This window comes from Magnolia sinica, chromosome 11, assembly GCF_029962835.1.
Source record: "Magnolia sinica isolate HGM2019 chromosome 11, MsV1, whole genome shotgun sequence".
NCBI classification, from domain to species: Eukaryota; Viridiplantae; Streptophyta; class Magnoliopsida; order Magnoliales; family Magnoliaceae; genus Magnolia; species Magnolia sinica.
The window spans coordinates 6,840,937-6,903,573 of record NC_080583.1 but is presented as its reverse complement, the minus strand read 5'-3'; the positions used below and the strand labels follow the sequence as shown (position 1 = coordinate 6,903,573).

Sequence of the window (62,637 nt, the reverse complement as noted above, 5' to 3'; positions counted from 1 at the left end):
GGGCCGTCTCTAATAAAGACGGTCCTTAACCGTCTCCAATAGAGATGGTCTTTGACAGTCTCTAATAGAAACGGTGTTTGGCAAGGCTATAAGATGGCTAAAGACCATCGCTAATAGAGATGGTCTTTGACAGTCTTAGATTACAAGTAAAAGACGGCCAATGACAGTCTCGGATGACTGTATATAAGACGGTCAAGGACCGTCTCTAATGCGGACGGCCAAAGACCGTCTCAGATGACCCATATAAGACGGTCAACGACTGTCTTAAATGATTTGCGGAAGTCTAAATTTTTAAGACAATATTAAGGACGGTCGAGGGCCGTCTAAAATTTTAGAGACAGTCTACAGCCGTCTCTAAAGCGTCCCTAAATCAAGCAAATTTAGAGACGGTCTGGAACCGTCTCTAAATCCGTCATTTTTTTCCATTTTTCACGTAGTGTATTTTCAACCCTCTGGAAAGTTAAGATCTACACCCATGTTTCATTCTCGCACGTGTGCCTCCGTGTGGATGTGCACATGATGTGGGATCAGCAAACCTCCTCCTTATTGTAGACCTCAAAGACCCGAATACAGTAGAACCATCTCCCTTAATTCCACCTTTAAAGAAATAATCTGTCAATCAGAACCGTCCATTTAGTTGAACACATTATAGATGGTCTATTTTTAAAATAATACTCATCAGGCAATCTCATCCATCAATTTTTTTTACTTACATCCGCTTAATTTTGACCCTTAAAAATGTCTCTTTAGTATCATTGGTTTGATGGCTGTGTTCAGATGGATAGAATCATCCATTTAGGGCCTACTAGATGGACAGTCTCGATCGATACGTTACTCTGCCACGTGTACTGTATCAATGTGGCCCCACCATATTCGAGTTATTCCGACTCTACCTTATTATTGAATAGATCAGAGCCATTGGCTTTCATTCAAGAAAGTGGGAAGATACGTATCTTTCCTTTTCGGGAAAAGAAAAAAGATGCACCGTTCCATTTTCCTTAAATAGTAATGCTCCTTAGGTGTGGCTTTTGTTCTCAGACTTGGGAGCGGCCCCTCGAGTACTACCTCGGTACTTGTCAGTGCTGGAGGAGCTCTGTGGTCCCCACCACGATGTATTTGTTCTATCCACACCGTCCATTCATTTTTTGACATCATTCCAGGGCATGAGACCAAAGATTCGGAAGATCAAAATCTCAGGTGGACTACACCACAGATTGAACTCCTACCGTTAAAAACTTCCTAGGGTCCACAAAAGTTTTAGATCAAGCTGATATTTTTTATTTCCGTTCATCAAGGTCTGTGTGGCCGAACCAACAGGTTAGATGGGAAATAAATATTACAGTAGGCCCTAAGAAATTTTTAATGTTGGGCGTTCAATCGTAGTGTGGATAAAACGAGCTATTTGATCTAGCTCATTTTGGAACAGTGCTGTAAAATGAGAAAGAAAAATGAATGGACGGTGTGGATAAAACACATACATCTGATGGGTCTTACAGAGCACATACCAGTACCAACTAAGGTACTTGCAGGGTCAGTATGCAATCCGCATCCGAGACGACGTGAAGGTGGAGCATCAAGGTCCCCGTGGATCTCTCCGCGGGTAGATGCACTAATCTCGCACGTGCGGGACATCTGACCGTGCATAAGGTGGGCCTGATCATGTACATGACCTAACCCATCAATAAGGTTGGTCCACTCATCAGGAGGGTCACTCTCTAATATAAGAGAAGGTCACGGGTTATGATCTACCCACCTAGTAATTTCGAGTACCCATTGGTAGAGGTGTACACGAGTCAGAACTGAGTCAGCGCGGCCACTAGCTGACCTCAGCTCGAACTCAGCTCAGCACGGCTCTCGAGCTTAATTGGCCAACTCGGCTTAGTTCAGTCAACCACTCAGGCTAGTTCATGCCGAGTTTGCTTGTACAGTAATTTTATAAATATATGAACTACACCTTTAAATTCTCATTATATATAAAACATTAGCAATGGTTTTATAAGTATTTCATTAAACACCTTAAAGACAAGGTCAAAATCAATATAAAAAAAAAGTATTTGTTTGATGAAACATACATTCATTGCCACCGGCCGTTTCATCAAACACTTGGTAAGCAACATCAATATCAAAGTAACCGAGTCACTGAACTGGTTCGATCAGAGTTGGGCTTGATCCGAGTCGGGTTGAGCTCGAACTTGGTTTGAATTTTTTTCGAGCTCAAAAAATCAGCTTGACGCTGCTCGAACTCAATTTCAAACCGAGTAGAATTAAGCTCTTTTTAGTCAAGCGGCCTAACCGAGCTAACTCGGTTCGTGTATAGCCCTGCCCATAGGTAATGAAATACTAATTTAATGTGTGTGCATATGAAAAAATAATGATGATGATGATAAAATTGCTTCCAACATTGACTCTATCTTGATCATTCTTGATAAAGCAAATAATTAGAAAATCAAACTATCCAATCGTTGGGGCCACCGTGGATTGCATCTGGTTCTAAAAATTCACTTTTTTTTTATATGTTTCCGACCATCCCATCCATGGATTTGAAAACAGACGGCTATAAAAAAGGAGGCCAGGTCTTGGATGGATAAATCATCCAATCAATGTGATTTTCAGGCTGCAGCATATCAAATATTTGATGAATGTTAATAGACGGTCCAGATTGATGCATCTGTCCAAGTGTCATGATGCAAGCAGAAGCATCATAAGTGCCCCACGTAATGGATGAGAAAAAGCCGCTGGGACAGCTAAAAAGGCAGTGCAGCAATTGCCTTCACAGGCTGTTTAGGTGGGCAGCCAACAAAAACAGTTAAAAACCAGAACTGTAAATTTGATACTCGTCTGCGTATGTCACTTGATACGCGGGCACTCAGAAATTACACACGTGGGATATAATAACTCAAATTAAAGGTAGTAAATTGTGAAGTTACTATCTCTGAGTCACAGTAAATTGGTGGAACAATCCTACCCTCTAATTGATGGATGCTTGTGCGCTGAATTAGGACGGGCCATTGGATATTTTTCATCTTAACCGTCCAAAAAATGTTCACCCATCCTGTAATTAGATAATCAAATAAGCATAACTTTCTGTTCATGCCACATCTGAAGTGGGCCAATATTCTGAACGGTTTAATTTAAATTATATGCATCTCATGAATGCGTTATCTAAGTGATTTCTAAGTGCCTGTGTATCATCATCGTGCGCTACCAGAGTATCGAAGATTTTATCGACCTGAAAATAGGTTTGGTAGGATGGCTTGCCTCCTTCTGCTCAACCGTAGGATGATCCGGATCGTTCATCTTGAAGCACCGATTGCAGGTGCTCCACGTGGAAAAATCTCACCCACCAGAGATCTTGTAATCCATAGAGAGTGAAATAATTCAACGGTCCATCAAAGAAGCATCTAACTCACCTTTAAGCTCCTTACTTTTGCCCCAGTGGGAGATACAAGAGAGTTTCAACAACAGGTCAAGGGTTTCGAGTACCCATTGGTGGTGATATCCCACTTCCGCGTGAGTATGCATGCATGTGTAAAAAAACAACATCCACTGTGTGGGGCCCAGCTTAATCTATGACTTGGCCAGTAATTCAAATAATCCCCAACATTGAGGTCAAGTGACAGATTAAGTGAAAGATGCCTCGTTTCAACACTGAGGTCTTGGTATTGTGAACTGACAGTGCTGTGTACTAGCTGTTGAAAAATTTGGTTGAATTAAATAGACTATTAAAATCGAGAACCAAAAAAGAAAAATAAAATTTTGAAAAAGAATAACTTATTGAATTGAGTTGAGCCGTGACTGAGTCACTTGGCTTGAAATCGAATTTGCTCCCCTTGGACAGTGTCCCAAGTGCAACAGGTTTCCAGAGCAATCGACCTCCAGGATACAATGATTATGACCTGGTCCTAGTGGTGCACTCACTGTACGCGGGTTCAAACCATTTGCAGTTTAATCCGAAAGTGCTGAGTTGACTCAGCGATAAACTCGGTAAAATTCTTAAATCAGAATAGCAGAGAGAGTTTTATAAAAGAGAATGATTTTCGTATATTTGAAACTGGAATCGATAGTCTTTATATAGACTCTGAAGTGGTGCATAAGCACCCTTTACAAAAAGGTTAGGTCCGCTGGGTTTAAACCCAACAGTTGCAACCAACCGGAAGGGATGCATCTTTGTAATTTAAAACAAAAAAGTGCAAGTGCGAATACACTCTCGTAAATAAAGTCCTGCGAGTACTCATACATATACATACTCATGCGAGTACACTCACACCACACCCGCACCCACGCCTAGCCCAGCCCATCCCATCGCGTCGCGCACACGCACACGGACTCGAACTCGGCTCGGCTCCGCGCGCGCGCGTGTGGTCAATGGCATAGATTAAAGTTATTGGCATAGCGCCCCCCCTACAGGACTAAATTCACATGCCTCCTGAATGAGGCTCAAATCCAAGGTAAAAAGCCTATCTTATAAACAAGAGAATTTTCTTTATCAAATTCGATGTGTGACAAAACCCGCACCTCAAAAACACCAAAATTTTAATGTGGAGGGAAACCACCGAAAATTTAAAAAATTAAATTTTAATATTATTTTAAAACAAAATACAACAATCTCCCACATGTTTTAAAATTTTGTTTTAAAATAAAACTCTTTCAGATTAAAGCGTAATAGTTGTGCAATGGTGCCGGTGTCACTATAGACTTGAACCAACATTAGAGTAGGCAAGATAGGTCTACAAGAATCAGGTAACACTATAGTCTTGAACCTGAATTCTTTTAATGTATATCGCAAGTACATGCCACTCACACAACTCTTCCTTTGCAAGTGATTATACGGTTCGGTGCGTTTCGGCCATACACCATTACCTGAATTTCACGAATGCTCTCGAGAATTCGCCTAAATTCTCATAGGAAGCGGCCTCCACCTTCATACCTATATAGGTGAATTCTATCAAGTGTATGCAATGACTGCATACACTACCAAATACATGGCTATGGATCCATTCAGAGTTCTAAAAACTCATCATTCTGCGTTGTTGTTTACACTGTACACCATAGAAGAGGCTCATATAACTCAGTGTAATCGTCTACCTCGTGTCTTGTTGTTTACCCATTGAACCTATCTCATGGGATCTCTACTTGTATAGGTTGGGTTGCCGACACTGGCAGCTCATATATTAGGCTCAGTCTCATTCCCTTTGATGTATCATTGACTAACATTTTAGATAGTCCTTTGGTCAGAGGATCTGCTAGATTCTTTTCTAACCTCACAAAGTCAATAGATATGACTCCATCACGCAACATGTGTTTCACTATGTTGTGTCTGAGTCCAATATGTCTGTTCTTTCCATTATATATTTTATTCTATGCTTTCGCTATAGCTGCTTGACAGTCACAATGAATAGACACGGCCGATATAGGCTTTGACCACAATGGTATATCAGCTAAAAGATTTCTAAGACACTCAGCTTCTGATCTAGCCTTTTCTAAGGCAATAAACTCAAATTCCATAGTCGACCGAGCGATACATGTCTGTTTGGTAGACTTTCAAGAGACTGCTCCTCCACCCAAAGTGAAGACATATCTACTAGTGGATTTTGTTTCATCTGAATCACTGATCCAGTTAGCATCACTATGTCCTTCTAATTCAGCAGGATAACCATTATAATGTAAACCATAGGCTATACTGCCTTTTCGGTATCTCAAAATCCTAGACAAATCATTCCAATACTCTTTTTCAGGGTTATTTGTATATTTACTTAGCCTTCCTACTGCAAAAGCTATGTTTGGTCTAGTGCAGTTTGTTAGATACATGAGGCTACCAATTATTCTGCAATACTCCAATTGAGACACGCTATTTTTTGTATTCTTTATGAGAGTCACATTATAATCATAAGGAGCACTGACAGGTAAATAGTCAAAATGGTTAAACTTTCTCAATGTTTTCTCAATATAATGAGATTGTAATAATATAATAACATCATCTTTCCTGGTTACTTCAATATCTAAGACTACACTAGCCTCTCCTAAGTCTTTCATATCAAACTTAAATGACAAGAATTTCTTAATTGCATTAACTAATTTAATATTAGTTCCAAAAATGAGTATGTCATCAACATAAATGCATATAATAACATAATCATTTTCAAAAAATTTACTATATACACATCTATCCACATCATTTATATGATAACCATTTAATTTTAAAACACAATTAAATTTTTCATGTTATTGTTAAGGAGCCTGTTTTAAACCATATAGTGATTTAATTAGTCTACATACTTTATTTTCTTTACCTGATATCTTATAACCCTCAGTTTGCTCCATATATATTTCTTATTCTAAGTCTCCATTTAAAAAAGCTGTCTTAACATCCAGTTGGTGTACCACCGGTTTATATATAGAGGTTATCGCTATTAAGACCCTGATAATTATAATTTTAGTTACGGAGGAATATGTATCAAAGTAATCTATTCATTCCTTTTGTTTAAATCATTTCGCTACCAACCTAGCCTTAAACTCATCAATAGTTCCATCTGATTTTAGTTTCTCTATAAACACTCATTTACAATTTATTGGTTTGTTTCCAGGTGGTAGGTCTATAAGTTCCCAATTGTTATTAAATATAATAGATTGTAACTCATTATTTATTGATTCTTTCCAAAATGTTACATCTGGAGAGTTAATTACTTCTGTATAGGTCGTAGGATCATCTTCTACTAAGAAGGTGAAAAAATCATCTCCTATATTAGTTTATCTTATAATCCTAATACTTTTTCTTGGTTGTATCTCTTCTACTACTTTATCGTAAACACTTTTACTTGTAGATGCGATATCTAATTCATAAAAATTTAAATTTTATAGGGAATACATTCTCAAACAATTCTGCATCCTTATCTTCTATAATTATATTAGGATCTAAAATATTATTCTTAGTTTTTAAAATTAGAAACCCGTAGGCCGCACTGTTTTATACGTACCATATAAATACACGGTTGGTCGTTTTAGGACATAACTTTCTTTTCTTAGTTTCAGGTAATCCTACTTTAGCAAAACACCTCTACACTTTAATATATTTATAAATAGGAACATAATTATTCTAAAATTCATATGGTGTTTGTTCAGAAGATTTAGAAGGAATCCTATTTAAGATATAACAAGTAGGTAGAATTGCTTCTCCCTACATATTTGAGGGTAAGCCTGAACTGTTTGACATGACATTCATCATTTCTCTTAGAGTTATATTCTTACGTTCTGCTATTCCATTCTGTTCTGGTGTATGAGGAACTGTAGTTTCATAAATTATTTCATTATTTTCACATAATTCTCTAAATTGAGAAGATTCATATTCACATCCTTTATCTGTTCTAATTCTTTTAATTTTTATATTTAACTGGTTTTCAACTTCAATTTTGTATTTAGAAAAGACATTTAAAGCTTCATCTTTGTTCCTTAATAGATAGACTCTAATGAACCTAGAGTAGTCATTTACAAAAGTTATGTAATATCTTTTTCCACTTCCAAACATGTGATTTCTAAAATCACCTAAGTCACTGTGTATCAACTCTAATAGAATAGATGATCTTTCTATTCATTTAAAGAGTTTTCTAATGAATTTTGATTCTATATATGTTTCGCATTTATCGAATCTTTCATTAGATATATTAGGTAATAAACTTAATCTTTTCATTTTCTTTAAAGATACTACATTCACATGACTTAATCTACTATGTCATAGATAAAAAAGTTCAACGATATAAACAGAACTAGATGTCTTCTTATTATTATCATTGGATGTATTTACAATGAATAAACCATTGCTACAGTATCTCTTACCAACAAAAGTTTCATTCTTAGTCATTACAAGCTTATCTGAATCAAATATTAACTTGACATTAGCCTTATTGAGGAGTGAACCAGCGACCAAGTTTCTTCTAATGTCAGGCACATGTAAGAAATCATTTAACATTAGAGTTTTTCTAGAAGTGAGTTTCAGAAGTACTTTCCCTTTCCCTACAACTGGAGACGTTCTAGCATTACCCACGAACACCTGCTCATCATCTCCTGATACTTGGTACGAGGTAAACATGTTACGATCCTTGCACACGTGCCTAGTTGCACCAGTATCTAGCACCCACTCCAAGTTGTTTAAAATGAAGACTTCTGATACCACAGATACTACCATGTCAGACTCATTGCCTGTTTCTGTAAGATTAGTCTGTGGCTTATCTTTGTTTTTCTTAAGCATGTAAGTTTTAACATGATGCCCAGGCTTTCCACAGTTGTAGCAGTTTTCATTTTTCTTGAATTGATTGTTTGCATTCTTCTTTTTAAGCCTGCATTCATTTGCGTAATGTCCATGTTTGTCACAGTTATGATAGTTGTCATTTTTCTTATTATTTGCCCGACTTGATTCCATAAGATCGCCTTTGAATATATCTCATTTCCATTTTCTTTTTGGTCTCCGATTCTATTGGCCTCCTCTATTCATATGTGTACGATAGTAGTTTCTAAAAAAATACCATTCTTTTTATGTTTTATTATATTCTTTCCAGGAGGGCAGTAACTTTTTTATTAGCGCTTCTGACAAAAACACTTCATCCAACTTAATTATTTCTATTGATAGTTCGTGAATTAGACCTTGAAAATCGTGAATCTGATTTGTGATAGGTTTATCGTCTGTCATTTCATAATGAAGGAAATTAACAATTGCATGTTTCTTAGCGCCTGCATCTTCCAATATATATTTCATTTCTAAAGCAGTCTATATGTCTTTAGCATACACATCATATTGTTCGTTTGATAAAGAGTTTAAAATATAATTTTTACAATTATTTTCATCTGTTACATCAGTTTAATTTGTTAGATCTATAGTAAATTATTCAGATAAAATGTATGAAACTTTAAGGGTGGTCAGAGCGAATATCAGTTTTTGTTTCTACCGTTTAAAGCATTGTCTAGCGAACGGTTCGATTTTAGCTAACTCAGCAGAAACATTTACTGTTACTATAGTCATAGTTTATGTAATTCAACAATTTGATTTCAAGATTGTTGGAATATTTGGTTGAATTAAATAGACTATTAAAATCGATAACCAAAAAAGGAAAATAAAATTTTGGAAAAAAATAACTTATTGAATTGAGTCGAGGCGTGACTGAGTCACTCGGCTTGAAATCGAATTTGCTCCCCTTGAACAGCGTCCCAAGTGCAACAGGTTTCCAGAGCAATCGACCTCCAGGATACAACGACTATGACCTAGTCCCAGCGGTGCACTTACTGTACGCGGGCTCGAACCACTTGCAGTTTAACTCGAAAGTGCTGAGTTGATTCAGCGATGAACTCAGTAAAATTCTTAAATCAGAATAGCAGAGAGAGTTTTATAAAAGAGAATGATTTTCGTATATTTGAAACTGGAATCGGTAGTCTTTATATAGACTCCGAAGTGGTGCATAAGCACCATTTACAAAAGGTTAGGTCCGTTGGGTTTAAACCCAACAGTTGCGACTAACCGTAAGGGATGTATCTCTCTTGTTTAAAATAAAAAGGCGCAAGTGCGAGTACACTCTCGTAAATAAAGTCCCGCGAGTACCTATACGCACACACACGCGCGAGTACACTCACACTACACCCGCACCCACGCCCAACCTTACCGGTCGTGTTGCGTCACGCACGTGCACACACACACAGACTCGGGCTCAGCTTGGTGCGCGCGCGTGTGGTCAATGGCATAGATTAGAAATATTAGTATAGCCCCCCACAAAACCAAATTCACATGCCCCCTAAATGGGGCTAAAGCCCGAGGCAAAAGCTTATCTTATAAACAATAAATTTTCTTTGTCAAATCCGATGTGGGACAAAACCCACACCTCAAAAACACTAAAATTTAAATGTGGAGGGAAACCACTGAAAATTTAAAAATTTAAAATTTAATATTATTTTAAAACAAAATACAATACTAACAAGCTAAATAATAATAACAATCCCCAATATTGATGAGAATCCAATGCCCCTGAATCCTAAGGGTTTCTCCACAAGGTTTGTCTATGGAGGGTGAGTCACATCCTAAGTTCAGGCCAAAAGGGACAACAAGTGAATATTCTTATACTACCCTTGTTGGTCCCTCGGTGAGTCCAAAGCCTAAGATCAGGCCGAAAGGTGTACTTGATGGACAACAAGTGAATATTCCAGTACTATCCCTTGTTGGTCCCGAGTGACGTGATGAAGGAGGCTAGGTTAGCGGAAAGATGGTTATCGATTTAAGGAAGCAAGGTGATCTTGCATTTTCAGGGCAAGATAAAAGGGGTAGAGGAAATGTCGTGATCTAATGTCCGAGTACCAGGCGCTACGGCACTAAAGTAACCCATGCTATTGTAACGCCCTGGAAATCGGGAGTCGTGCATATACTCGACTCCCGAGTTCCTGAGGTCACTTAGAGCCAATTTTCATTAATATGCGATCCAGTCTAAATGCGCGGCCTGAAATCTCCTGGAACATGAAGTACATCCACACAAGTCCACTGAAATGAAAGAGACTGAATACAAATATAAATATATATATATACATGTCCAAAGGAATACATGAGTCGCATAAGATGCTACCCAACAAAATCACAAAAGAATAATATGACAAAAAAGAGTAAAACTAAGCCCCTGCTCAGCGATCCAATCCCGCCTCTCAAGCTGGCGGAGAACCGTTCATCAACTGGAGGTAGGACAGCTCGTCCTCCTCCTCGAAGCTCGCCTCACCAGGCTCCTCCAGTCCCGAGTCACCTGCATCTATGAATGGGTCTGGTTGGTGTTTTAAAACACCGTCCCAGAGTGGGAGTGAGTGATCAACTCAGTAGGTGCTATTAGTCTTAAGTTATCACAGGCATAAATTATAATATGATCTTAATGAAAAGTATACAATCACATACGTCTAAGTAATCTTATTAATGCACATGTATGCAGCATGACATGATGCATGCCCTCACCACAACACTCCCTCGTGCGACACCATCTAACGATCGCCAATGCCAACACTCCCTCAGTGCGACCTCGACTGCCGAGTCGCCACCCTAACTAGTGCGATGCAATGATCATGTTAGCCGTGTGATTAGTTAGGTTCATTCATCCAGCAGATTTGGGAATCCGGTACACTCCACGTATCAATGCCCTAAACGGGTTGCGAGGCCAAGACCCCCCATTGAGTGAGGCCGAGACCCCGCGGTCCGTGATCTCGTCGGGTTCCTCATCCTCGACTTCCAGCACATGAGGAGTGCCATGAGAAAGGGATCGCTCGCGGTCATTACAGGGAGGCGCGGTACCCTAGCATAGGCCGACAGCTCGGACATAGTATCCCATTCCACCATGCCCGGCTCATGAGGCTGTGGACCAAATTTCAAGTGGATTATTGATGAGCGACAACGGTTGTAGAGTGTTCCAGGTTTCATACATGTGTGAGCAAACAGGGTTAACAAACAAGGTTGGTCAGATAGTAGGCTAGACCACCCGAGTCGGGAGAGCATGAGGCGAGTGACATCGGGCACAAAGGACCCATGTAGTCGAACTACAGCCACCCGAACACACCCGCCCAAACGCATGGATCTAGCCATAATATAGTCCAACCGATGGGACTACCGTCACTTCTCAAATTCCTGACCAACCCAAGGAGGGTGAGGGGATTCATAGCATACCAACTATCCAAAAATCATCAAGCATAATAGTATCCTATACTTATGCATTCCATCCATACAATACGGACATCCTCGCAAGCAAATATACATTGTTAATAACTAAGGTGCATGTGAGTGTGTGAGGAAGTTAAACACTTCTTCCATCCCAAGAAATCATGTGCACAAGATTATGAATCATACACATAAAGCAACACCACATGTGAGGAAAAGAATCAAGCAACCATGGGCATATTGTCAACCATACATCAAGTCATGTGAGAGGCAAAATCAATCATCATAAGAGTCAAGCAACAATTCCATATTATTTCAACAGACCTACAACTCCTAGGGTTTCTCTAAATTCTTCAAATATGACATTTAAGCAACCAAAATCATTAATCTCATATTAGAATTGGTGCTAGGCCACCTAAGAGCAATAGTTCACACCTATGGATCGTTGGAGACTTGGAAAACGACCTAGGAATGAGACTTTTGGGGTCGGACGGCCGGATTCCCAAAAACAACCATTTACATGTTAGAAATCCATGAAATCCCTTCTCAATACATGGATTTCAAGAAAAAGGGATGAGGGGTTTTACCTAGATGACCAACGGACGATTCTTATGGTTGTAGTATAGGGATTTCCTTGGAGAAAGGGTAAAGAGTTGCAAGGTTGAGCTTCCTTGGGCCCCACCATCAACAACACCTTCCTTCACTCTCTTCTTCCTCCCTCTTTCTCCTCCATTCTCCTCTTTCTCTTCTCCCTTTTCTCTCTTCTCTCCTTCCTTCTCTAGGGCAAATTCGTATGGGGAGAGGGGGTGCCCCAAATGAGGCCCTTTTATAATGCCATATTTGGTGCAAATAGCCCCAAGTGCTAGGTTTTTACTATACTAAACCTATGAGGGGGTCTTTCTAAGCTCTAGGGCCCATTATGGGGTGTACAAGTCGATATACACCACAAAATAGTTAGCCTTAATGATGATCTACGTATGGATACGGTCGGCCCGCCATTTGGATGCGCCGATCGACAGATATGATTAGAAATTTGTTCAACGGTCACTGATGGTCGATCGGGGCGGCGATTATACGGATATGAGCAGGAAAATATCCTTACTCCACGTGTGAAGTTTGGTCGCAAACCGACGGTCCGAAATCCTCAACTTTGTATAAGAGTGGATGACTTAATTCACTTAAGTTCCAATTCCTTTCTTTAAGGTATTTGCGCTTCTCATGCACTCGTCCTTCAGCTCAAGTTGAGTGGTTCAAGACACTACCCAGGTCTGACTCCCGCCATGGACGTCGAGCCCAGTAAGACGAACATTATTCTATAGTTTTGGAACTAGTGGTCCACCAACGAGCGGTCTAAAGCTTGTTTGGATAACCGGGGCAGTTCTGGTGGCCCTCTGACCATGAAACTTATAGGATGGGTGCTTCATGGCCCGATGAAGGGCCATGTAAAATTTGAGAATGATCAGATATAGGGTTTGGTGGCACGGGTCTGATTTACAATCAACGGTCACCATGCCACGATCGGGTCCCAGAGTTTGTGGACGGATGTAGAAAAATTCATTAGACCTCCCCTGAAAATGTAGAAGAGATCCGACGGCTGGATAGCCTTGTATCTTAGCTTCATTTGCGAGCGCCAGATTCTGGTCCTGGCATACGTGGGGTGCATTTAGTCAGTACTAGATCCCACTTCTGGGTATCCACTGGGTCCGTGGTCCGCGATGGTCCACAAGCCCAGTGAGCTCTATGGTTCCTTAAATTTTTAGATTTTTCTAACCTTCCCGCGTCGCGGTACAGCCCGCACGGGCTGTCGTTAGGTGTAAACGGTCATCTGGCTTGGAGGCCCACACCAGGTTCTATCAGGACCCGTTTGGCCTAATCTATTGGGCAAATCTTGGTCTAATTTATTTATGATACCTCACTACGAGTAGCTTAAACGAACGGTCTTGTGGCAAATCCTACGTGGACGCCGCAGGACACTGTTCTGGTTGGGCGGAACGTTACACTACACCTGATGTTCAAGTGATCGGGCGGATTCATTGGCTTCCTACGGCTGATTAATCGGACTGGTGCGGTTCTTTACTGGTACCACCCCTGTATACACTAACATTGAGTGCTAATGGTTAATAAGTAATATTATAAGTTAAAATTTTTTTTTTTACAGAATTTTGGAAATCCAAAACAGTGAAAATTCAGGATGTTATAACTATACTCCCGGAAAAAACTCGAACGACTATTAACAAATAAAAGGGTACTTGTACCCGAGTGTGTGTGTGTGTGTGTATTCCTGCCTTAAAATTATTTGTCAAAATTGATGGCCGGTATGGATAAAACACATACATCGTGGTGGGCCCAATAGAGCCCCTGCTACTGTAACATCCCGAATTTTCACGACCAGAGTATGTACTCGTGCTCGAGGAAACCAGATGTTAATATTGTAAAGTGAGAATGTCCCAAGGACTTGACCTGAGATTTTCTCCTATCGATATCACATTCAATTATACCTCAGATGGAAACCAGCCATAGGAATAATATTAACTGTCTTCTTTATTCAAAATAAAATAATTAAATTGTCAAAGGCTCTGTAATGCGAGCACAACATCAATCCCATGAATAGCAGAAACGTAAGTAAAACTAAATTCCTATTCTCTACTTTATTCGCAGTATTCCTTCTCAAGTTGAGGATCCTGAGGCTCCTCTACCTGTTCGTCACCTGCATCATCTATACGGTTGGGAGAGGGTCAATGCCCTACTCATAGTGATGATTATCCTTCAAGATTAACAATAATTCAAGAGATTTATAAAAAATAAAGTAATGATTCTGATACTCCCCTATTACATGAGATATTAACATGCACAAATAACCTACATAAGATACATGCCTAGCATAGTGTGTGCGGCTCCTCATATATAGTGATCATCACGAGGTGAAGTAAAATTCATAGGACACCCGGCTCGACCCGCATCCCATAACTACGGATATTCGCCGGCATGGCCAACACTAACGTGGATTTATGTGAGAATCTCAAGGCAGCACAACACGCGGTTGGGAGATTTACGTAACACGATATGTTCATGGAGCGACTATTCGCGACATCCAATCCCAAGAAGTTGATGTAACACATATACTGATTTACATACATCGATTGTGCACCACGCCAGCCAACCCACGGAATTACGTGCCGACCAAGAGGGCCACTACCCGTAATGCATTACGTCCATGATAATATAGTCGAATCACTAGTCATGATACCTTACATCACTTACACGGACAGAGATAATTTGAATTATAAACATATAACTGAACTTGAATCATAAAGAATAACAACTGAATTATAAAGGTTTTGGAATACAGGATACCTGCCCGTGCCGTAAAGATAGACGGCACAAGGCCAATAACATAAGAGAAGAGTGACAACGGTCAACTCAAATATAAAGAAGAGTGGCAGAGTCGTCTCAAATATGGACACGAGTGGCGGAGCCTACTCATTAAATCTGATGCGGTAGGGGCAAGGCTTGTATCCATGGCCTCACATAAATTCAGAGGAAGTCGCTTGTACTTGATATCATGTCATAATTCCAAAAGGGCCAATAGTTTTAATGATATACAGCAAATCAACTGATAGGATAACTCCCAGACAAACATGCAATCATGAAAGGCATGATAATCCATAACATCAAAGGCATGAAGGCAAAATCATATGCATGAAAGCCTGAATAAATAGAGTATAAAGTTTTAAATTGAATTAAGGTAAGCCTAAAAGATAAAACCCTCACCTCTAACATCAAAGCTCTTATGTCGTTAGAATTTGGTGTACGCACTTTTGGTTCCACTTTAACTATAAATTACACAAGTTTCAAGATTAAGTTTTAATATAAGATTTCACCTTCCATCTATGTTTAGGTTAAATAATTTATCATTCTAAATTAGAGCTTTAATACTAGTTGTTATGAAGGGAGGTAACTTACCTTATTCAGTTGCCCGCCTCTACTAGTGCTGCCTAAAAAAATACCTCGGTTGAGCCGACTCGGCACTCTTCTTCCCTCTTTTCCTTTTTCCTCTCTTTGCTCTCTTTCCTCTTTTCTTTTCTTTCCTTTCCTTTCCTTTCCTTTCCCTTTTCCTCTTTCTTTTCTTTTCTTTTCTTTTCTTTCTTTTCCTTTCCTGCTGGATGGCAGAAGGCCTGACTGGCGGAAGCTGTTGCTCGGCTGCACCACTCTCTCTCTCTTTCTCTTGTTCTTTCTCCTTTTTTCGCTGGACAGCACGCCCCCTGTTATAGGTGGGGTGCTCGGTTTCTAACAGAGTCTCGTTCGGAGACAATCTCATCATGCGCAGCGGAAGGCTCGGACGCACGTTCTTGTGCGTAAGGGAGACTGCGGTGGGTCTGTGGGGCCCGTACTCCCTGGTGTTTATGAAATCCATGCCCTCCACCAGTTGCGTGATGAAATTCCGGTCTGGGATGGGCCATTTCATCTTGCATTTGGCGCGGCCCCACGGAATTAAACGTGTTGCGGTAGATTGAACGCAGCAGAGCGGGCTGTTGATGCAGGCACGTGTGCGTACATAAACGCACTTGGTCAGCATGATTCTGACGGTTCCGAGCTCGTCTACAAGATGGACGGCCTGGATTTACCAAGTGGCCCTTGATGGTGGCCCACAACACCTCCCAAAACGGACAGAGCTCGTCCGTTGCGTGCGGCGGTGGGAAACAGGGTATCCGATTTTTTTGAGCCGGAGTCGGGTCAGCGTACCAGAGTCGGGTCAGCGTACGCTGACCGACCTCTCTGGTTCGATGCACAGCGATAGCACCGCTGTGGTGCACACGCATAAGCTCTGTGGCCCACTGTGCTGCTCGAGTGATCGGTCTACACCGTCCATCCGGTTTCCCATTTAATTTAAGGGGTTGGGACTAATCTGATGTATAGTCTAACATCAGGTGGACCCCAATATCGTGGTTTAATGCTTGTTTCTTCCATTGGGACGCTTCTACAATAAGCTAAGGGTTGATATTCGATGGGTACGGTTAATTTAGGCTAATTAAGCATTTTATGAAGTTTTCGTGCTAAACGGATTGTGAAGAACTGAGTGAACTAGAATTTAAGGGTTTAGGGTAGTGGCATTTTCAGAACTTATTTCCGATCTATAAGTTTTGTGAAATGTAATGTTTCCACATGGTTGTTGGCACGTTTCTAAGTAATTTTTATAAAATAAATTATGTCAACATCATTATGGATAGGGATTTATTCGTCATTTCAATCATGGGAAAGTGTTTATGTCAAATCACTTGATGGATGGTCCTGCCTGGAAATCAATGATTAGATGGCTTGATATATGAATGAGGATCATTCCTAACATTTAAGTATGTGTCAGGGCAATTTATGTAAGGCTATGATAGTTGGATGGGTATCGTACATATGTTAGTTGCTAGGTAATGCTCGAGGACGTTCAATACTCGAGTATTGAAATGTTCGGGGCGTTACAGCTATCTTTAGTTAGATCATGGTGGGGGTAGATGGGGTACTACCCTTAACTTGGAACAGGCTGTGTCTCGAAGGGGCTGCTGTAATCTATATGTTTACTTACATTGTTTGTCCATTTTTCATATCATTTCAAAGTAATATTAGCTTACTCTTGGTCGGGTGGTAGACTCTCGGGAGTTTCAACACCCCAGCAAGAGTTCAAGTACCCATAGGTGGTGAAATTCCACTAGGGTGTGAGTGTGTGGGTTAAATAAATAAATAAATAAGTAATATTAGCCTAAAATTAAGGCAGATCCAAAGCTGAAGTGGACCACATAGTGAGTATCAAATGGCCACCACTAAAAATTTATGGGGGAGCTAGTGAAATTTTGCATCAAGTTGACATTTGTATTTTCCCTTCATTTAGGTCTATGTGACCTTGTCGACGGGTTGGATTGAAAATCAGCACCACGCTGAGCCTTGGAAGGTTTCAACTGTGGGTATCATTATTACCACGATTTCTACTATTTAAGGTCTACTTAAGACTTGGATCTGCCTCAATTTTAAAAGTGTTTCCTAAAGTCTCCTTTTAAAGCTTTGATTTGAAATGTATTGGAATCCAAATCACAATTACAATGGAATTAAAGTGATTCTAAATCCTCATTTATTTTTAGTTGAAATGCACTGGATTGTTTAGAACTTGTATTCAGAGGGCATTGGAATCCTTCGATATACTGATAGGACTTAGATTTAATTAAATCCATATATATATATATATATATAAAATCTATGTGTGATATTTGATAAAATAACTGTAACAAACTCATTAAAATATACACTTTGTATATAAATAAGAAATTTCGAGCCGTAGGTGGGCTACAAATGTAAGGATAACAAATAAGCTCATCCATATTTTTTAATCGTCCATTTAGATGATTAATATTTGGATGTTTCGTATTATTTAATTCATATGATTTTATTGTTGCATATACAATTTTTTTGCATATAAAGGAGACAAGCAAGCATTTTCTTTAGATTCCATGTAATTTTAGTATTTGCCTTGGCTTTCAAAATATATGAATTTCAAATACCTTTAATTTTATTTACATCTAAGTCGAAAACAGTAAAATATAAAAAGCAACTATTTAAATGAGTTGATCATCGTCTTCCTCAAGGGTAACTACTCCAAATCCACAAAGTTTCTTTGAATTCCTTACAGAGATTTCTCAAATCCACGAGGAAAGAAAACAATAAAATATAAATAAATTCGTAAATTGATTGATGAATCAATTAAATGAGTTCACGCCCCATTAAATAAGGATACCAATAAATGGGAGAGAAATCAGAATCAAACTAAAATTAAAACTCTTACTATAAATAGTAAACTTATTATTTATAGATAATTGTGATGTCAAAGGTTTTTGGCCAAAAATAATAAGTGTCATTTTTTTTCCTGTTAGCTGGTTAGTACACCCCATTGTCAGTTCACACTTCACTGTTAGCCACCCCCACAAGGGATCGATACCAAGATTTTAGTGTTGAAATGAGGTATCTTTCACTCAGTCTGCCACTTGAGCTATGAATTAGGGTGTAGTAAGTGTCATATTTGGCGTCAATAGTTCTCCTAATTATTCTAAGCACTTCTCGAGTTCAATGTAACTCTTGCAAAGCCCATCAAATGAAAAGTTACCAATCAAACTAAAGCTTATCATTTATAGTAGAAGTGGAATTAAAATAGGAAAATGACCGTTGATATGGTGCTATTTTACAAATTCAGCTTGTGCAACCCAATGTAGCGGGGTTGAGTGGATAAAGTACCTCTTTCTACCCAAAATTATATATTTTAAGCCCGATAACTCATTCCGGATGGTAAGATACACCTAATTTAAGATCTGAATGTCCGAATCGCTTCCATGGTGCTGGTTGGACCTTTTTTGAACCATCTTGGCCGTGTAAGTGTCTGTGCCCCGCTCTAAATTACAAACGTGACGTAAAATGATACTTGAAATGGATGAACACTGTCGATGAATGCATGCATCACGGTGGACCCCTCAAAGCCGCGTCCCACTGTCGGATATTATTGGACGGTCCAATCAAATTCCGCCACCTAATAAGGAAACAGTTGGGAAGTAACCGATCACCGTCCGGGGCAGATGGGGGCAGCCAGATTGTCAAGCCTATCGCTGGATTGTCGTGCCTGCAGGAGACAGCCACGCTGACAACTCCCAACAGACAGAAGAGTTATTTGATACTCTGTCTGCCTGTGACACTTGATGCACGGCACTTAAAAAATGATTGACGTAGCATATGTAAACTCGATCTAAACCGATTAAATGGGGGAATATTTTCATTAACTTACATTCCAAAACTAATATTAGTTTAAAAAATCTCATCCGTTGGAGATTGCGTATTTATTACTATTAGCCGTCCAATAAATGTCAGCCAACCCAATAGTTATATGCTTTAATAAATGTAACCTAGTCATTATACACCTGCGTGCTACATATGATTTAGGCGGTTTAATTTGATTTTTTATATGACTTGTGTGCACTTTTTAAGTAATTTCGAAGCGCCTGTGTATCATACATCGCACTCCCTCGGAGTATCAATTTTTTTGGGCAGCGGAGAAAAGGGCACCTGGAGTCATTCTCATGACGCTGAGTACCCTGGGGGAGCGGATTCGGTGGGGACCGGCCTCACCCAACGCTGTGGGGCCCACCGTGATGCATGTACTGTATATTCACGGGAAACGGAGTGGCTACTCCCCCTGCCACCAGCCAATGGCTGGTGGTCGGTGCTCTGTGGGCCCCACCATGATGTATTCATCCATTCGGTCCATCTATTTTTCTAGATTATTTTAAGGCGTGAGACCAAATATGAGGTATATCCCAATCTCAAGCGGACCATATTACAGGAAACATTGTTGAATGAACGTCAACCATTAAAAACTTTTCAGGGCCCATAAAAGTTTTGTTGAATGAACGTTAACCATTAAAAACTTTTCGGGCTCATAAAAGTTTTGGATCAATGTAATCTTTGTTTTTTTTTTTTTTCCCTTCATCTAGGCCTGTATGAGCTAATAAACAGGTTGGATGCCAAATAAACGCTACAGTCGGCCTTAAAAGTATTTTAAGGGTGGATGTCCAATCACTATTTTTTTTCCTGTGGTGTGGTCCACTTAAGACTCCCTCTTCTTTTTGAGATCAATCCCTAAAATGATCTTTAAAAATGGGTGAACAGCATGGATGAAACAAAGACATTATGATGGGCCCACAGAGCACCGACCACCAGCCACCGGGCTAGCGGCAATGGGAGTAGCCAATCCGTTTCCATATTCACAGGTCTCATTTTAGGGAATGGTTAAAAAATTATAGCAGATCCAAATCTCAGGTGGACCGCACCATAGAAAATAATAGTGATTTAACGTAGGAAAAAAACAAATAACAGCTTGATTTTTTTTTTTTTGGCCCACAAGAAGTTTTTAATCATCAATCACCACTTTTTCCTGTGGTGTGGCCCACTTGTAATTTGGATCTTAGTAATTTCTGGCTTCATTCCCTTAAATGATCTGAAAAAACGGATGGACGGCGTGGATATAGAGTACACACATCAATGTGGACCCGGGCGCTCCCCACTTTTTCTGGTTCCCCATAAGGAACATGGAAGCTTGAAACCGCAACGGTTGTGATGTCTATCGTGTTCACAGTGCGCACTACGCACATTGTTCTTTTTTTGTTTGTCTCTCCCCAAGTAACACGCGCTTTCGAGTCGTGGCTCGCTGCGCCAACGCGTCACACGTGTACAGCATCCAGGCTGTTCATACGTTAAGGCCCATCTTAGAAGTTCCCTGCAAGAAAAGGTCTACTCGGATCATGACTTGAATAATACTCATCCAAATGGAATGAAACTATTTACATATGGTTCCAAATCAGTCAAAGTATGTGGCCCACCAGAAATGGGTTTGTGTTGATGAGAGGCTTAGATACAGCACGCGTATGCCGCAATGGCATGTTTTAACTCCTTTGACTTGGCAAATAGATAGTCTGGTTTAGTGGGGGGGAGTTATTTGGTACTCTGGTCGCTTACGACTCTTGATATTCATCCGTTAAAATCTCGAGAACTCATATCAGGTGATGTGAGCTTAAAATCTGAATGGTCCATTTTACAAAGAAGCCTATAAAACTTTGGTGGCCTAACTTTTACCCGGACTCAAAACTCTGGTGGGATATGGCAAAATAAAATAGTTTTCTTCAATGATTTGCCTCTTTCTTTTCCATGGCTCATTGAAATTTTGGATCAGGTTGAAAGTTGAATACCGAGGGTTTTACATAGTACCACGTCATAGAGGCGGTTAAGATCTTGGGCCCATGACATGTGTGCAAGGGTATGCAGGTGAGCATGACTCTAATTATCTATCCAATATATATCATTGGATAATTTTCTTTTTAAGCCGTCAAATGAATGGCCACCAATTCAATAGTCAGATAATCAAATAAGCCTCACATCTTGCTTATTTATTTCATCATTGCCACCTAACATTGCATCCTGCAACTAGCTAGTATAAATGTATGTTATGTGGCTTGCCAATCTAGTCGAATTCTTTCCATTAGAAAATTGTGCCAGTTGATTGGTTGCTAGGGGTGTACATCGAGTTGAGCTGGTCTCAGCTCAACTCGGCTCGCCCATTAGTTGACCCCGGCCCGAATTCAGCTCGGTTCGATCCTCGAGCCTAACTGGCCAGCTCAGCTTGATTCAGTCAACGGCCTAGGCCAATTCAAGCCAAGTTCACTTGTGTAACATTTTCACAAACAAATAAACTGCACCTTTAAAATCTCATTGTATGTAAAACAGTGACAGTGGTTTTATAAGTATTTTATCAAACACCTTATAAGCAACATAAAAATCAAGAAAAAAAAGGTATTTGTCTCATATACATACCTTCCTTGTCACCAGCCACACCTCGTTTTATTATTTCATTAAACACTTGGTGAGCTACATCAATATCAAAGTAACCAAGTCACCGAATTGGCTTGATCCGAGTTCGATTTGAGTTGGGTTCGATCTAAGTTGAGTCGAGCTGCGGCTAGCTTGAACTCGCCTTGAACTCATTTTCAAGCTTAAAAAATCAACTCAGCTTGGCTCGAGCTCAGCTTCAAATCGAGTCAAATTGAGCGAGCTAACAGAGCTAGCTCGGTTCATATACACCCCTATTTGTTGCTTTGACAAGTAGTTAGAGTGGATTATCCCTCTCAAATTTAAGTTTATCACAAGCTTTGCATTCAACACATCAATTCACACATGTTTGTATCATCTGTGTATACAAGAACTAATCCCTAACCTTAAAAAATAAGTCAATAAAGACTGTACGGCAATATGAATAGAGTATGCACCTAATACCTTCCCTCCCTGGAGCCGTGGTCGCTTACCCTACATCTTTGACCACATGATCATCCTATGAGTGAGATCTTCAAATATTCTCTCCTGGTGTTTTTAGGGTCGAATCGATTATAAGTATGAGAAAATCAACTAATAACAACTATGGTCAAATATAATATCTTTTTAATTACAATGTAAAAAGCTTCGGAAAGATGAATACATGAAAGAAACGAGCCCAATCCATTAAGAAACCGGCATCCACATGCATGCATATCCAAATTTCAGCTATATAGGTCTCTAATATAGGTTGGATGAATGGTTTGGACAAAACTTCCCATTGTTTTGCAACTAAGGTCGGGTTTGGGAGAATCAAAGTCAAAAGTGGAGATTCTCTTCCACCCTGTCGTGGCCTGTTGATTTTGGATCATGCTGACTTCTGGGCTCATAAAGTTTCACGAGTTTTTAAAGAGTTCTCACAGGCTTTGGTGAACTGATTACTAGGAGAGAAATTCTCCCATTCAAACAGTGGCCCATTTTAAATGCATCCTACGGCTAAAAGCACACTAAATAATCACTGATTTATAATCAACGGAGTATACTTATAACCAAACTTAATTAATTTAATACGTTATTGTTAATAATAATTTAACTTCATCATCAAACATCATAGAATAAAATATTTCAACGGTTTGGATTAAAATATTAAACATGCGTTCATAGAAAATGCTCCTGCGTATGTACTTACACACTCTGCCAGTCTATCAAATAACGCTTATTATCGTCGTTTCAGCCAGGACAAACCAACGCCAGCGACTTTGATCGCCGTTACAGACGGGAACGGATTGGCTACTCCCCTGACACCAGCCCCGTGGCTGATGGTCGGTGCTCCGCGGGCCCTACCATGATGTATGTACTTCATCCATTCCGTTAATCCAAATTTAAAGAACATTTTAGGGTTCTATTATAAAAATGGGAGGGATTTAAATCCCAGGTGGACCACACCACAGGAAAACAGTAGTGATTGGATACTGACCATTAAAATATTCCTAAGGGCCACCGTACTTTTTATTTGACATCCAATCTGTTGATTAGGTCATACAGACCCATATGAAGGGAAAAAACAAATATCAGCTTGATCCAAAACTTTATGGCCCCCAAAAAAATTTTAACGGTCGAAGTTCATTCAACACTTTTTCCTTTAATGTGGTTCATTTGAGATTGGGCTATAACTCATTTTTGGTATCATGCTATAAAATTATTTGTAAAAATAGATGGACGGCATGGATGAAACAAATACATCATATTGGGGCCCACAAAGCACCGACCATCAGCCATTGGCTGGCAGCAGGGGGAGTAGCCAATCCGTTTCCGTTACAGATGGACTCCAATCCTTCCATTTTCTCGAGGTTTGGTTATCCCACACGCGAACATCAGGAGACCATCTACACGCGTGTGAATGTTTAATTATGATGCATATGTACGAGATCAAAACCATCCATCAGGCGTTCATCTCAATTATTTTTATATGATCCAAAAATTAGTAATAGCCAGTGATCATATGGGCAGAAATAGGTAAAATAAATGGGCTAGTTATTTTAGGACGTCCATGTTTTTCATATTAGATCGGAAAACCTGATTAGTGTGTGTGTATATATATATATATGAATTTTGTTCCATCATATATAAATTTTGGGAATGACCTTCTGGACAGTGCGATTCTCTCACACGATTTTAAAATTTTCACACGTGACGGCGTGTAGATGGTAGGTCTCTTACACATGCGCGTGCGATCAAACCTCTTTGTCGTTCTTCTGCTGACGACGTTGGAAATAACCATATCCGGCGCGCAGTTACACCCTCGCGCACGATAGTCTTTCCCGCTAAATTTTTAAGTTTTTCTAGCGCCTTCAGCGCTCCACAGCCACCACTCCCGAGCTTCAGAAGCCAGAGAGAGAGAGAGAGAGAGAGAGAGAGAGAGCTCTGCAAAACCACCTTTCACTCCAAATCGATTATTCCAGACCTCTACAAAACCGCTTTTCTCCCTCCAATGAGCTTCCAGCTTCCATGTATTGCTAAAAGAAGACCGCTTTCTGAGCTCTGAACAAAACCGGCTTTTCTCTGACTCCGGTTTTGAAAATTTCGAATAAAAGACGTCTCTTTCATTTCGTTTCATTGTCATTTTCATTTGTATTTCGTTTTCATTTCATTTTTAAAAATCTTCTTCCTTCTTCGCCTTCTTCTTCCCTTGAATGTTTCAAAGAGGAGAAAGAAAAAGTAAAAGCTTGTAAGAGATCTCTCGATTTCAATAGGGTTAGGGTTTTGGAAAGGAGAAAAGCGAAGAGATGCAGATAAAAGGCAGAGTTTGGAAGCTTCGATCCCGTGAGGCCCGTGAAAATGCCTCAAAATCAGCAGATTTCCGCTTTCCTAACCCGATCTCCAGATCAACGGGTGGATTTTGCCGAGAAAACGATCCCAGATCACGGGAAGAAGCATTGTAGAGTTCGATTTAATGTGGAAAGTGACAGGGGAGCGTCTCCGATTGTGACAGAGGCCTCGATTGGGCAGAATCTGATCGGATCGGATCCTTTCACGAGCCGTCCTTTCCAGATATGGAACAAGGTTGGATCTTTTGGTGATCGGAAGCTGAACCACGCTGTTTATCTTCGGTTGAGGGGCAGTGATGAAGGCCCGGGGGTTTCGGTTGGGACGGATATGATTGACGCCCAGGATCGTGCTCCGGGCCGTCAGTCCTCGTTGCAGAGGTTGTCCAGCGGGAGCAGTTATGCTGGGAGCCTGTTTTCAATGGTGGATGGGAGTTCATTGACTGATGCAAAGGATTCAGCACCTTGGAAGGGGTTACAGGGGGAGGGAGGATCGAGAGAGGAAGGGAGTAGGGAGAATTGGGTGCAGAGGATGAGAGAGAGCTACTGTTTACAGCTCACTCTTGCAGTTCGCCTCGCATCACAGGCTTCTCTGGCAGAAGAGATGCATCTTTTGCAGGACGGCGTGCCGGAGATTTGCGGCATTTCTTCCGATGCCGAGAAGGTGTCATACCGCCTTTGGGTATGGTGCTGAAGTATTTTGTTCTGCGAGTAATTGTACAGGTGGGCCTACCTTTCTATGGTCCAGGCTATTCTTCGGCTGGGATCCATCATGGATGGGTCATGCTCCATAATTCTCCTCATCAGAAAGAGTTATGCACATGATTGCTGGAGTTTCTTTCTTTCCTTTTCTTTTTCCTGGGAGTGGACCATTCGCAAAACCATCCATTTGCGGTCCACTAATCTGACAGTTAGGAGAGTATGTTGGAGGGCATAGGCCATCTTTCATGCCGATCAGATAAATGATCTGGACACCAGCAAGGTGGGACCCATCTGGTAAAGTTTCTAGGCGAAATTAGAAATGGCATTCTGTTCGGTTTAGCATCATATGATTCATCATGCTTTCTTCTTTATCTGGCTTTTTTGATTGAGAAATTGAAGTTTGCTATCTCTATTTGGCTTTTGATGGTGGTATTTAAAGGTGGAAATTATTGAAAAGAAGGCAGTTTATTTGTTCTAGTGTGGCATGCTGGTGGTCCCCGGTCGAAAGTCAAGGCTAAGTGGAGACTAGCATTGCTTGCTGTTTTTGGAATTTGATTCCTTCTTCGGGCCAGATTGTTTCCAAAGTTTTCTTGCTGATTAGGGAGTGGGAACTTTGATTGCGCTGAATTTTGGCATGCCCAGTTGTTGTATTTTGTTTGTTTGTTAGTTTTTTTTCCCTTGTGTTGTGTTTTCTGGCCTTTTAATAAAATTATTATCTTTCAAAAAAAAAAAGAGAGAAAAAAAGCAGTTTATTTGCCAAACATGCATGCTTTTGATTGGGAGGATTTTGTGGGTCTTCGACTTAGAATTTTGATTCGAACTACCTTGGAAATAGCTTGCAACTACAATCCAAGTGCTGCATCATGATTAGTTATAGCTTGCAACTAAATTTGAGTAGGTGAACTTGCATTTTAAGTTCTTGCCATGCTTAATTTCTGGCTCTCATGACTCAGAAAGGTTGTGGCAAAATTCAAGTTTCTTTTTGGTTTCATTTTTTAGAAAATTCAAGGAAAAATTATGTGGTTTTGTTGGGTTTGGTGTCATATGAAACATGTTTCTTTTGTTTGCCTATTTTTTGTTGCCTAACAATTTTACACACGAATCCTGCGGTCTTCGGATGTTATTTTCGGGTGTGTACTTTTGTGAGGCAAACAGAGCAGCCAGTAGTCTTGTAAAAGGACGTTCTACAGAGTTTATATGTATCTATTGCCATTTTAGGCCTTTTGCAATGAAGTCGTCACAATTTATAGAAACATGGTTTTTTTAAAAAATTTTTTTTTTTTAAAATACTTTCAAATATCTTGCTCAGACGTTACCTAAGTGCCTTTCACCAGATCAAATTCTGTGGGCATTTCTTGTTAGTTTGGTAGCAATCATTGTCATGGTCACATCTTTAAGAACGCCATTGGTATCTGTGTGATTGCCGTCAAATGATCAAAACACATGAGAATTGTATTCATAAGGGCAGACATTTCCTACTACCTACCTTTTGGTGCAGACAAAATACTAATGAACATACACACATGCATTCAAAATGCTAATCTGATTTGGTTCCCTTTGAAGAATTCTTTTTTCCTCTTTTGCCCCGAAATATGAGCGGAATTAAATGACTGATGTTCCTGACAAACTGATAATTCAACCACTTAATGGTTTTTATATATATGCATTTGCCTATGAGCTACTTTAATACGACTTTGAGCTGTATGTTTAATATTCTTTACTTGCAGGTTAATGGATGCTTGTCATATTCTGACAAGATATCTGATGGGTTCTATAATATTCTGGGAATGAGTCCATATTTATGGGTGATGTGCAATGAATTGGAGGAAGGAAGACAACTACCTTCTTTAGCAGCACTTAGAGCAGTTGATCCCAGCGATTCACAGATGGAGGTGGTCCTTTTTGATAAACGTGAAGACATATGCCTTAAAGAGCTTGAAGATAAAGCACTAGAACTTTACTATGGTTTGGGGAATACATTGAAGTTAGTGGAGAAACTCGGCCAGCTTGTTTCTAACTTCATGGGGTAAGACCTTAATTTCAGGTATGCAGATTAAGAAGCATGTCTTATTTGCTCATTCAGTTCTAATGTATCAAGTTTGTCGGAATTTGAAGGGGTGCCTTTCAGATGCAGCAGGGTGATCTGTACATCCAGTGGAAATTATGTAGCAAAAAATTGAGAGATTGTCATCAATGCATTGTGCTCCCTGTTGGTAGCCTATCCATGGGACTTTGCAGGCATCGGGCTATTCTTTTCAAGGTGATTGTGCTATGCTAAAGGGGTTGCCTCGACTATTTTTATATGTTTATATTTCATCACCTGTCTTCTTTGAGCATCTGTAATCCTTAGTTTGTAATTGGTTAGGAACTAATTCCATACTTATGACATGACAATGGAAGTCCTCGGAAGTAAAAATTTGGACGTTGCCCTTCCCGCAAGATTTAGGGCTTCTTTGCATGCGCGTGGCTCCTATCAAATAGAATTGCTTTAGCCAAATCCATTTTGTTTCGAGTGGAAGACCGAGTAAAACAGATTGGAAGAGGCACTTTTTATGCCTTTCAGCTTCAAACTAGATACCTTTTGGATAAACCAAACATCCATATATTTATTTTTTCTGATCAAGATCCCTTCCAATGTGAAGGCAAAAAAAGCAGGGTTTTACTGCTGCATGCAAACAAGCTGACTCGTGTAATGATAGCAACGATATTGCAGCTAAGGTGGGATTTTATGAAATACACATGTGGGTATCTTTTCTATACACTTTAGATATGTGGGTATCTTTTATGAAAAGGTGGGATTTTATTTCTTGAATCATTTTTTATTCTTTGATTAATTTGAAGCGAGGTATAGGCTGATATTATGTGGTGATGTTGCCCATGCTTAAGATTCTGTATTTGTCAGACAGGTCCTGCGGCTCCTGCCTCAGCTGGTGTGGCATAAGGTCTAGGAACTATATATCTGTTGTTCCCAAATCCCAAGCTTATAGATTGAAATGTTAAAATTGCAAGGACGTGTCTTAATTTCTACAAATTCATTGATTGCGCATGCCAAGATGAATTATAAGAGTTATGAGCAGAAGATATGATGCCTTTCATTCTACCATTTAAGGATAACAACTGGGTGTTGAGTCAAATTAAAGTGAGGTAGCTATTTATTGAGGATAAGACTTGGGTCTTGGGATCATAGAGAAGTTCTGTATCTAACTTATTTTGTGGGATGTATGACAAAAACTTGACAAAACATGGTATTGCTTTATCCAGTCTGCTCATAGTTCTGTTTATTGTTCACGGTCCTTTGTGTGCAAAAGAATAAGAGGTTAATTTCATTAAATGGTTCACCAGGGTACATAGGACTAAGGAGGTAGCAGGTTTAGTAAATATGATTCAGAATGGCATGGAGACACTGATATTTGTGAGTCAAGAACTGTGATCTCTAGCTACCATCAAAACAAAGCTTAACAGCTGACGATGCCTGTGAATTTTATAGACACCATGTCTGGTATTACCTGTTGATATTTGTATCTTTCAAATGTGTATGTCTGTTTTTGTGCCGTTTTGTAGGATAGAGCATGCCGAAAATAAAATTTTAGTTGTTGATTGACTTCTACGACTAACAGAAGTAATAGTTGACATCGACAACTGTATCTTGGTGCTACATTAAGGTAGATGAATTCCATTCTTGCATCTTGTTGTCAGTTCTTTTAATTTTCTCATCTTTAGTGGGAAATAATCTAGGAGTTCATGACAGGCAGATCATCCTTTTTCGTAAGTAAATATCTGTGTTCATGACTGGTTGTGGATTATTATTTTTTCAGAAGTAAAATTCTATAATCTAAGTCAACATAACTTAACAATTTAAGTTAAAGCTGAGAGTTCTTAAAGCGGATATGCATTTCTGATCAGGGATGCATGGGTATCACATGGGCATGCAACTCAGTTAGAAGCATCAAGTGACACTACTCACAATAATATAATGCAACCCGTTAAGGGAATTGTACCCACAGCCAGATAGTGAGGTATTTTTGGATTATCATGTTGAACTTGAGAAAATAACAGATGCTTATGGGTCATTTCTTGGGACTTGAGAAATATCTCCTCCTCCCCAAACTGGATAGTTTGCTCCCATGATTTATTACATGTTATGCTGGACAAGTCTTTTTAGATACAGGAATTTAGGAGCTCTCTTATGGTACTCATTATTTATTACATTATTCAGTATCACTAAATGATGGTTAGTAATTCTCTATCTGCCTAGGAGAAGTGTCCATTTTTGCTTGTGTTTTCTCATTTCAGTGACTAACTTCGATAACAGGATGTTGGGGAATCGCGGAAGCAAACCCTGGATTCGAATCAAACAAGAGAGATATAAACGCAAACAAGCACCACAGAGAACACACGGATTTACGTGTAAAACCCTTGCAGGAAAAACCACGGCACAAAGCGACAGTGATTCCATTATGAAGTACGAATTACAAGAGATGGATGGACTTACCGATCCAAAAAACGATCAAAATCCCTTTGCAAAACCCTAGATTTGCTCTAGAACACCTTAGGAACGTCTTAGCCTACCCTAATCCCAATTACACCCGCTTATATAGTGTTATAATCAAATTAGGAAACAAAATACGCACTTCTGCAAAATCGGGCATTTTTGTCGATATGACGTTCAATAGGATCAACAGCCATCGAGGCCTGTCGATGGGATCGAAGCCACCTTCTATGGGATCAAAGAATGCCCCAAAAACTGTCCAACGAGCATAGGGAAAAATTCAGGATTTTCTCGATGGGATTGAGTAGTCTATCCATGGGATCAAGTTGTTTGTCGATGGTATTGACAGACCCATAATTTTTTATTTTTTATTTTTGAAAGATAACGCAATTTCATTAAAGGCTAAAACAGAAAAACAGAGAAACAAACAAACAAGCCTGCCGAGAGAGCAGACAGCAGCAAAACAGAAAAAGGAAAAGAAAACACAGGATTGAAGACATCTTGACAACACAGGATTCCTGTAACTGCAATTAGATAATATATAGTTTAAGATACAACTCAGCCAAATTGTCCAAACATTCTTATGTGGTCAAGCAAATGCAATTCTTCATGCCACAGAAAATTTCAATAGATAAACTTTCTCACTAGAAGAACATCACTGATTCTTTATGCTTTACATGGATATGAAAATTTTCTGATGGCAGGTCTATAAAGATAAGTTCCACATATTAAATTGTAAAACTAGTTTTCTCACAGCCATCGGGATGAATTCTACATTTGGTAAGAGAAAACAAGATAAATTGAAAAGAAGTGATGTTGCCATGGAACAATGCCATGGAACAAAAAAGTAATGGTTCCATGGAGAGGAATGGCTGGAATGGTGGGAAATTGCTATGTTTCGTGACACTGTGAGAGGAAAGAAAGAGAGAAAAGAGAGGGAGAGATGAGAGGAGAAAACATGATGGATTTTCGTATGGTCAGGTGTGGGTTTGCTAATATGTACATATATCGGGTTTTTTTTTTTTTTTTTTTTTTTGTGCTAATGTGAGGGTAACTATTGAGAGGACTGATATCACTACCATGTTTGAATAGGATGAATCTGCAGGATCCTTTTTTTTTTTTGCAGAAATCTGTTTCACTGTTTGGATTGTGAAAAACAGAGCCATTCTGAGTTCCAATTCCACTGCATTTATTGTGGTTTGAAATCATGATCACTTTGTCCCACAAATTCACTCTTTTGCACTTTCAGAAATGGTGAGAAATCCTCTCTGGCATTTATTGAGGATTTCTCTTGGAAGGGATTCGTGATCATCTTTTCACACGAAATCACCGTTTTCCACTTCTAAATTGCAAGAAATGGCGAGGAATCCTCTCTAGCATTTATTAAAGATTTCTCTTGGGAGAGGATGCATTATTACATTTTCCACAAAATCACTTTTTTTTTTTCTACTTTTTGGATTGTGCAAGAAATGATGAGGAATCCTCAATACCGTTTACACTACATTTATAGTAGCTAAGACTATGGGGCCCTGGGGGATAGCTTTCATTAGGGTTGGCCATAGAGAGAATATGGACTGTCAGTGAACGCTTGAGTCAATAGGATGGTGTCACACTGATCTATAGGGACGATGATTCTAATGGTATTCACTAGTCCTTACGGATGTACTGGGGTGATTATATACCTCGTTTGGTTGTTTGGGGAATACGAATGAATGGCCCTCCTGGTATACTCCACGGCAAATATAGCTAGGGTGTTGGACGAAGTTTGACACCTTTGATGGGATTATTTGACTTTGACCACAAAACCGTCAATCTAGTTTGGAAATCATGATTACATTTTTCCATATCCTCACCTTGGGATCCTCCTATACAAACAAACTGTAAATGGAAAACCCATTAAAAATGTCTCTTTGTTTTTGTTACATCATCTTATAAGCTAAACCAAACAAACCCTAATCTAACTTCTCTCAACAATCAATCTTACCTTAGCCAATCTGCTAAGTTTTGATCCTGATCATTATCATTTTATATGGTGTTTTGGGTGGAGTGCCCACAATTAGGATTGTTTCTCCTATAGTGGCCCATCTGTAAATCCAACGGGCATGAAATTTCACGGGAGGGATTTTTAAAGCAAGCCACTTTTGATGGACAGTTTGGATCTTCCACAGGTGTGCACATTTGGCATGTAAAACACATGGCAAAACTTGACTGCATCAAACCGTTTAGATAGAACCGGTAGCAAGATGTTTTCTGCCCAACCAAGAAACTGAATGGCTAGATATTAAACAGGCCCCAAACCTACTCCTATAAAAGTTAAAATTCAACATTTCGTCTCAGAACTCTTGAAGTATAATTTGCGCATGAAATAATAGAAGTATGAAATTCTTACAGAAATAAAAATTTAGATCTCAAAAAGACCTCTGGAACAAGCTCATTGTTTCCATAATTCCAGATAGCTGTTTTGGTATGTCACCCATACTTTGTATGCATCATGATGGTAAACTTGGTCTTTACAAACGTTTTTCTTTTAAAGATATAGGGAATATGCACCCAATATTATTTTGACATAAAACCAAGCCTTCTTCAAGATCCCTTACCTCTGCAATGTTCTGTATGCAGAAGTTGGCTGACTACATTGGCTTGCCATGTCGGATAGCTCAAGGCTGCAAGTACTGCACATCAGAATATCCCTCATCATGTCTTGTCAAAATTGGAGATGACAGGCAGTCATTGAGGTCGGCCATTACTTCTCTTCCTTGAAACCTATTTTAGTTATTATTATTATTAGGCACGATATTTATCTGTTATCACTTATATTGTGTCCAACTGATATTCATATCGAGTCTTGCTGTTTATGTAGAAACATTTCTCCTAGGCGGGTTTAAGGATCAAAGTGTCTGAGAGAACTTGCTTAACCTGGAAAATGAAATTGCCTACATAATGAGAATGAGAATCTCATTGTCGAATGTAAAGAGTAGATGAGATTAAGCAAATGATCATGTTCTGCGAAACATCTTCTTAGGGTGTCCCTGATTCATAATGTTAATTTTGGAGTCCATCAATCCTATGATGTGTTATCCTGAAGTTCCATTTTCTTCATTTTATTTATCTTGGTTTCTTCTCTCTATTTTTTTAAACAGGGAGTATGTAGTTGATTTGGTTGGGGAGCCAGGGAATGTCCATTATCCAGATTCCTTAGTAAATGGTACAATGCTTTCATCAATACCTTCACCCTTCCAAATCTCACTTCTAAAAGGTTGCGAAGAGTCTTATAGTGATGATGCATCATGGAATCATACACTTGACCCAGAGCATGCAGGCATTTTCCTCGTGGATCCTCAAACTTCAGGTATAATTTATTTTGCATTTCTTGAATGTAAAGTGTGCAGTATGTTAAAAATAATGCCTGTATCTGTCTGTACTACTTCTCTCAAATGTCTTTATTTGTCTCAGCAAGCACCTTTTGTCATTTTTGCATTTGCATTGGCCCAATAAGGGCATACTGGTATGGTTAGATATGAAGGCAGATCTTTCCATGTCTCAGCATTGGCGAGATGGGAAACAGTTACATGTTTCCTTGTGGACATTCATTGTCCCATTTTTACTTTGTTTGTATGAACCCCAGGGTTATATAGTTGGATTGACTTGATAAGCTACAACATGTTGAGCTTTCTTCCATAAATCTAGCCTTAAACAAAGAAGGTTGAGGGATTGACCCATTAAATGCATTGGAGTTTCATATTTTCCCTCAATAACAGATGGGTGGATCTTGATTACTGCAAACAACAACTCCCATCAATTAAATGGCCTTCATATTATGTGCTTCCTCAGATTAACTACCAAATAGTGCCAATACTGGTTTCCTAGAATGATCAATGAATCAATCTTTTTTGTGTTGGTTTGATTGAGTTCATAATGAACAGATGGAGGTATTAAATTCATGGTGTGTCAACCGGACTTGTGAGGCAGAACCAATGAAGTTGAAGCAGAGAGAAAGCAAACATGCAGTGTTTCCTGGGAAATTCAATGTGTTCTGTGGTAAACCCTGAAAAAGGAGAGGTTGGGTTTCATGATGATCCATAAAAACAAGATAGTGAACATTGAGGCTTACATGATAAAAAGGAAGGAGCACTGGCCTGCACAAAATCATTTGGTTTGTGAAGGATGCTGCGACTGACTTTTTTTAATTATTTTTTTATTTTTTAAATATGCCTCAATGGAGTAGTCGATGAGCGAACTTTTTGAACAAAATTAAGGTAGCTGCCCAGAATGGATGCACAGTACTCCAGTTTCACAGCAGATGAATGTGGGGGGAAAAATCTTTATTCGACTCTATTCTAATATCGCTTGCTTAATGGCTATAAATGTATGTAGAAGGCAAGATTAGTCGATTATCCTCTCTTCACTTTCTAAGACCTGAGGAACTCAACTCTAGTCTTACATCGCTTGCTTAATGGCTATAAATGTATGTAGAAGGCAAGATTAGTCGATTATCCTCTCTTCACTTTCTAAGACCTGAGGAACTCAACTCTAGTCTTACATCGCTTGCTTAATGGCTATAAATGTATGTAGAAGGCAAGATTAGTCGATTATCCTCTCTTCACTTTCTAAGACCTGAGGAACTCAAGATTAGTGAAAAGTAAGCAATGATGGAGACTCCTATATGTCGATCATCTAATTGCTTCTAACAAGCCGATCGCCTCTTATTGAAAACAGTTTTTTCGCCAGGCACCCTTATCAGGTAATGCTGCTTTGGCAAACTCTAATGAGTGAGACTGGATCATCATAGCCTTCTTGTTTGCTGCATGATCTATTTGGCTTCTGTGGCATTGGTGCTTCAGCTGAACCTGTAAGCATGTTTTATATGCTGATTACTTTAGATTCATGTGCTCGCTTTGGCGGTAAAATATATTTAAATTGTAGGTATTGTTATTTCTCTTGGATCACTTGTTGTCAATTCTGATGTTAGCATGTATTACCATTTACCATCAAGGAGATATAAAAAGCTTTACTGATGATGAGTGTAGTATGGTTTTCTGTCTTTTCTGGCTGTTTGATGTTCTGTTTCTTTAAAAGTATCCTCTTTCAACTGTTTGTGTCACACTGTCACTATGTATCTTTTAACTTATCCTTTCATCTTCAAGGCAAAGTTCAGTCAGAATTTCTCTAAATTCACCAATTGCTATCGTCTAGGTTTCCGATTGCCTTTCTGTTGGCACTCATATTGGAAAATAATTCTTTAAAGGTGAAAATTATCTTCTTCAGCCAAACGTTTAAAGAAAGCATTTTCATTTACCTATAGTTCTTTCTTTTCTAATGGCACTTCCGTTAGTGCATTCTCAGTGCAAGTTGTTCGGAAATATCTTATCCCAAAGGATTCTCTCTCTCTCTCTCTCTCTCTCTCTTAAAAAATTCTTCATATATGATATATTTGAATCAATATGTCAGATTGCTAAATAATTATGTGAAATCAATTTTATTGAAGATATCTATCCAAGCATCAACTATACAAAGTCGATGAAGGCATACAGTTTATCACTAGATTTATTACGAGTCATTCCTTGAATGATTTTGCAGGTAAAGAGGAAACTCAAAAAATTGAAACAAACAGCCTTTCCCCAGGGGTTGTTAATGCAAATTGTCTCCTTTTAACAAGTGATAACGATGGAGAGAAATCTGGCGAATTCTTGAGAAAAGAATTCCAGCCTGTTCAGGATGTTGAATTGCAAGAAAATGTAAAGGTTGCTGTTTACTATCCGACTGTTAAAGAACTCGAAATAAAGGAAGTGTCAGTGATGCCTCTGGAGCCTGAAGATGATAGGACTCGCTGCAGTCAAAGCAAGAAATTGGTATCTGATCAAGATAGTGTATCAAAAGATCTGGATGCTGTTGCAGGCATCTCCATAGATGGACATTACAGGGTTGGCGAGAACAAAAGTCTCATTAAAGAATCTTACATGGAGGGCTTGGTTTCATACCACACTCTAATTACAAACAATAGGGCCAATCAAACTAAGATAGAAGTATCTGATGAAATAAAGCTGAGGGAGGCTGAGAATAGAAGGGGCTTTGCTAATGTCACCTTGCCACATTATGTGAATCTTGAACCTTCTCTTGCTATGGACTGGCTCGAGATATCATGGGATGAATTGCATGTCAAAGAGCGGATTGGTGCTGGTACGTGTTGCTTTTTATGAATTGGTCCAGTATATATATTCACAACCATTTCATACAAGCATGCCATTTACATGGGAAAGACGTATCTTTTTGAAGCTTTTCTAATTGATTTCGTGATACTGTTATTAATTATTATGTATTACATTTGTTTTTGCAGGTTCATTTGGGACAGTGCACCTTGCTGAATGGCATGGATCGGTTAGTACTCAATATATTCAACATGTTTTTTTTTTTTTCCCTATATTTGATTATCATGGTTTTATCCAATGTTTTGAAACCAGACCAGACTAAACTTGTTTTTGTGCCAGTTGTTAGTCTAGCAGTTACAGACTTGGTTTTCTAATGGAAGTACAATTTTGTGCTTTGACAGATGTATTTACATATTTTTCTCTGCAATACAATTATCCCTATGACTGTTTTTTTAGAGGGACCAGACCATTTTGGTGGCTGGTTCAGGTTGAAACAAGCTGGACTGTCTGGTCCAGTCCAGGTTTTAATACCTTGGTTTTACCAACTGTACTAATCAATGCAGTAGTTTTCCTGCTAAGTATTTTTCACTTAATTGCAAAGTGCAAATTTTCATGTGTCCTGCAGATATGTTTGCTAAATTTATGCAACTCTCCAGTTGGAGTTTCATCAAATAGGAACCATATATCATATGATATTTAGTTTTGTCGTATAACAGAGATTTTCTTGTAAGCACCGGCAGTCTAATTGCCTTCCCTGTAAACCCAGATTGGCCCTGCCTCCCAATTTCACATAAATTGTGTTGACCATGTGCTGTTTCCATGTGTTAATTAGTACCATCCTCTTTGCATTTTATGTAGGATAGTGTTTTCTACTGTTCAAGTTCTATTCTTGCAAGCAACACTCTTGTTCTGCTTGTGTTAACTCGAAGGAATTTATTAAGGCACATGTCCCATTTATGGTAGAACAGTACGAGAACTCTAGGTACTGAAAAATGGGTCACTGGCAGGCTGGAGAGCACAGGAGTTGCAAAAGGCTAAACTCCACAAATTTTGTTTTAACTTTATATATTCAATAACACAAGTTTATGCAAAATTGACAGCGATACGACATCACTGTGCTCTGCTTGGACTGTTTTAAGTGTGTTCTTTTATTATATTATGGAAATGTTTTTTTTTTTTTTTTTAATAAATTTAAAATCTATATTGTTGTCTAACTTTGAAATAAGAGTCAGCAGTCATGTTTGATACAAGAATCATCACTCATGTCCTTTTGAATTTCTTTTAAGACAGTGATTTGATTTTATTGAAGACAATTGAATTACATAGGCAAGTGTTTAATGCAGGGAACTTCTCTGGAAATGTTATTCTGATAACTAACCTGATGAGAGTAATTTTTGGTTCAGTTCCTTGACCAATCTCTCTATCATATTCAAAGAAATCCACATTTTTCTTCGTTTTTCTTACATGGTTCTCTGTCCCATTTTTGTTTAACTTGAAAGTAAAGGTGATGCATCTTCTTATTTATTCAATCATGGAATGCAGGATGTTGCCGTTAAGGTTCTTACAGATCAGGACTTTCATGAGGATCAACTGAAGGACTTTCTAAGGGAGGTATGCATTTGAAACATTGCTAATAATGTTCTTTGAAACTGTACCCATTTATGTATCACAATTCACAAGCAATGTTTTCCATATCATTATTGCGTAATGTATCACACCCTTGGGATACAGATACATATCATTTATCGCACTAGATATATCGGTTGTATCGCGTAATTTATCATTATTGTTGGGAAACCTTGGGAAATTGGTCGAATTTTTCAATGAAACTTTAGGGATTGTTAGAAAAGACAAATGAACACTTAGAAGAAGTATAAAACTAGAAATTTATAGATGTAAGAAAACATGTATGGAAACACAAGCATTACATAAAAAAAAGAAGTACAAAAATAGAAATATACCTGTGGATTTCAGGAAATTTTTTGTTTTTAAATAATTTTAATTTAAAAAATATTTTTTCTAGAAAAATTCCCAAATTGCCAAGAATGCGTATCAGGTTATATGCATGTTTGATTTCGTGTTTGGACGCTAAAATTGCAATCGATTTGGAAACAAAATGAGGAAATTTCAAGTTTTCCTAATTTTCCACAACTCGGCCCATCTCCCTCAAATCTCAAATTTGAAGCTCCAAATCCTTATTTTTTCATGTAAAACATGAAGAATCATGGATTTCTTACAATTTGACACTATTTACAACATATAAAAATGAATCAAAGCTAAAATGTAAACACCTTTTAGAATCCAGTCCCAAGAAGCTTCCAATCGCGATTTCAGAGAAATTTCAAAGATTTTCTTCCAATTTTAATTATTTTTATTTATCATATTTAGTTATACTCATCCATTGGTAATCTTTTGGGCTTTTGCAACTGGAATAATTATTGCATCCTTTCATAGCAGCCATGTTTCTAGTCTTTGTTTTTGTCCATTTCACTCAACATTCATAGTGTCCAAGGTTCTATTGAATTTCTGCTACCTTTGTTGCCATTGCACCTAGCCTGTATGTGCATCCAGATTTCTGTCTATTGCTCTTGCCCACTGCTTCTTCACAACCAGTTCTTCTTAACAATCCATAGGTTGCGATAATGAAACGTGTACGCCATCCAAATGTTGTTCTCTTTATGGGTGCTGTTACAAAGCCTCCTCATCTTTCAATTGTGACAGAGTACCTACCGAGGTAAGTCTTCTTTCACTTGCTATATATTGTCTACTTCTAGTGTGGCTGTTTGACTTGAACTAACTGGATGTCTTATCCTCTTCAATCCTTGCTCATTGTGAAATAGGGGTAGCCTTTACCGACTCATACATAGAGCAGCAGCAGGAGACATCTTGGATAAAAGGAGGAGGTTACGAATGGCACTTGATGTGGTTTGTATACCAATTTTCTGCATTATATGTCTTTTCAGCTGCAGAAAATTGCTTCCGTTGGAGCTCAAGTAAGTTTGTGTTGTGTATGCAGGCCAAGGGCATCAATTATCTCCATTGCCTTAGCCCTCCTATAGTTCACTGGGATCTCAAATCTCCTAATTTGTTGGTAGACAAGAACTGGGCCGTGAAGGTATTCCATGAATTTTGAGAAATCACCATTATTAAATTCTCTCCAATAATTTCTGCATTACTTGTTTCTTCTTAACATTCCATGCATGCAGGTATGTGATTTTGGGTTGTCCCGATTCAAGGCAAACACTTTCATATCATCAAAATCTGTTGCTGGAACGGTAAACATGTCTCTCTGTGGTTCTTTATATATATATATATATATATATATAAGTTCAAGTCAACACCTTGAAGCTGAATTTTCTACTTGATCTGAAAGTCAAACTTTATGGTTTTGATTGTGTCTTCATCTAGGTTTCAATTACAATAAAAGGGGTCCTTACTCTTACTCCAGTGGTAGACTCTCAGGAGTTTCAACACCTGGTTGACGGTTCAAGTACCCATAGGTGGTGAAATCCCACCATGGCGTGAGTGTGTGTAAAAAAAAAAAAAAAATTTGCGATAAAAGATAATTAAAAAAAATAAAAATCAAGAGAGGTACTAGATGAAGATCCAGTATAAGTGTTCCACCTTCTCCTAAATAGTGGCAACTCATCTGCCAAACTCGTTGCACACATCAATCCTGACAGCCATTTGGATGGGCAGATCCTGAAATTCATGCTGATTGGTCAATCTTAACCATCTGATATCACCTGTTGAATTTGCTGTTGACCAAGATATTTTAACCATATATTTGATAGCCACATTTTGGATGGCTAGAAGTTGTATAATCAGTGTGATATGCTCTGTCCACTATGGGGTTCACAATTTGAATGGTCTGGTTTAATTTGCACTCATCGAACATGTATGGTGGATGAGTCACTGACTCACTTCCAAACAATATTGTAACCCTGGAAGAGACAATTTTTCGTTTCTAACTAGACGTTTGTTGGACTGTCCAAACTACATCAGAATTGAATTCCTTATATACTCATCAGATCTTTGCCAGTTGAAAATCTACTGTTTAATGACTGTTGGATTACTAGGCGGGATCCATGAGCATTTAATTTGCTTTTCTTTGCAGCCTGAGTGGATGGCTCCTGAATTCTTGCGTGGGGAGCCCACAAATGAAAAGTCTGATGTGTACAGCTTTGGGGTGATCTTATGGGAGCTTGTGACAATGCAACAGCCTTGGAGTGGACTTAGCCATGCACAGGTAACATCTTCTGGCACTTAGGAGTTCTGGTTAAATCTCATTGCTTTTGCTTTCAATGATCGCATTACATCATGTGTATCTGTATTTTTTCTTCCATGTTATTGACTGAGCAAAGTTTCAGGTAGTCGGAGCTGTTGCTTTCCAGAACAGAAGGCTTGCGATCCCACCAAATACCAGCCCTGTATTGGTTGCCCTCATGGAGGCTTGTTGGGCTGAGTAAGAATGGCTGGGACTCTGACTCATTAAATTGCATTTCCTTCATTTTAAGTCAAATTAAGAAAAATCATTTGTTTTGCAATGCTATGCAGACATCCCTAAACCTTTAAAACATCTAAAGCACTCTTCCCTTCAATGAATTGTAATCACAACAGTGTGTTTCATGGAGCTGGAATTGGAGGGCATCAAGATGTATGTTTATTGTGTTTATGCATCTGGCCTGTACAAGTGGGCCCCATTGTTCCAGGATCCTGAGTCGTCATCATTGTCATCATCATCTAAGCCTTACGCCAACTAATTGGAGTTGGCTAGTCCTGTTCCATCATTCCACTCTATGAAGGGCCATAACTTCAGTTAATCAATAGTTTATCAAGTCTTTTCTTACTACCTCCACCCACATCTTTTTGGGCCTTCCCATTGTCCTTTTAGAGCCTTCAATCTTAACCAAATCCTGTCCGGTGCAGTTCTTGTTCTCCATTGCACATGACCAAACCATCTAAGTCTCCTTCCATGATCCTGAGTCTCCCGATCTTAATATGTTGGACCCCATGTGGATGGAGGGTGCCGAGAAAATCTTTCTTTTCCCCTAAGATCGTACCTCCAAACTTTGGCATTTTTAGGAAGTATTATGCAATGCTTGGGCCGAATGCTTGTGCAGTACTGCTCGGGCTTTCAGTTTATACTTTCAGGGCCATTTTTCGGTCATTTAGAGCATTGATAGACATGAGTTACTGTGGACGGCCTGAGCACCAGAATCCCATAGATTGGGAAGGTCATAACACTTACTAGGAGGCCAAGAAATAGACCATTGAGAAAGAAAATGCAGTGACTGTTCACGTTCAACAAGAAAGGCTAGGTATTGCATGGTGATGTTTCAATCTGGGGAACTTTTGGTGCATGGGCATCTACGGTGAAACCAGTCATACAAATGGTCCCTACTCATCCAACTAGAAGCCCCTATATCGGTGTAAACGTTGGAGATCAATGGCCAAACTGAGCCTATCCTAAGTTGGAAATTCACATAGGCATTTTGGGTTTCGGAGAAAATTACATTGGAATCTTGCTTCTGAGAGAATTAATTGCAATTAACCTTTCTCCCAAATGTCAATCACACTTTGAATCTCATTTGATTTAAACCTTAATACAACTAACATATTTGGAATGGCATTTTTGTGAAAACCTGTGTATATTGACCCATGAGATAAATAGATCGGGTCTGAGTCCTCATATTCCCAGACCTGGCCCATTAAATAAATGGGTTGGCTTTTTCTGAACTTGGTCCATACATGACCTGAATTTCAATGGGTTGGGTCTGGGGCCAAAATCCAGACCTGACCCATTAAATAAATGGGTTGGCCCTTCCTGGAACCCAACCCAGACCCTGCATGGTTTGGTCTGGGCCCAAAACTCTGACCTGGCCATTAGATTGGGTCCAGGAACGCCCGCCCCCTCTTTCAAACTTACCCATTTTCACCTCTTTCTCAACCCTAGAATATCAACAGTGCATTTATTTTCAGTTTGTAGAAAGGGCCCATGGTTTAGTGAGATCCAATATGTTGATATGACGGGCTCCACTGGATGCCCCATGCACTAAAAATTTCCCAGATTTGAAGATCCTAGCCATTGCATCTTTGCCATTATTATTATTTTTATTTTGGCTGAACTAAACTTTGCAACTTGCTGGCCACCAATTGAATGGTTCGAATTTCCACATCTGGGAGTTCTTTGGTGCATGACCATCCGGAGCAGGGCCCACTGTATTATTGCTTTGGATGACAGGACCACCAGCCCAACTTGTACAAAAAACTGAAAACCCTGTGACTACTTTCGATGTTCTCAGTTCTACCTTTTTGAATTACCGGAACTTGGTAGTGGAGTTTCTTCCCCAACTTTACCATATATCTGAATTCATCTTTCTGTTGGCAGTGACCCCAAACAGCGTCCATCTTTCGGAAGCATTGTAGAATCACTGAAGAAGTTTCTGAAGACCCCTCACCAGTTGATACAGATGGGGAACCCATAGATGAAGGCCCACTTGAAGAAACCCGTCAACCCTCTATTGTTATAATGCTTCTATTTTTACCTCGTGTCAATTCTAATGGTTATATTGACTGTTCCCTCCTTGAGTGCTGATGGCCATCATTATTTTTTGTCTTCGTGTTCAGCAATTGGTGTTTGAGCCAAACACCAGTCATGGTTTGAACCAGCTGCTATCAAGATGAAGGCAGATCACAGCGCTCTCCCAGATCCAGAAATGTAAATGCAGATTGCAGAGAGGTGTTTAATTTAAATCTGGGATGATCTTTCAATGGAGAAATAAGATATGTCGTTGCAATCAGTGAAGCACTTAGCTAACCGTCTTGTATCGGATTTGGATGTAAGAATTCTTATTCATTTGGTTCTATAAATGTAGTATTTTTCCCCTCCAAGATTTCCAGCTGAAAAAAGTTGTGATTTTGCGGGCAACCGAACTTGCAGATGAGCCATTCATCATGAAGCAGACTTGATGAATGGTGGATATGGCATCAGTTCAACCAACGGCTCAGAAGTATTCATTAGTTTGTTTGTTTGTTTGTTTGTTTTTATTTTTTATTTTTGAGAAATAACGAAAATTTGATTAAAGAGAGAAATTACAGAAGAAGGATTATCTGGCTGAGGAAGCGAGAAAGCTATCCTTGGACAATAGGAAAATTACATCCCTTAAAATTCACAGAGAATGTTGCCCACTCGATTACATACTGTTGAACTCTCTGAACTATAACAGCTGCCGAGTTGGATATACCCTCGAAACATCTCCCATTTCTTTCTTCCCAGACTGCCCACCAGGCCGCCAAGAGGAACATTTTCCAGATTATGGTTTTTTCTTTTCCTAACTTTGACACATGCCAGCAATATAACAGCTTCTCGGAAGATTCAGGAAAGGACCATGCAACCTTGAAAGCTTGAAGAATCGCTGTCCACACCTGACTGATGAACGGACAGTGTTCATTAGTTGTTTTAAACTTCACATAGATTTCTAACCCTTATCTCTTTGAGATCGTTTTCGATTTGGTTGGACTGATGCAATATCCACCAGTCACCAGGTCTGCGTCAGTGATGGATGGTCACGACCTGTACCAACTGTCCGGCTGTCTGCCGCTAATGCATTGGTTAGGGATTGCCTGGTGTAACCTCCGGGCAGCAGACAAGCATGGTGCAGAGCAGCCTATATGCTTTGCTATGACTGTGGGTCCCAACCAAATCACGGTGGAGATGGAAATCTATCCATGGCAGCTTGCAAGGGAATGGCATCCTTTCCCTTTTCTTTTCAACCGGAAGGAAAAATGTTATACTCTTCCCACAGTTTGCACAGAAGTGTCTATGGTTCATTCTCCAGAACCCAGGCCATTGATCTGGTGGGCCTCATCATGGTTGGCCTATGAATCATAAAATCTCCAATGTGGTGAAATCCTAGAGGGATTATCAGTAAGTAGAAGGTTTAAGAGAGAGAGAGAGAGAGAGAGAGAGAGAGAGCAGTAACCTTACACGTTCAATGAAAGAAAAGCCAGAGGTCTGCAGTCTAGGATATTTTGATTTGTCAGGACTTTTGGGACATGGCCCATTGATGGGCCCCACTTCCATATATGTCCACTCCAGCAATAATTTAATTCCTGCTAAAGTCTTCCATTAATTTCTCAACCGTCCACGTCCACCTACAAACGTGGATCTCATTAAGGAGAGTTATTTGATACTCTGGCTTGTGTGATGCTTGATACTAGGGCACTCATAACTTGTATAAGATGCGTGTATGGACTCAAATTTAACCAACTAAATTGTGGAACTAACAGTCCTGAAGTCAAAGTCCCAAAATCAGATTGGCCCAACAATCCTAGCTTGTGATAGGTGGGTAGAGGATGATTTAATGGAGGGCCAGGGTCGCACAAATTCAGCCAGAGGAGCTTTGATTAGGCAAAATCAGCTTAAACACACTATAACTTTCGATGGCCATAACTTTGTACTTGTTATCCATTTCATGCATATAAAATATCGTTGGGCAACTATCAATGAGCTCTTAGCCCTAGCTTTTAAATGGCTTCATAAAATTCAATCATTTTAAGAATTAACTTTTACTATTTTTAATAAGTTTTATTTTGTAATTTTAAAATTTTGAAAGTATGCTTTCAATCCACAGTTTTCTTATGTCATAAGAATTGTTTACCGATTTTGGCATGAATGGACGTGTTTTGGAAAAGTGTGATATATTGAGTCAAAGTTTAGGATTTTCTTTTGTTTCATAAGACATTGGATATGTTGTAAGCAACGTTTTATTCAGTAATATCATTTTTCATTTTAAGAAGAGTAATTTCTCATTAAAAAAAAAAAAATCTCTGCTTATGGATTTGAGGGTTATATATATATAAAGATGGTGATCTTCTTTTATTAATGCACTCACTAATTTATCAAATAGGACCGTTGTAATGAGGTTTTTCTCGTCAGGTCAGAGGAGATGTGGTGCTGTTCGGATGCCATAAACAGTGGAATCACCGTGTTGCTTGACCAATCGAGAGCACTGCTCGACCAGTCGAGTGGGCCACTCGACTCAAAGTCCAGCGAATAAATTGATTTGGAACTCCGTGGTGCTCGATCGGTCGAGTGGGCTGCTTTACTGGTCGAAGTCTCTGCTCGACCGGTCGAGGTTACGCAGATTCGAGTCTGAATGTTGTGCGGACTGCGAAAATTTGAGGCGGTTTCGCAAGAGGTGCGAAAGGGAGTTGCCTAAACTATAAATATGGGTTCCTAAGGCTTTTCTAGGTAATGCAAGGGAGTTTCTTAAAGCTTTGAAAGAGTTTGCTAAAGGGTTTAGGGCTATCAAAGGTGTGTGTGTGTGTGTGTGTGTGTGTGTGAGAGAGAGAGAGAGAGAGAGAAAGAGAGAGAGGAAGCTTGTGGAAGGGAGGTTATACTCGTAGAGGTGATCTATTGTGTAATCGACGTCTCAGCGCTTCTACATCCTCGTAATCGGTGAGATCTCTCCATTTTTTCTTATTATCTTATTGTTTATCCACTCCTACGTGAGTGAAGAAGGGTTGATCCAAGCAATGTGTCCTTGTGATCGGTTGTAACGTTCTACTTCATAGTGGATTGTTGCTCTGGATTAGGTCCCATGGTTTTTACCCCTTTAAGGGTTTTCCACGTAAAAATCTCTTGTGTCGTGTGGTTTGTGTTTTGATTTATTTCATTGCTTTATTATCCCATAATTCTGGTGTTTTTAAGAGGCTAGATCCTAAGGGTTTGTGCAAGGGCCTCAACAAAGTGGTATCAGAGCTAATAGTTTATTAAATGGGGTGGGATCGGTTTTGAATTATGGAAGGTTACTTATCAAGGATGATCAGTCTCAATGGTTCTAACTGGACCATATGGAAGGCTAAGATGGAAGACTTGCTTTATTATAAGGACTTGTATGCTCCAATCCTTAGCATATCAGTAAAGACAAAGAATATGACAGATGATGATTGGAAGAAATTGGACTAGAAGGCGGTGGGGTTTATTAAACAATAGTTGAACGATTCCATATTCCACCATGTGTCTATGGAGACCTCGGCCGCTAGCCCATTGTTGAAACTGCAAGCGCTATATGAGAGGAAGATAACCGGCAATAAGATTTTCTTGATACGACGACTTGTGAATCTCAAGTTCAAAGATGGTGGTTCTATGGCTGAGCACATGAATGAGGTTAGCAATATATTGAATCAGCTTTCCGCTATGAAGATGGTCCTAGACGATGAATTAAAGACTTTACTAATGCTTAGCTCATTGCCTGATAGTTGGAAAACATTGGTGATGTCTCAAAGTAACTCCGAGCCAGACGGAAAAGTATCCATGGAATAGGTAACTAGCTGTCTCTTCAATGAGGAGACAAGGAGGAAGTCTCAGGGGTCTACTCAACAAGAGGCCTTTGTGATACAAGATCGAAGGAGAGGAATAAACAGAAAGGGTGGGAAGGCCCGAGATAAATCAAGAGGCAAGTCGAATACAAAGAATGATGTTGAATGCTGGAATTGTGGCAAGAAGGGTCACTATAAGCATGAATGTCGTAAGAATAAGAACAACAAGAAAGGAAAAGAAAAGGAGAAAGAAGATGAATCAGATTCCACTACGGTCGCTTTACATGGCGACGTTGTAGTTATTCTTTCAGCAGATCATGATGTTTGTCTCACGGCTACGAGTTAGGACACAGATTGACTGATAGACTCGGGAGCCTCTTTTTATGCGTGTAACACCTCGAATTTTTGCCAACTTGGAGTTAGGCGTCCGTAGGCAATGAGTCAATCCTAACACCTTATTAACTTCTCAAAACTAAATCCCAAAGTCCAAAATCTCTTTTTTACCCATTTTCTTTAAAATCTCACCTTTCACCACCTTATTCTTCAAATTTTTCCTAGTACTTTCATATTAGACATGAATCCTAAAGTTTAGGTGAGGAAGAATCATCAAAGGTTCGTTGATCGTAGCCAGAGGAAATAAGTGTTGCACCTTTTATAAGGCAAGTGTTAGTGTTTGCAAGAGTGGATTGAATGCAGCGAAAAATTCAGCTATTGACATGTGGCATAGGCGTCTAGGCCACATGAGTGAAAAATGGCTTCAACTACTAGCAAAGAAGAGGCTCCTTCCAGATGTGATAGGTATATCTCTTAAAACCTGTATTGATTGTTTATTAGGGAAATAACATAAAGTTTCATTTGTTAAATCTACTTCTCATGTTAATAAAGTGTATGCATTTGATTTGGTTTATTCTGATGTCTGTGGTCCTATGAGATAAAAACCATGGGTGGGGCATTGTATTTTGTCACTTTTATAGATGATGCACCTAGGAGGGTTTGGGTTTATGATTTGAAATCCAAGGACGAGGTTTTTGGTGTGTTTAAATTGTTTCATGCTATGGTCGAGAGAGTGACAGGTAGATCTTTGAAGTGTATCCGCACTGACAATGGTAGTGAATACATTGGTGACTTTCATGAGTATTATAAGTCCCTGGGTATACGGCATGAACAGACGATTCCCAAGAGCCCCCAGCATAATGGTGTGGCTGAGCGAATGAATTGCACCATTGTAAAGAGAATCAGATGCATGTTATCCCATGCAAAGTTGCATAAGATATTATGAGGAGAAGCAATGCACACGATAGTGTATTTGATAAATAGGTCTCTATTAGTCTCGTTGAATGGAGAGGTACTTGAGAAGGTGTGGACTGGACAGGATCCATCGTACAGTCATCTTAGGGTGTTTGGATGTAGGGCATCCGTTCACGTACCAAAGGATGAGAAGTCCAACTCGATATGAAGATCGGGCAGTATATGTTCTTGGAGTACGGTGATGAAAAGTTCGGCTCCGATTGTGGGATTTGACCGAGAAGAAGCTCGTCGGGAGTAGAGATGTGGTATTCTTTAAAGATCGGTGTATAAAAGACATTGGTAAGCCGGAGAAGAACCAACTTAGTTCGGGTGAGCTAGAGGACATGGATCCAGTTATTCCTCTCGTGGTGCCCGATGACGGGGGAGTACAATAAGGTGAAGAGAACGAGGGAGTTCCTACGGAAGATGGCCAGGAGAGTAGCCCCCACTTGATCCACTGTTGAGCCACAGGTGAGGAGGTCATCTAGGGACAGACAACCATCTAAGAGGTACTCGTCGCATGAGTATGGTATGTTCACCGATGGGGGAAAGCCGAGAAGATTATTCGAGGCCCTAGACAACAAGCATAAGGGGAAGTGATTGAAAGCTATGCAAAAGGAGATGAAATCTTTGCATAAGAACCACACTTATGATATGGTGAAATGGATATACTGCAGTATTTAAGAGGCTCATCCAGAGTTGAGCCTATGCTATGGTGATGGAAAACTTATGTTAGAGGGCTACACAGATGTAATATGACAGGTGACATAAACTCCCGAAAGTCTACATCGGGGTTCATGTTCACATTTTTAGGGGGAGTGGTCTCTGGCAGAGCAAGCTAGAGAAGGTCGTAGCATTGTCGATGACAAAGGTCGAGTACATTACAGTCAAGGGCAAAAGCATATGGTGTGTAGGTGAGAAAGAGCTTGTATGGGCTAAACAAGCTCCACAACAATGGTACAAGAAGTTCGACTCGTTTATGTTGAAGCATGAGTATGACAGAACGAAGTCGGACCACCGTGTGTTCACGCGCAAGCTCTCAGATGGCGGATTCCTCCTGAGTCGGAAAAGGGGAGATTTGATAGGGTTTTCTCCTCGTTCAGAGGAGATGTGGTGTGGTTCGGATGCCACAAACAGTGGAATCACCGCGTTGCTCGACCGGTCGAGTGGTGCTCGACTCAAAGTCCAGAGCAAATTGATTTGGAACTCCGTGTTACGCATATTTGAGTTCGATTTGATATGGACTGCAAAATTTGAGGCGGTTTCTTAAGAGGTGCGAAAAGGAGTTGTCTAAACTATAAATAGGGGTTCTAGGGCTTTTTAGGTAATGCAAGGAAAGTTTCCTAAAGCTTTACAAGGATTTGCTAAAGGGTTTAGGGCTATCAAAGGTGTGAGAGAGAGAGAGAGAGGAAGCTTGTGGAAGGGAGGTTCTGCTTGTCGAGGTGATCTATTGTGCACTTTACAGCTCAGCGCTTCTACGTCCTCATAATTGATTAGATCTCTCCATTTTTCTTTATTCTCTTATTGTTTATCCACTCCTGCGTGAGTGAAGAAGGTCTGATCCAAGTGGTGTGTGCTTGTGATCGGTTGTAACGTCTACTTCATAGTGGATTGTTGCTCTGGACTAGATCTCGTGGTTTTTACCTCTTTGAGGGTTTTTCACGTAAAAATCTCGTGTCGTGTGGTTTGTGCTTTGATTTATTTCATTTCTTTATTATCTCATAATTCTGGTGTTTTGGGAGGCTAGATCCTAAGGTTTTGTGCAAGGCCCCCAACACGTTGGATATTGACTCCACCCGTGGGATGGCGAGCTACTCAAATAAGGGTAATTTTGGTTCATGATGTATTTTTGTGTACATTAATTTGATTAATTTATATTTCATGTTTGCAATTTATAAGTACTTGTAGTCATCCATCATGCATGAATTGGCTGGAGATCTGGTTACTAGGTGATCTAACCCCTTGGGACCCACCATATTATATGTGTTTTATCTATGTTATTCATACTTATGAACTCATTTTAGGTATTAGCACAAAAATAAAGTTGACCCAAAGCTCAAGTGGACCACACCATGGAAACAGTGGGGCTTTAAAGCCTGTAATTAAAAACTTCTTCAAATATTAAGTATATTTGTGTCTCCCCTTCATTCAGCTGTATGACCTAGGTTGGTTGGCAAATAAACATCATGGCGAGTTGTAGAAAAAAATTTCGTGGTGGAATCATTATCCTACTATTTTGTGTGGTCCACTAGAGCTTCGGATTTGTCTCATTTTTTTTACTCATATCTCAAAATGAGTTGGCAAAATGATGGACAATGCTGATAAAAACACATGTATCACATTGTCCCCTCGGGAACATCCTTGGGAGAGTGCCTCGTTTTGGACGCAAATTGCTTGTGAACTCCATATAAGAAGTTCCTGCAGTAGAAGCTACGTGGGCACACTATGATGTTTGTGAAAATTTGACCTAGGCCATATGTTTTGCCAGCTAATGATAGTACACTAGCCCAGATCCAATACTCAAGTGGGCTCCATGATAGGAAAAAGTAGGGACGAAAATGACTACCGATTAAACTTTCTTATGTCCACCGTGAAGTTTATATGTCATTTAAGTTGTTGGTAAGGTTTATGGTAGATCAGAGTAGTAGTACGATCAAGAATTTAGCCTGTGATCTCTTGGACCAGTTGTAAATTTTGGTTGTGGTCTAAATGGCGAAGTTTCGCTGCAGGAGGTGGCTCTGGACCTACCAGGTATTGTTCCTCGTTGTGAGAGATATTCTTGGGGAAAGGCTGCCCCAAGTATTCCCTGATTTCTGACCTTAGGAATAAAATTCATGTTTTCCGGTTTGAAATATCTGAACTCCGCAGGTGGAGGCAGTACCAGCGCCGGGTTCTAATAAAACTAGTCTCAATAGTTTGTTGAGGCACAGTTGGCGGAGGCATTGTTCGTTGATGCATGACGGGTACCCTTTCGACAAAAATAGTCATCATTTGATTTAAGTTTTTAGTCTAACTGGACATCCACATTTTGAAGGTTTCAAACTGGATTTGTGACTGCCCGGCTTGAGCTCGTGATTGCCCTGCAATATGTTGAATCTCTATTTGCATATCGCATAATCCATGCACCATTATCTAAAGATAATCTGTCCGAGATGAAGATATCCTATCCAGGTTTGCAAATTAGGCCGTGGGTTTGGCTACAAATTTAACAGCTTAGTCGTTGGCTGCACCTGTATTTCCTCACCTAGTGCGAGAGGTTCACTAACTGTAAAAGTATTACGAGTATCTATTCAACCTACGCTTTCACAAGATTATTGTATCGGTATGTATACTCAAATTATCGAGTCCCACCGGGTGTGCCAAAAATTATTGGCTTTCGATTTAATTCAATCGCGTGTGACCTATACAGGCGTGCCAAAACTGAATGTGTGACTCGATTCAAACCGAACAACTTAACCCCAAGCACCAAGATATGCAAACATGTCAAACACTAGCGTATATGACCAAGACCTGAGAAGATCAGTTGCCTATTCAGCCATTCACAATATGGTTGTAAGATGATCGGGCAATTGTCAAATGATAGGATTCTTCCTCCAAATATGGGTTGCGCATTGCCTTTCATACGAAATGGCTTTTTTAATAAAGTGAATATATTGATACCGAGAATAGTCCAGATGAAAAGCATATACTTGCATTATAGCTAAAAATTACCGGTATTGGATTATGACGGAAGAATTACCACTACTCTTAAAATAGAGCTAATATATAATAAAGAATGGTAATTTGATTCATTTAATTAATTTATTACAAGATATTTACTTTGCTGAACTTCTTAATATTTATAAGTCTTCATTGTAGCTTCTCTTTAAATGTTTCTTTTATTTATTTTAATAGTTAATGACAACTAAATTATTATGACTTCCGTTTCTCAAATCTCTTTATCTCTTCATGTCTCTTTAGATATTCTTTCGGGTCGATTACCTGTTATCTGTTGAGCTTCTCAGTTATGCATCGCCATTAGACGTGTATCATCAGCTCAGCACCACTAATATGAACAACATTCAATCATCATTATCTATGTTGCATAAGTGATGCGTTGGAACTCGGGAGCTGAGCTTCTGCTCGACCCCCAATTTTCAGGGCATTACAATGCGACTTCACACAAGGATTTCTTCACAAGCTATAAGTCAGGTGACTATGGGACCGTGAAGATGGAAAATTCTGGCGTATCGAAGATCGTAGGGGTCGGTGATATTTGTGTGAAGACCGATGTGGGCTGCACATTGGTTCTCAGGGATGTGAGGCATATCCCAGACCTTCACCTCAACTTGATGTCAACGGGAAGGCTGGATGATGATGACTATGAAAGTCAATTTGTTGGTGGGCGCTGGAAGCTCATCAAAGGTTTGTTAATCGCGGCCAGAGGAGAGAAGTGTTACACCTTTTACACGGCAAATGTCAGTATGTGCAAGGGTAGGGTTGAACGCAGCGGAAGATTCAGCTATTGACATATGACATAGGCGTCTAGGCCACATGAGTGAAAAAGGGCTTCAGCTACTAGCGAGGAAGCGGTTCCTTCCAAACGTGACAGGTATACCTCTAAAAACTTGTATTAATTGTTTATCAAGGAAACAACATAGAGTTTCATTTGTTAAATTTGTTTCTCATGTTAATAAAGTGCATCCATTATATTTGGTTTATTCTGATGTTTGTGGTCCTGTCAGGATAAAAACCTTAGGTGGGACATTGTATTTTGTCACTTTTATAGATGATGCATCTAGGAGGATTTGAGTTTAAACTTTGAAATCTAAGGACGAGGTCTTTGGTGTGTTTAAATTGTTTTATGTTATGGTCGAGAGAGAGACAGGTAGATCATTGAAGTGCATCCGCACTGACAATGGTGGTGAATACATCGGTGACTTTTATGAGTATTGTAAGTCCCTAGGTATACGGCATGAACAGACGGTTCCTAAGAACCCTCAGCATAATAGTATGGCTGAGCGAGTGAATCACACCATTGTAAAGAGAATCAGATACATGTTATCCCATGCGAAGCTGCCCAAGACGTTCTGGGGAGAAGCAATACACACAGCAGTGTATTTGATAAACAAGTCACCATCAGCCCCATTGAATGGAGAAGTACTTGAGAAGGTGTGGACTGGACAGGATCCATCGTATAGTCATCTCAGGGTGTTTTGGTGCAGGGCATCCTTTCAAGTACCAAAGGACGAGAGGTCCAAGCTCGATATGAAAATCAAACAATGTGTGTTCTTAGGGTTCGGTGACGAAAAGTTCGGCTAGAGATTGTGAGATCCGACCGAGAAGAAGCTCGTCAGGAGCAGAGATGTGGTATTCTTTGAAGATCAGTGTATACAAGACATTGGTAAGCCAGAGAAGAACCAGCCTAGTTCAGGTGAGCTAGAGGATATTGATCCAGTTATTCCTCCCGTAGTGCCTGATGACGAGGGAGTACAGCAAGGTGCAGAGGACGAGGGAGTTCTTACAGAAGATAAACCGAGGGAGTAGCCCCCACTTGATCCACCTGTTGAGCCATAGGTGAGGAGGTCATTTAGGGACAGACAACTATCCAAGAGGTACTCGCCGCATGAGTACGGTAGTTCACTGATGGGGGAGACCTAGAAGATTGTTCTGAGGCCCTAGCCAACGAGCATAAGGGGGAGTGGTTGAAAGCTATGTAAGAGGAGATGAGATCCTTGCATAAGAACCACACCAATGATATGGTGAAATGAATACTGCGGTATCTAAGAGGCTTATCCAGATTGAGCCTATGCTATGGTGATGGAAAACCTGTGTTAGAGCGCTACACAGATGCAGATATAACAAGTGACATAGACTCTAAAAAGTCTACATCGGGGTGCATATTCATATTTGCAGGGGAAGTTGTCTCTTAGCAGAGTAAGCTACAGAAGGTCGTAGCATTGTCGATGACAGAGGCTGAGTACATCGAAGTCAAGGACAAAGAGCATATGGTGTGTAGGTTGAGAAAGAGCTTGTATGGGCTAAAACATGCTCCACGTCAATGGTACAAGAAGTTCGACTCGTTTATGTTGAAGCATGGGTATGACAGAACAGAGTCGGACCACTGTGTGTTCACACGCAAGCTCTCATATGGCAGATGCCTCCTGAGTCGGAAAGGGGGAGATTTGATAGGGTTTTCCTCCTCAGGTCAGAGGAGATGTGGTGCGATTCGGATGCCACAAACAGTGGAATCACCGCGTTGCTCGACTAGTCGAGAGCACTACTCGACTCAAAGTCCAGCGAGCAAATTGATTTGGAACTCCGTGTTACGCATATTTGAGTTCGGATTTTGTGCGGACTGCGAAATTTTGAGGCAGTTTCTCAAGAGATGCGAAAAGGAGTTGTTTAAACTATAAATAGGGGTTCTTAGGGCTTTTCTAAGTAATGCAAGGGAGTTTCCTAAAGCTTTGCAAGGGTTTGCTAAAGGGTTTAGGGCTATCAAAGGTGTGTACGTGTGTGTGTGTGTGTGAGAGAGAGAGAGAGGAAGCTTGTGAAGGTTATACTCGTAGAGGTGATCTATTGTGCAATCGACGTCTCAGCACTTCTACGTCCCATGATCTGTGAGATCTCTCTATTTTTTCTTATTCTCTTATTGTTTATCGACTCCTGCGTGAGTAAAGAAGGTTTGATCCAAGCAATGTGTGCTTATGATCGGTTGTAATATTCTACTTCATAGTGGATTGTTGCTCTGTACTAGATCCCGTGGTTTTTACCTCTTTGAGGGTTTTTCACGTAAAAATCTTGTGTCGTGTGGTTTATGCTTTGATTTATTTCATTGCTTTAGTATCTCATAATTCTAGTGTTTTGGGAGGCTAGATCCTAAGGTTTTGTGCAAGGCCCCCAACACATTGGATATTGACTCCACCCGTGGGATGGCGAGCTACTCAAATAAGGGTAATTTTGGTTCATGATGTATTTTTGTGTACATTAATTTGATTAATTTATATTTCATGTTTGCAATTTATAAGTACTTGTAGTCATCCATCATGCATGAATTGGCTGGAGATCTGGTTACTAGGTGATCTAACTCATTGGGACCCACCATATTGTATGTGTTTTATCTATGTTATTCATACTTATGAACTCATTTTAGGTATTAGCACAAAAATAAAGCTGACCCAAAGCTCAAGTGGACCACACCATGGAAACAGTGGGGCTTTAAAGCCTGTAATTAAAAACTTCTTCAAATGTTAAGTATATTTGTGTCTCCCCTTTATTCAGCTGTATGACCTAGGTTGGTTGGCAAATAAACATCATGGCGAGTTGTAGAAAAAATTTCGCGGTGGAATCATTATCCTACTATTTTGTGTGGTCCACTAGAGCTTCGGATTTGTCTCATTTTTTTTACTCATATCTCAAAATGAGTTGGCAAAATGGATGGACAATGCTGATAAAAACACATGTATCACATTGTCCCCTCGGGAACATCCTTGGGAGAGTGCCTCGTTTTGGACGCAAATTGCTTGTGAACTCCATATAAGAAGTTCCTGCAGTAGAAGCTACGTGGGCACACTATGATGTTTGTGAAAATTTGACCTAGGCCATATGTTTTGCCAGCTAATGATAGTACACTAGCCCAGATCCAATACTCAAGTGGGCTCCATGATAGGAAAAAGTAGCGACGAAAATGACTACCGATTAAACTTTCTTATGTCCACCGTGAAGTTTATATGTCATTTAAGTTGTTGGTAAGGTTTATGGTAGATCGGAGTAGTAGTACGATCAAGAATTTAGCCTGTGATCTCTTGAACCAGTTGTAAAATTTGGTTGTGGTCTAAATGGCGAAGTTTCACTGCAGGAGGTGGCTCTGGACCTACCAGGTATTGTTCCTTGTTGTGAGAGATATTCTTGGGGAAAGGCTGCCCCAAGTATTCCCTGATTTCTGACCTTAGGAATGAAATTCATGTTTTCCGGTTTGAAATATCTGAACTCCGCAGGTGGAGGCAGTACCAGCGCCGGGTTCCAATAAAACTAGTCTCAATAGTTTGTTGAGGCACAGTTGGCGGAGGCATTGTTTGTTGATGCATGACGGGTACCCTTTCGACAAAAATAGTCATCACTTGATTTAAGTTTTTAGTCTAACTGGACATCCACATGTTGAAGGTTTCAAACTGGATTTGTGACTGCTCGGCTTGAGCTCGTGATTGCCCTGCAATATGTTAAATCCCTATTTGCATATCGCGTAATCCATGCACCATTATCTCAAGATAATCTGTTCGAGATGAAGATATCCTATCCAGGTTTGCAAATTAGGTCGTGGGTTTGGCTACAAATTTAACAGCTTAGTCGTTGGCTGCACTTGTATTTCCTCACCTAGTGCGAAAGGTTCACTAACTGTAAAAGTATTACGAGTATCTATTCAGCCTACGCTTTCACAAGATTATTGTATCGGTATGTATACTCAAATTCTCGAGTCCCACCGGGTGTGCCAAAAATTATTGGCTTTCGATTTAATTCAATCGCGTGTGACCTATACAGGCGTGCCAAAACTGAATGTGTGACTCGATTCAAACCGAACAACTTAACCCCAAGCACCAAGATATGCAAGCATGTCAAACACTAGCGTATATGACCAAGACCTGAGAAGATCAGTTGCCTATTCAGCCATTCACAATATGGTTGCAAGATGATCGGGCAATTGTCAAATCTTCCTCCAAATATGGGTTGCGCATTGCCTTTCATACGAAATGGTTTTTTTAATAAAGTGATTATATTGATACCGAGAATAGTCCAGATGAAAAGCATATACTTGCATTATAGCTAAAAATTACCGGTATTAGATTATGACGGAAGATTACCACTACTCTTAAAATAGAGCTAATATATAATAAAGAATGGTAATTTGATTTATTTAATTAATTTATTACAAGATATTTACTTTGCCGAACTTCTTAATATTTATAAGTCTTCATTGTAGCTTCTCTTTAAATGTTTCTTTTATTTATTTTAATAGTTAATGACAACTGAATTATTATGACTTCCATTTCTCAAATCTCTTTATCTCTTCATGTCTCTTTAGATATTCTTTCGGGGTCGATTACCTGTTATCTGTTGAGCTTCTCAGTTATGCATCGCCATTAGACGTGTATCATCAGCTCAGCACCACTATACTTATGTGAAAATCACTCAGTATCTACAAAGATTTTCGTGCATTTTCATGCAATGTCAGGTGTTCTTTCTTTATTGGCTATTTAATGAATGGAAAAAATTAGAGTACAACACTTCTAATTTTAAAGATTCCCGAAGGGCTACCTGTGCCTCCCTTAATCAACGGTTTGATAATTCAAATATGACCTCAGATCCAATGGCTATTATTCCCGTTGTATCGACGATACAGTTGAGTGTATTCAAGTGAACGTGTTCTCCGGGTATCTTACAAGAAACTCAAATAACATCCCCTAATTACTCGTATTTACATGTCCCTTGAACAAAAACCATCCGAGTATTAGATTAGTAGATATATATTACACGGTTAAAATGAAAAACATCCGGTGGTTTAATTTCGTCGGAACATCCGGTGGTTTAATTTCGTCGGAAGCGTCCACGAATCAGAGGTTAGGATCGTCCAACCAATCCAATTTTTGTACCGGACTGAAACCTTGAGACGTATACTGTCGTTTCCAAAATGAGCTGTAAAAACAGATAGGAATTTGCGTCCTATAGACCCAACATAGGACCCACGTTTTTCCATTGGACCTTAAAAACTTCTAAAGTATCATAGTATACCCCTAATTGTACAAATAAACTTAAAAAGATCAAAATAACCTACTTTTTTCAGTTGCTTTATCATAACAGATAAGTATATTTTTATCAAAATACTAATATCCATGTTCTTAAAATTACGTTTGGTGAGATAAACTTTTGGGCGGCGAAGAAAAAAAAAAGCATTGTACGGACTCGTCTTGAGCACTAATTTTTTTCACTGTTAAGTCTATATCTAAGCGCCTGTGTGTCAAGCGTCATGGACCACCAGAGTATCAAAAAACTCCCCACGCCCGCGAACGGCGTCAAAACCCCATCCAACAACAGGGCAACTCCTGCGTAGAGAGAGAGAGAGAGAGAGAGAGAGAGACAGATCGTTGCTGGCTGGCTGGAGAGACGAGATCGAGAGGGTGGAAGGGAGGGATCGTTGCTGGCTCGCGAACGAGAGAGAGAGAGAGAGGGAGCGAGCATAACTCGTGATGCCTCCTCCGCCAGATTTCATAATCCAGGCGGCCCTCCTGTTACTCGCCGTAATTTTCTTATTCGTTCTCCAAACCGTCCCCAAGCGCGTCTTTGCTAACCTGCGCCGGAGGGGCCGCTCCACCCTCCAGGCCAAGCGCCACTTCGTTGCTGGGGCCCAGCTCCTGGCCCGGGCCCGCTCCTCACCCAACCCCACCACCTCCTTCTCCCTCGCCAAATCCGCCTCTGCCGAAGCCGATCTCGCCCTCTCCTTTGATCCCAAAGACGCCGCGGCTCACATCCTCAAATCCCTAGCCCTCCATCTCATGGGCCACAAATCCTCCGCCCTCCGTTCACTCGACACCGCCCTCTCCCCTCCCTCTTCCAAATCTCTCTCCGATGCCGAGCGCGCCGACGCCCTCGTCAAGCGTGCTGAGCTCCAGATCGAAGTCAACCGCCGCCGTCGGACCGATGCTGCTGTTTCCGACCTTGTCGAGGCCATCGGGCTCACCAGCGGGAATTTGAAGGCGTACTGCCTGCTCGGGAGCTGCTATGAGCACAAGGGGATGAAAGAGGAAGCAAGAGAGGCGTATGAGTCAGCGGTCAGGATCGACGAGACATCCACGTTGGCCTGTGATGGACTGAAGCGGCTGGCATCGGATTAGCGGCTTTTTCCGAACAGGTTAGCTTTCTGGAATGAAGAATTGTGTTAGGGTTTTTACAGAATTGGGGTTGGAAATGTGGTTCAGTCATGTATCATTTGATTTTCTGCTTTCATACGTATTACCCAGACCCTAGATCTTTCAGGTGGGGCACACCATCAACATGGTCGATTCCGTTCTTTATGTGGGCCACCTTTGTATGATGAAATTGGATGATTTGAGTGGGCGGATCGACTCAATTTTTGTCATGGCGGATATTCATGGTGGGGCCTATCTGATGAATGGCCCGGGTCTCTTGTCGGATTGTGCTGCCTGGGCACCTTTTCAATCTCCATTAGCATGAATTGCCTGCTGATTTTTATTTTTGTTAAGGGTAGCTTGGATGCCTGTAAAAGTTTTAAGGTGTAAAGTGTTTACAGTCTCTTTTATTTGGCTTTAAGTGGTAAAGTGTTTATAAGTAAGCTTTTCTTTGTTTGGATACCCTATAAACTGTTTACAGCCTCTATTGGAGTATTCACACTAGATAGAGCTTGGAGTGGAAAATCTTCTAATGATATATAATGGCTTGATTTAATATGGATTATTGTGTTAAACATATCTTAATAAAGCCCGGGGCCCACTAACTCAAGCTTTAGGTGGGCTACAAAAAAGGCCTACTGATTCAAATGCCCTTTAATGCAGAGAAACTATTGAATGTAAAGAGTTGAATAGGAACGACTATCAAATCTATAACAATTAAAAAGTTTAAACATAAGTTTTCAAAAATCATACATAACAAGTCTAAAAAGTACGTTTATAATTATTATTTTTTAATGATAGAATGTTCTGCTCCAGCCATAATATTTAAACCCAGGCTGAATTTTAAGGAAAAGCTTGGTGAAATTTCGTCGTCTTGCAGGGTAGCTAGAGGCATTCCACAGCATCATATCAATGATGGTTGAGAGACATGCCTTTTGGCATATCTATCTATTGTGTCACAAAGATGGTCTAATTTTTACATCATTGATCACGCCCATATAGGGAGCTAGTTTCTGCTTCTTCGTTCGGCTTAAAGCTGATATTCTTACATTTGATTTACTTCTCTGAATTGTTGAGCCTGTGGGTAGGTCCCCTCCAAAACTTATTCGTTTGACTGTGTATATGATCCAAATCCTCCAAAGTGCAATGGGAGTATTGGAATGGCATCCATTGGATGATGTGGTTGGGGCATCTGGTAGTTTTGCTGGCAGTGCTCGATATGGTTTCCTTATCATTGTGTTCTCTGCATATAATCTTCATCTCCTTGTAGAGTGTGACTTTTTTTTTTTTTCTAAGCCTCAGGGTGTAACCGTGAAAAGAATGAATTTTTTATTAGAATTTCTTCATGGGCATTGTATAAAAAAATATAAATGAATATGAAATGTACATCTTTAATTCACGTTGATTCATTCTTTCCAAACTTTTTCATTTGCCGTTATGCAGTTATTTCCTTGTTCCAAACCGTAGCCAGCTTTATTTAATGCAATCTTAGCCAGGTTGAAATGTTTGTGCAATGTTCGTAGGCGGTTTCTGTATTTGTCCACATCCATGGGACCATGGAACCTCTCTTCCACCACCTTTGCTATCACATTCATTGTAGGGCCTTAAAACCATGATCGCACTTATACCTCTAATTTACTTGCTCGATAAGTATGCCAACTTGCATCCATCCATAGAGAGTCCACATGATTACTGCTTTCCGGTTTTTGCCACTTACTTTCGATTGTTGAGATATTTATAAAAGGTTAACATTTGGGTCAAGGTAAGGCATAAGGAAATAATAATTTGCTGGAGAGATAAATTTCAAGTATTAAGTCATTATTAAAAAATAATATATTAATATTCCAAACAACAATTATGCTGTACAATGTAGTCAATTTATTTTTAAAAGGTCACACTCATAATGAAAAAAGATTATGGGATACAATCTGTCAACATTGTTCTGGTTCTTGGTCCATCTCAATCTCTTCCTTCTAGCTTTCACTACTTAGCTCTCCACATTAGCTTGGTCCGACCCTTCTTTGACACCTTCATCTACATCGTCATTACTACCTTAATCTCCCTCATTGCTATAGATATTTTCGTCTCTGCTTTCCTCCTGGCCACCTTTAACTTGCTCATTATCTTCTTTTATTATTTCTAAATTAGGGTTAAGATTAGGATTGTCGTTCGCTATAATGATTATGCAAGATAAAATAAGCGAATATTATCTTCACTCATGTACATGATGGATCTTTAATGTAGGAAGGAAGGCATGTTATATGGCGTCCACAATGACAAATGTTGATGATTAAACAACTCCTCCATATCCTTAAGGTCTTGGTATCGATTCCCTAGTGGGGTTGGCTACCAGTGGAGTGTGTACTAACAGTGGGGTGTGTGCTAACAAGCTAACCAAAAAAAATAAAACTCCTCCATATCCTTAAGCTAACAACCTTGCCCGAATTCTTTATAATGTTACCAGATTCCATGAAAGGGTGCCGGGAAGTGAGGCATGTTCAAAAAACGATTGTCAATTGAGTAATAATTATCCACAGGAAACATAGAATACGTGTCACGAAAAATTACTAATTAATTAGTATATATTGTTGTGGATAAGTTATACCTTTCAGAATAATGAGCTTCTCTCCATGTGAGTGCATCTGCCACCACCTGAGTCTGTCGTCGACCCTTCCCATCCCGGGAATGTGTGGCATCCATGGCTCTTAACACAGCTGTAAAATAGAATTAAATCATGTAAGTTGTTTTATGATTTTATTTTTAAAAGAAGATAATAATGAAATTAAAAAGACCTACACACTAACCTAAAAGCATGAGAAAAAACATGGTATTATTCATTATTTCGAAAGGCGCTCCATTCCTAAGTGGTTTCAAAATGTCAGGATGTAGTTTGATGATTTACTCTGTTTAAGTGGCAGCTAATTGTTTCACCTGAATGATTGAAATTGTGCTACACTACACTATTTATAACATGATGGCTTTGTATATGTAGAAACACCACTAATTTTTCTTTCAGAGATACTCCAAATGTACCATGTAGGTCACACTTCTCTCTTATTAATGTCTCGCAGGTGAAAGAAATAATCTTTACACATACGAATGTAATCATAGCATGTTGACCCTGAACCATTGACAATTGTATTTGTGGATTGAGTCTTGTCTAATTTCAGCAATGTTGTTGTGGATCTTCTACCAGGTTGTTATTCCCATACCAAGAAATTACCACTAAACTGCCTTTTAAAAAAAAATGAAATTATCATTGTATAGAAACAATGCAACTCCACGTCTGCTGCATCTGTTTGGCATGATTGATTGCAAGATAGTTTTCTCTCTGAGTACAATGTGACATGATGGTAGAAAGTACTGCCCCACCGTGATGTTTATGAGAAATCCACCCCATTCATTCTGTTTTGCAAGCTCGTGTTGAGACATGAGCCTAGAAATGAGGTAGATCCAAAACTAAAGTGGGCCACACCACTGGAAACAGTGGGGATTGAGAAAACGTCTACTGATGAAATGTTTGTGGGACTATAGAAGTTTTGGATCAGGCTCATATTTTTGTGCTTGCAGTTCATCCCAGTGGGAATGACCTTATGAATCGTTTGGATGGCATATAAACATCACAGTGGACCTCAGCAAGGTTTCAATGGTAGGCATTTTCCTCCCTGCTTTTTCTTGTCGTGTGGCCCACTTGAGTTTTGGATCTGCCACATTTTGGGCTCATGTCTCAGCATAGGCTGGAAAAATGGATGATAGCGTGAATTTCTCAAAAACATCACGGTGGGCCCCACCTACTTCTTGGGGTCGGGAGGTAGGCAACTATGAAAGAAGGTATCCATGAAGCAGCTTCTCTCCGGAGTAGGATATCTATCAGATCTTTCATACCACCATGGACAACTTGGTTCTGATAATTGACGGTAGAGGATGCATCTCTCCCACT

General features: G+C 39.7%; 2 protein-coding genes across 6 annotated transcripts; both read left to right on the top strand.

The window, feature by feature from the left end:
- The first annotated feature begins 24,440 nt into the window (after positions 1-24,440).
- LOC131218698 (serine/threonine-protein kinase CTR1-like) lies at positions 24,441-43,098 on the top strand. 2 transcript variants are annotated; one of them, XM_058213402.1, is made up of 15 exons: positions 24,442-25,549; positions 27,297-27,595; positions 27,685-27,829; positions 32,678-32,793; positions 33,199-33,407; positions 35,636-36,235; positions 36,393-36,433; positions 37,747-37,815; positions 38,838-38,938; positions 39,045-39,129; positions 39,221-39,319; positions 39,411-39,479; positions 40,322-40,453; positions 40,575-40,669; positions 42,596-43,098. In XM_058213402.1, the coding sequence occupies exons 1-15, from the start codon at positions 24,881-24,883 to the stop codon at positions 42,690-42,692; spliced, it is 2,826 nt and encodes a 941-aa protein (XP_058069385.1). In that variant the 5' UTR covers positions 24,442-24,880; the 3' UTR covers positions 42,693-43,098. The 2 variants fall into 2 exon arrangements, with proteins under 2 accessions (XP_058069386.1, XP_058069385.1); XM_058213403.1 differs by lacking the exon at positions 40,575-40,669 and having other exon boundaries at positions 24,441-25,549.
- A 14,845-nt stretch (positions 43,099-57,943) lies between these two features.
- On the top strand, positions 57,944-61,993 carry LOC131218693 (uncharacterized). Of its 4 annotated transcripts, none has more exons than XM_058213392.1 (2): positions 57,944-58,699; positions 61,769-61,993. In XM_058213392.1, exon 1 carries the CDS (start codon positions 58,038-58,040, stop codon positions 58,680-58,682), a length of 645 nt encoding a protein of 214 aa, XP_058069375.1. In that variant the 5' UTR covers positions 57,944-58,037; the 3' UTR covers positions 58,683-58,699; positions 61,769-61,993. The 4 variants fall into 4 exon arrangements, with proteins under 4 accessions (XP_058069375.1, XP_058069378.1, XP_058069377.1 ...); XM_058213395.1 differs by lacking the exon at positions 61,769-61,993 and adding an exon at positions 59,578-59,624; XM_058213394.1 differs by lacking the exon at positions 61,769-61,993 and adding an exon at positions 58,825-59,140.
- The last annotated feature ends 644 nt before the right edge of the window (positions 61,994-62,637 follow it).

What these genes read in the sequence shown, in the direction of transcription:
- LOC131218698 (XM_058213402.1), top strand. Translation starts at nt 24,881, where the DNA reads ATGCCTCAAAATCAGCAGATTTCCGCTTTCCTAACCCGATCTCCAGAT. An exon ending in GATGACAGGCAGTCATTGAG is followed by an intron (nt 32,794 to 33,198) that starts GTCGGCCATTAC and finishes TTTTTTAAACAG; the next exon opens with GGAGTATGTAGTTGATTTGG. An exon ending in CAAAATCTGTTGCTGGAACG is followed by an intron (nt 39,480 to 40,321) that starts GTAAACATGTCT and finishes TTTTCTTTGCAG; the next exon opens with CCTGAGTGGATGGCTCCTGA.
- LOC131218693 (XM_058213392.1), top strand. Translation starts at nt 58,038, where the DNA reads ATGCCTCCTCCGCCAGATTTCATAATCCAGGCGGCCCTCCTGTTACTC.